Source organism: Notamacropus eugenii, chromosome 1, assembly GCF_028372415.1.
Source record: "Notamacropus eugenii isolate mMacEug1 chromosome 1, mMacEug1.pri_v2, whole genome shotgun sequence".
In the NCBI taxonomy this organism is placed as follows: Eukaryota; Metazoa; Chordata; class Mammalia; order Diprotodontia; family Macropodidae; genus Notamacropus; species Notamacropus eugenii.
The window spans coordinates 678679284-678751372 of NC_092872.1; the positions used below are offsets into that span (position 1 = coordinate 678679284).

A 72089-nucleotide genomic window follows, 5' to 3' on the forward strand; every position below is an offset into this window, starting at 1 on the left:
TCCCTTTCCTCCAGGAGCTAGCAGCAACTGGCAGGGACACAGAACAAGCACAATCATTACAGGTTAGAGATTTTAAATATTTTATACACAGATTTTCTACTATGCAGTCAATAATCAGGAATTCCATTTTCCAGTTGCTTAATTGGAGAATAATGAACACCTTTTGAGCTCCCTTAATATACACATAGGTAATCTCAGTCTACTTTTTCTCCTCTGTACGTGACCTACTTTTTCTCTTCTGAGCAGGGTTCATTAACCACTAGCATGAACCTATTTTGAGATATGGAGATCATAAGATTTCTTTCTTTACCTGAACCTTTATTACACTTTCCTAATCATCTTCCTTTCTTTCCTTCCTATCCTATTCCATGGGACTCAATTTCCCATACTGTGGTTTGAAGATCCAGCTGTTTTGCAAATCTTATTGCAACACCAAAATACACCAGAGTCCATGGTTCTAATTCTATTATTATGTGATTGTCAGGAAGTTTGGCTTTACATTGGTTAGGGGTGATGGTGAGGGATGGAAATCTGTCTCTACAATTTCCACCAAGCAGCTAGGTGGGGCAGTGAATGGAACCCTGGCCCTAGAGTCAGGAAGATCTGAGTCCAAATTCAGTCTCAGACACATACTAGCTGTGTGACCCTTGCCAAGTCACTTAGCCTCTGTTTACTTCAGTTTTCTCGTCTATGAAATGAGGGTAATGATTGTACCTACTTCCCATGGTTGTTGTAAGGACCAAATGAGATAATAATCATAAAGTACTTAGGACAGTGCTTGGCATATAGTAAGTACCATATAAATGTTTATTATTATCCTTATTAGTTTGACTCTCTGAGATCAACCAGGGCCAAGTTTAAGTCTTCCTCCATAGGACAGCCCTACAGATATGTTAAGAGAGGGTGAAAATCATAGAATCTCAGAACTGTATCTGGTCTATCCTCTTTTAGATACAGGAAACCCTTTTGAAAACACAATGATGTAGAAAGAACACTGGATTAGGAGTCTTGAGTTCTGTTCTTAACCTTAAGTCATCATGTAACCTTAGATAAATCCTTTCTCTTCTGTGGTCCTACATTTCTTCTCTAAAAAACCAAGATGTATTATCTCTAAGGTGACTTTCAGCTCCTTCTCCTCCTCCTCCTCCTTCTTTTTCTTCTTCTCCTTCCCCTTCTTCTTCTCCTCCTTCTTCTTTTTCTTCTTCTCCTTCCCCTTCTTCTTCTCCTCCTTCTTCTTCTTTTTCTTCTTCTCCTTCCCTTTCTTCTTCTTCTCCTCCTTCTCCTTCCATTTCTGATAATTTAGAATTTTATCACATATTAATGACATTTCAATCACACAATTGACTGGAGATTGATAAGAAACACACTGTACTTACTCTCTGCTGATGATCAAAACTGTTCTATTGTGTAAAATAACATGCTACCTTAAAGGCATTCTTCCAACAAGTGTTTCACGTATTTATATAAAATTCATACAAATGCATTGGAAAATCATAGATCTGGACCTGGAAGGGACCTCAGAACACACCTGGGCAAATCCTTTCATTTTACAGTTGAGAAAACTTGGTGTCAAGGAGTTACATATATATATATATATGTATATATATTTAGTAAATGTTGGGAGTGATGTCTTTTGACTCATGTGTAAATTGGATTTAAGTGAAGCAGGCTTGCATAAAGTCGTCAGGCTCACTCTCTCTTCCAAAGTCATCATAGTCCAGTGGTAAGACAGAGTCAAGATGACTGACAATGGCTCAGGATGCAGTGGATGACCTTGGCATCTTTGGTGTCTAACCAAGCTCTAAGCTCTCCACATCACTTGCTTTCATGGCTGTTGGAACAAATTGTTCTCATTTACCCATTTCACCAGAGGAAGTCTTCATATGCTTGGGGTAGATGCCCCCCTAACTCACCAATGGGTTTGAGACCCCTTGGATACCCTCAACCTGGTTTGGTCTGTGGACCAAAATGGTTTACTGGGTGTGGCCGCTGCAGCTTCTTGGAGCCACAGGTGAGAGTTGGGCGGAACAGATGAACACCAAAGGTAGAAAAAACCCCCAAAAGAGCTCAGCAGCCATCACACCAAAGGTCCTGGTCCTCCCTGAACACACCCTACACCCCATTACATAAGTGGTAAGTTACATATGTAGAAAGTGTCGGAGGTAGGTTATGAACCTATGTCTTCTGACTCCTTGCTAGTATTCATCCTGTGGTACCACATTTGCTCCACAGAAGTAACAAAATAGATAACATTAGAAATATGAAGATTCTCTGATTATTAAGGTCAAATGAAGTATAAAACACAGATATGCATATGTGCACAAAATATGCTCCCCACAATTACGGAGGTCCAGCATAGAGGCTAATGGTGAGATCTTCCAAATGCTCCTATTTGTGAATGACATTGAGCCAATTCCATTAACTCCAAGAATAATGCAGAAGCTCCTAAGTGAGGTTAATAATCACTGAAGAGGATTTGGATAAATTATCCATGTAGGAAAAACCATCTGGATGATATATGCTTATAATCTAGATTATGTTATACAGTTTGATGGACAACCCGTAGAGCTTATAAGCACATATATCTGGAAAGACACCATCTGGAGGAAAGCAAGCTTAATTTCATTGAGAAATCATAGTACTTTTTAATTACTCCCCAATTCTCCCTAAAACAAAGGCCCACTTGAAAATACCATTATTATACCAGTCATGTTATTTGGAAAGTTATAGGCTACTACAGTCCCAGAAGAACTGAAGTTGAGGAATTTTTAAAGAGGAATGGTGGATGTAAGCAGGTTACATTACAAACACAAAATTATAAAGTGTAGTAAAGGATGTCATCACAGAAATGTGTGACGGAAAAAATAATGGTTGTGGTCATGTAGCAAGAGCAAGGAACAACTGATGGACAGGCTATGTTTTCCATTGGTATCTGTACAAGATTTTGAACAGGAACCTAGATCATTGAATGATCCTCATGGCAAATTTATACAAGGATCATAGGATCATAGACTTAGAGCTATAAGGGACCCTTAAGTCTATTAAGTCCAAGCCCCTCATTAGACGGATGAGGAAGCTGAGGCACAGAGGGGTTAAGTGACTTGTCCAAGGTCACACAGCTAATAAGTGTCAGAGGTAAGATTTAAATTTAGATCTTTTTGATTCCAAGTCCAGGTTCTTATCTACCACATCATCCTGCCACAAGCCTTGAGGACATGTTTACATGGATAAGAGTTGTAGATGATGGGCCTGAATGGATGAATTATGTTCTATTAAATGTGGAGAATATTCACATTGATAAGAAGATGAAGCATTTAGAGTATATGACATATTAAAGTGATGGTCCAGTTGTCCTTGGTCATATTCAGACCACTTCTGGAGGATTGGGTTCAGTTTCAGGATCATATTGATTAGTCATAGCTTATTCAGAGGAAGGTGACCATACTGATAAAGAACCAGAAGAACATGCCATACAAGGATCAGTTGAAGAAAATGGGAATGTTTGCACATAATCATATATTCTGAGTTGGAAGGGATCTCAGAAAGCATGTAGACAAGCCCTTTCCAAGAATCACTTCTGCCATACCTTTGATATATGGTGATGATGACCAGTGGTCATCTAGTCTAGGCTAGAACACTTCTAATGGCCATCATCCTAATAAGCCATCCCCATGGTCATGTAGCCTGGAATTGTTTTTGTAAATACTACAGTCACAGCTTCTAAAGACCCAGAAAATAAATTTGTTGCCACCACAGTTCTTGACACTTTCAAGTAACTTTCTACATCAGAAACAGATGTGATTTTATCAGTGGAAACTATTTAAAATGATGCATTACTAAAAGGTTTGCTGCTTCCCCCTAAGGACCATGGGACTTTTCTATCTGACTTGCAGCAGAAACCTTCCATATGGTAGTTTTTGAACTCAGGTCTGCCTTACCTGTCTGGGGTCTAAAATTGTCTAATCTGAAAGAAGAACCACTGAGGCAGAGCTTTAAGCTAATGACACTTTATTAAAGAGTCCATGATCCCTTCTAACGAAAATATTCCTTGTGCTCTAAAATGGTCTTTTTCTCTAGGATCTTCGTTTTCTAGTGCTTGATATCCAGACAATACAGATGAAGCATACTAAAAATACAGAATCTCACTGGTTGATAGACCTTGCCCTTGACCCTCCAGTAGGATCTACACAAAATATAGAATCCCATTGGTTGACAAATGGGCTAACGAACAGACCTATCTTGATCTTTTAGGAGGTCCTACCAAGCCAATGAACATACCCATGGACCAGGCTGATGAACAAATGTCAAAACCTCTTCATGGGCTGATGGGCCAGTAGCTAAGCAGGTCACAGGCTGGTCCTCTTCAAGAACAAAGCACAAGCAACAGCAACAATTCTATGATTAAGCAAGTGAACTTACAATTGGTAGTTCCCAGTTCTGGAGCCTAATATACAGAATTTATAATCCCTACTCCTGTGGAATCCTATCAAACTGATTAATACTGACTTGAATAAACTAGGGGTCCAATTAATCATGGCGCAGTGGATAGAATGCTGGGCTTGGAGTCAGAGAGATGTAAGTTCAAATCTAATCTCAGGTACTTATTAGCTGTGTGACCCTGGGCAAGACACTTAACCCTGTTTGCCTCAGTTTCCTCATCTTTACTTTAGGGTATATAGCTCCCTATATGGATGAAATCATTGTTGTTGTTCAATCATTTTTCAGTCATATCTGACTCTTCATGGTGACTCTTCATAACCCCATTTGAGTCAAAGATACTGGAGTAATTTGGCAAAGATACTGGAGTGGCTCATTATACACTTATGACTTGTCTGATCTTATACACCTGTATACTTAACTTTAGGTCTCAGTTTCCTCCTCTGTAAAATGTCTGGTGAGGACCAGACAATCAATGAGGTTTCCTCCAATTCTAAGTTGCTAACTCTGTTTCTCAAAGGTGATGTTATTAAACATAAGGGGAATGGGGACATCAAAACTATCGTTCTGCTGTCATTGTGACAGAGTAGGGATGAATTGCTTATTGCAAGAAAACAAAACTAACCCTTTTCTATCAGTCTGGCCATGAGTAAGCTGAAGTGGGAGGAAGGAGAAGTCATCGTGACAACAGCTGTAGCTCACGTCAGTAGTTTTGTATGAGGGGGTGGCTTCCAGACGTCAATTGACATTATAGCCTCATAGAATCTCAGAGCTGGAAGGTACTTGAGAAATCACTTACTCTAGTTCTTTCATTTTACAGAGTAGGGAACTGAGGCCCAGATTGGGAAAGAGTCTTGATGGAAATCACACAGCAGTGCTGGGATTCGAACCCAGCTTTTCTGATTCCAAATCCAGAACTTTTGCAATACAGAATGGACATGGAAGCTAAGACAAATAATTTCTTTAACTCCCAAAAGTGATTTGACTTTAGAACACACTCAACTTCAAATTATAAAAAAATGAACACTTACACCAAATGAGTTGGGAATAATTTATCTTCAGCTAGGGAACACAGAGTCAGGAAGTTTGTTATTGTTCAGTCATGTCCAACTCTTAGTGACCCTGTTTGGGGTTTTGTTGACAGAGATACTGGAGTGGTTTGCTATTTCCTTCTTCAGCTCATTTTACAGCTGAGGAACTGAGGCAAACAGAATTAAAGGATTTACCTAGGGCCAGATTTGAACTCAGAAAGGTGAGTCTTCCTGAACTCAGGGTTGGCACTCTATCTACTGTGGTTCTTAGCTGCCCAGATAAAATCATAGATCTCGATAAAATGTGCATGTATGTGTGTATACACTCACATACACACAACATATTATATATATATAATTATACATATCATATATAATTACATATGATATATAATTATATATTGGGTATCATATAATATTAGAATGTATTAACATAAGACAAAATTATTATCTATAATATATGTTAATATATTGATGCTATATAATTATATATTGTTATATGTTAATATATCAACATACTGATTAATCATATATTTATGTACAATATATCATATTATGTTATCATTTATAACATATTATCTTATAATGTTATAATAATTATATTATTTGTAATACACAATATATAAGATAATATATTATGTACATATATCTCATAGTACAAATGAAGTATCAGCATGATTTTTTCTTTGTTTTAATATTATCTCCTTTTTTCCAGACTTATTTAGTCAAGATCAGAAACTGTCCAGATTTTAAAACTTTTTAGAGGGAAGTTCAATGTTGGGCCTCAGAAAATGCTAGAAGTAAAAAATAGTTAAAGTTTATCATTTTTACTTTCTGACCTACGTGATTTTCTTTCTTTAAAAAATGAGTTTTTAATTTTTATTTTCTGTTTCTCACATCACCTTAGCATTCTATGTTCCTCCTCCATTCTTCTCACCCTGCCTCAATCATCTCACATGACAATAGTAATTTCTGGCAGCTAAATGGCATGGTGGAAAAAACGTCAGACCTGGAGGCAGGAAGATATGTTCAAATCTGGCCTCAGCTGCTTACTAGCTATGTGACCCTGAGCAAGTCACTTAACCCTGTTGTCTCAGTTTCCCTATCTATAAAATGAGCTGGAGAAGGAAACAGCAAGCCACTGTAGTATCTTTGCCAAGAAAACCTCAAATGAGAACATAAAAAGTCAGACATGACTTGAAATGACTGAACAACAGCAAATTTTTTTAGAGAGAAAAAAATCAGTACAACTGATCAATACATTGAAAAAGTATAAAAACATCTGGAGATAGGTGACCCTCTTACCTCCATGAAGAGATGGTCTTCTTAGGGATGTCTTCTCATATCTCCTCTTTTGAATCTCTATCATTTTCTGTTTAAATTAGCTGCTTTGGGTGTTGCTGCCAAACATCACATGCCAAAAAGGTGATGGATTGGTGGGTTTGAAAATATTATGACTGAAGCTAGGATGAAGGCTTCCTCAGACGTCCATTGGACACACTGACTTCTAAGCTGAGCTCTAAATTACAATAACAAATAATAGAAGCTGTTTAAAACAGCTTCTAAGCTCTGGAGTACTTCCTTGATGTTAAATAATAAAGAACTCTCAGTTTTTATTGCATCACTGAAATGACAGAGGTCTGTGCCTGCTGAATGCAAGTCAGTGTGAATGAATGAATGAAGTGTTTGCTATGTGCCAAGCATTGTGTTAAGTGCTGGAGATACAAATACAAGCAACCAAGACAGTTCCTGTCCTCAACTAGTTTACATTCTAATAGGGGAAGACATATAGAAGGAGAAGCTAGAAGGGCATGATATGCTAAAATTTGCCTCTAAGAGCCCAGCAACCCAAAGGCACAATTCAGGTGGTTCGGATGAGAGGCTGTTGAAAAGGAGAGTCAAAGTGTAGGGAGTGTGGTTTGCAAGTGGCTGAAAAGTCAGTAGAAACTGCCATAAATAAGCTATAGGTTATTAGATGTGGCCTTGGTTTTTGTCATCACTAGTGGCACTAATACTACTATTTTATCAATTCTTCATATTCCTTATTTATTGTATAACATGATAATATTCCATTACACTTATATATAGAACAATTTGTTCATCCTTTCCCTGACTGGCACCCATTTTGTTTCCAGGTCTGTTTGTTTGTTTTTAATTATTGTTGTTAGTGTTTGTTTTTGTTTTTGGGGGGTTTTTTGCTACCACAAAAATTATTGTTTTAAAAATTCTGTTACATATGGGGCTTTTCCCTTTGTCTTTGATTCACTTGGGGTGTGTGCCAAATACAGATGACCTTGAATTCTTCAAGGTTGTTCTATGAGAGTTAAAGCAACAGAGTGCCTCAGGATTAGGACAGCTAACTGTGGAGAAACTTGGCACCACTAGGCTGGCTGCTAGGTGATGAATTCTTCAGTCATATCATCCCATAGGACAACATAAAATACAAAATAACCCTTTGTCCTGGGCAAGCCTCTTCTGCTCCCACAGTGATTGAGGAAGAGCAGTGGGAAAGGCTTGTTAAAAAATCATCTATAAACATATGTAACATAATTGTTGAAATTCTTGTCCAATGACTAAATGAACACATTTGTGAAGGAATGAGCCACATTAGTTCTGACATTCTTTCTATAAAATGAACCACAATGAAATTGTATCTCATTAGAAAGATGATACCAGGAGAGGCTAATAAAGAAGTTGATTTGATAAAGATTTGATTACAGTGTGTGTTCAAGGGCAATAGGAAATGCCATTTTGTAGTACCATCGGGTAATTTATCTTGAAATGATCAAAATAATTAGTTATTCACAAGAAAGACTGCTACAAAAGATGACCACAGTTTCTGTACCTATCTTGTAGGGGATGAAAAGGTAGAAAATTCTATGAACTTGATGAGAGCCTCCAGAACAGACATAATATTTTTGACACTAGGTGACTTTAATACCTTAGAAATTATAGTCTGACATTAGGAAATAAAACAGGCCAAAGGAGACTACTCAGAAACACCCCACTCACTTTTATATCAAGAATATATTCTCCCAGAAGAGAGTCAGAAAGTTTTGGGCATGATGAGTACCAAAGAACATCACAAAAAATTTAAAATGACCATATCTTAACAGACAGGAAAGACTAATTCTGAATCAAATATCTGAGAGCATTCACTCAGACCATATACTTGTTAAAGCAAAGACTGAAATTATTACCAGATTGGAATATGGAATAAATATGACATAATACTGTCTAAAATTATAAGGGCATCAACCTAATCTATTCAAATAAGCTACTGATGTTGGTAAACTGAACTTATTATATTTCCCCCCAAAGTCATATCCCTTCCAAATTTCCCTGTTGCTTTTGAGGGCACCACCATCTTCCACATCACACAAGCTACAAACTAAGTGTCATTCTCCACTCCTCACTCTTTCTCACCCCCCATGTCCAATTAGTTGCCAAGTCCTATGATTTCAACCTTCCTAACATCTTGAGCATATGCTCCCTTCTCTCTTCTGACACTGCCATCACTTGGTATAGCCCCTTATCACCTAAGGCTTGGGCTATTGCTCGAGCTTACTGGGGTTGTTCTCTCTGCCTCAAGTCTCTCCCCATTCCATTCTCAGCTGTCAAATTAATCTACCTAAAGTGCACATCTGACCATTTCACACCTCTCCTTTCCTCAATAAACCCCAGTGGCTCCCTATCATCTACCGAATCAAATATAAAATCCTCTGTCTTGGCATAAGCCCATAATAACCTTTCATTTGGAGCTGATAAGATTTCCAAGTGAAATAGTATAGAGGGAGAAGACATGGCCCAAGATAGCCCTGTAGGACACCCCTGGTTAGTGGACAGGACCTGGATGAAGATCTAGGAAAGGAGCAGTCAGACAGGTAGATGAGAACCAAGAGAGAACAGTGCCATAAAAACCTAGAAAGAGGAAAGCATCAAAGAGAAGAACATAGTTGTGTCAAAGGCTTCCGAGAAGTCAAGAAGAATGAAGATGAAGCTATTTGATTTGGCAGTGAAGAGAGGGTTAGTAACTTTGGAGAGATCAGCTTCAGTTAAATGATGAGACTGACTTCCAGAAGGTAGAGAGTTAAGAAGAGATCAATAGGAAAGGAAGTGGAGGTACCTAGAAGTTTAGCTATAAAAGGTAGAAGAGATATGGAGGGATAGTTAGCTGGGAGGGATGGATCAAACGAGGGTTTTATGAGGATAGGAAAGATACTGGCACATTTTTAAGCAGTGGGGAAGCAGTCACTAGACAGAGAGAGGTTAAAGATAAATGAGAATGGGGAGAGAGTACTTTCCCTCTATTGATTAACTTTAATTCATCCTGTTTGTTCATAGCTGTTTATACATTGTCTCCCATTGGACTATGAGCTTCTTGAGAGCAATGACTGTTTTTTGGCTTTCTTTGTGTCTCCAGCACTTCTAGTACAGTAGGTACTTAATAGATACACTTTGATTGACTGAAAATGACTATAATAGTGGAAATGAAAATAACACCAAAATGAAATTCAATGCTGTGTAATTTTAATGATCGGTCTTTACCCTAAAGAAGAAATGTGGATATTTTTTTTTTCCTTGTAGAAGCAGGGGACTATAAATGCAGAAAGATGTTGCATAAACCATTAGATATTATCATTGTGTCAATTGGTTTTGCTTCACTATCACTCTTTGTTATCACAAGGGAAGGCTCAAGGGTGGATGGAATGGGGTATCTCTGGAAATGATTGTGATGTGTTGTGGTTGTTTTTAATAAGACATCAATAAAATGTTAATTTTTTAATAGACTGAAACTAGGTGGTGAAAAGCTTTAAATGCCAAGCTGAAGAGCTTGCATTTTTTCCTAATGGTAATAAGGAGCCATTAGGAATTCTTGAGGCAGGGTGATATGCATTTCAAGATTATATTAGTAGTTATGTGGAAAATGGATTGGAGAAGGGAGAGGCTGGAAGCAGGGGAACCATTTTAATAGTCCAGAGAAGAGATGGGAAAGGACTGAACTGGAGCTATGGCTGTGTGACTAGAAAGAAGGAGACAGATGTGGGATATTATAGGATTGTAATTTACACAACTAGACAATTGATTGGATATGGAGATTGCTAAGAAGGAATCAGTGAGAATGACTTGAGGTTGTGAACTTAGGTGGCTTATAGGGAGGAGGATGGAGGAAAGAGATGAGGGAATAGTAACAGGGGAAGGAGGCAGTCAGTAGGCAGCTTAATGACTGGATCACACAGATTAGGTGAGTAGGAGGTGCAAGTTTGCTGGCCAAAGGATAGGGAAGCACCATTTGGTGGGCTTCCACCCTCTAGAGTCTTGTGATGATAAAGGATGGCCTCAGTTTTTTCTGTCTCAGACACAAGAAGGCAGATTAGACCATGTTTCTGGGTCAGTAAATACCTGCTGATCAGGTCCTTAAGATCTAGCAGAATTCATATTTAGTACCAGTTTATTTTCCTCATCTCAGTTTAGCAAGGGAGGATGAGCAATCCGAAGATTCACTTGAACAAAGAATGTGTTCTTGGCTCTTGCTCAGGGCTGATGTCTAAGGCCTTAATTCAGGATAAAATATTCTTGGCTCTTGGCAACGGTCAATAAGCTTGAATAAATTAGCATTTATTCATAATAATGTTGGGTCCTTTCAGATGGGGTGCTGCTGAATTCTTTAGAAAGGGTATTCATTAATAAATAGCACCTATTAATGTGCTAGGCACTGGGAATAAAATGGCAAAAATGAAACAATCATTCATTCAGGAACTGACATTTTATCAAGGAAACAGCATGTCTCAACCACTGTTCTCTTCCAGCTGGGGTGCTCCTGTACACCTTCGGGAAGACCAGAGAGGTCCTTGTTGTCTGGCCAACCTCTAAGCTCCATAGCACCTCCTTCAGCCGTCTTCATGGCTGCTGAAATACGTTGCTTTCATTTGTCCATTCCTCCAGGGGATAGGGGGAGTCTTCACATGCTTGGGAAAGACATCCTCTTGACTCAGTGACAAGTCTGAGGCCTCTCAGTTACCTTCAACCTGGTTTAGCCTGTCAGAGGAGAAGGTTTTATGAGGTGTGGCTTCTGCACATGCAATAGCTTCTTGGAGTCACAGGTGAAAGGTGGGTGAGTGATGGACGCTAAAGGTGGATGAGCAGCCCTGAGAAGGGCTGGTCAAGCCCTCAGACCAGAGGCTAATCCTCTCTGAACACCCCATACATCCTACTTCCTAGGAGGGATTTGGGAGAGGTTCATACTCTCCTTTAGGGCAATTCGTTCAGAACTGGGCTCCTGAGGTGAGAGACCACACCATAATTTCTGGTGACTATCCAGTACATAGCCAAATCTTCCTCCTTCTATGCAAATGAGTGGCTGGGAGCCAAGGTATTGAAGCCTTCTATACCCTGAGGTGGAAGAGGGGGTCATCTTTTTACAGGAAATTTAGCTACTCAGATTCCCTACTATGGTGCAATGTTTAAGTACCACTTGAAAGGGCCTCACCTTTAGAGCTCATACATTCAAAGTTTTTTTGTGTATTTGTTTTTATTGGAGGCAAGCAGGGGCAAGTGACTTGTCTGAGGTCATGCAACTGGTAAGTGTTTGAGGCTGAATTTGAATTGAAATTTTTTTAAAACAGTATAGTTGTTACTGTATACGACATTCTCTTGGTTATGCTCATTTTACTCATTGATTATTTAGTACAAATCCTGCTATCTGTATCCAGAGAAAGGACTGATAAATAGAAACATACATGTATACACACATATGCACATATATTTATATATGTATATGCATGTGTGTATATGTATGTATATGTATATATACAAAATGTATATGTGTTATATATACATAAATATAAATACATATATGTTTGTGTCTGATGGTAGCTATCTCTTGGGGGGGCAGCGGAGTGGCAGGAGGGAAGAAAAAAGAGGGAAAAAAGAAAGTTACACAACAGCTTTATTATATATTTAAAAGGAATATCAAGTTTTACATAATGGATTTGCAGTTTAATGTGCAATCATCCTTTTTTCTACTGTTACTTGTTTTATGTCATAAGTTCAGAATAAATTAATAAAATAAAAAAACTCATAATCTCTGTCTTTGCCCCCGTTGTCCTTATTCAGTCCTTTATTTGGTTTTTTCTGTCATGTCTGACTCTTCATTACCTCATTTGGGGTTTCCTTGGCAGAAATATTGGAATGGTGTGCTATTTCCTTCTCCAATTCATTTTACTGATGAGAAAACTGAGGCAAACAGGGTTAAGTGACTTGGCCAGGGTCACACAGCTAATAAGTGTCTGAGGCCAGATTTGGACTAAGGAAGATGAGTCCTCATGGCTCCAGGTTTGGCACTCTACCACCTAGCTGCCAGTTTTTAGCTTCTAATGACTTCTGACTTTGCTAAAGCCTGAAAGAGACCCCATCTTTAACAGATCACTGGGAAGGGGAACAGACTTTTTTCTTTTTAAAAGAGGAGGATCAAAGAGAGAATAGGATCACTACTCAGAATAGGGTGGGATGATGATAACTGAACACAGTGAGAAGGAACTCTTGAAGTCTTAGTGGATGTCTGTTTTTTCTTTTCAGGATGTTGTTGGACAGAAGGATAGCAGTAACGGAGTAGTGGTAGAAGGAGTTCTGGGTTTGGAGTCAGAAGACCTATGTTCAAACCTCACTTCCACTACTTATTCTCTGCAGGACTTTGGATAAGTCAATTGCACCCTCTTTGCTGAGTTCCATCATCTTGTGAAATAAAGAGGTGAGACTAGATGACTCTAAAAAATAAATGATGAAATGATCAGGCAGAGTTTAGCAAAACTACAAAGTCTGGATGAATTGCATCTTCAAGGACTAAGAAGATTGACAGATAGATATGACAGCTGAACTTACTTTTTTAAAAAAAAATATCAATTTAATACTAAGATTTTCTTAATGATTCTATATGGCTTTAATCATGGGATACCTTACTCTCAGAAGACTCAGTGGTGCTAGTAACCCAAAGGCAAAGGTAAAAAACATGGTTAGTGTAAGGTGGATGCAGCATATTATCAGTTAGGACTTATGTATAAAATGTGTTATTAAAGACATCATTGAGAATGACTTTGAGTGAATATGTTATTTTGAATATTATAAATACCCAGATTAACTCTAAAGGATATATGAAGAAAGACCTTATCTGCATCCAGAGAAAGAACTGAAAATAGAAGTATGTATAGAATAATTTTATGACATATATATGTATTTGTATCTAATGGTAGCCATCTCTGGGAGGGGCAGAGGGAAGAAAAAAATAAATTGACATGATAATTTTGTTGTATATTTGAGAGGAATAGTAATTTGTGCACAGTAGATTTACAGTTTCATATGTAATCTTTTTATTCTACTATGTTATGGAAATGATTGTGTTATTCTATAACTGATAAAATAAAAAGACATCCTTGAGGCTATACCTGGAAAACAACCATGTAGGTTAGTCCTGGTGCTGCACGGGTATCCAGACCATTTTAAAGGAAACAGAGGAAGACCTTCAGGAGGAAGTCTGCCTTCTGGCTAGAGTGTCATGGATTAGTCACAACCCCAGATCCTATATGCCTGGTAGAGGAACGCTGTTGATCGTGTGTTGTACATTGCTGCCCTCCGCTGGATGTGGGAGAGAGCTTAAAAGTTGGCCAGGATCAGACTTGTTTCTTGAACTGAATTAGGGATGTTCATATGCCATGAGTAACCATTTTAGTCTTGTTTCAGTTAAGGTCCTCAACATGGAATGTGCTAGCTTGCTTTTAATAATAACATATAATAAGAGATCTAGATTACGAGCAGTGCACCGGAGATGGTATGTCTCTATGTGGAGAACCTGGGAAGCCTGCTCCTGGAAGAATAGTGATGGCATGTAAAGGAGAAGCCTTGGAGACAGACTATGGAGGATGTGTAGGTATACTGTAATTGACTCAGGTTGGCAAACTACACACTATCGATGAAGTTCTTTGATTGGCCGTGGAGGCATTCAAACAGGTCTGCCAACTTCAGCTAGTCTCTTGGTCCCATTTGTTGTGGGGGAACCTTGGTGACTCTCACTCAACCTTGGGAGAATGAGCCACAAGAATTTAGGAATCAAGATCCAGAGTGGGATACCCTGAGGACTCAAAAATTGATCTTTGGGAATGACCTTCTCAGTTTCAACCCAGAATAAGATTCATTTGAATGTCCTGTCATATCTGGACATGAACTGGACATGGACCAATGTTGTACAGAAACTGAGCTAAATTCTAAACCTACTTTCCCAGAAGACATCGATGATATTAGGGACAGTATGCACCAGAGGTGTTGAGGGAAATGCATGTATGTTTGTTCTTGATATATCTTTGAAGTAAAAATTCCTGTGTAAAAACTACCTGATGTTAATCGATTGAATGGAACCATCAGAGCCCATCCCTGATCCCTAGCAAATGGAGAGGATTCAGTAGAGGAAAAGCTACCCTTGAACCCTTCAGGATACCCTGGCACCATGAGGAGGGTGTAGCCTTGCCTGGCTCTGGGAGAGAGGGTCAGAACAAATTTACTACATGTAATTGCTGGCATTTCTGAAGCACAATATAGTTTACAATGAGCTTTTCTCATAATAGCCCTTTCATATGGGTAGCATGGGTGTGATTATCTCCATATTATATATTAAGAAACTGAGACTCAGAAAGAGGAAGTGTCTTGTTCCAAATCACATAACTCCAGGAGTCAGTACTCAAGTTTATTATCTCCTGATTCCAACTTCAGTGACCTTTCTACTGCTTGCTGTTTCATCAGTGGCCATTAGAGCACTAAACATTTATCCTTAGCCTTGTTATTCAAAGTGTGTCCAAAGACTAAGGATCCAGAGAGAAATGTGAAAGAGGTGCCTTCCGGTGAATATTTGTCTTTCTCCTGCCCAGCCTTGCCTCTGAATGTCTATTCAGTTGTTGATGTATGATAAACTCCAAAGAGGAAGCTCCAAGGTGGCACAGTGGATAGTGTGCTAGGCCTGGAGTCAGAAAGACTCATCTTCCTTAGTTCAAATCCAGATGCAGACACTTACCAGCTGTGTGACTCTGGGCAAGTCACTTAACAAGTTCCTCATCTGTAAAATGATCTGGAGAAGGAAATGGCAAACTACTCCAGCCTCTTTGCCAAGGGAACTCTGAGGTCTCAAAGTATCTGACACGAAAAAAGCAACTTAACGACAACACCAAAAACTCCCAAGAGAGGCCCTAATGTCCTTTCCCAACTCTACAGGACCTTTCAGCACCTTCATTGACTCTTTGTTTTTATTTTAAAATAGCTTTTGTTTATCTGATTATATATTTCCCAATTACATTAAAATTTTATCATTAATTTTTAAAACTTTTGAGTTTTATATCCTTTTCTTCCCAACCCTCCTCCACCCCTTGAAAAGATAAACAATATCGATCATACATGTGAAGTCATGCAAAAAATTTTCATATTAGCTGTGATGCAAAAGAACAAACACATGCAAAACAAAAAAAAAAAATGAAGTGAAAAAGTATGCATTAATCCACACTCAGAATTTATCAGTTCTCTCTCTGGAGGTAGATAGCATTTTTCATCATGGGTCCTTTGGAATTGTCTTAGATCATTGTTTTCATCAGAGTAGCTAAGTCTTCCACAGTTGATGGTTCTTATAGCATGTACAATGTTCTCCTGGTGATGCTCACTTCATTTTGCATAAAGTCTCATAAGTCCTCCCAAGTTTTTCTGAAACTATTCTGCTCACCATTTATTGCACAATAATATTTCGACACAATAATATATCACAGCTTGTTCAGCCATTTCCCAAATCACAGGTATCACCTCAGTTTCCAATTATTTTACACCACCAAAAGAGCTACTATAATTGTTTTTGTACAAATAGGCCTTTTGCCCTCCTTTTTAAAAACTCTTTGGCATACAGACTTAGTAGTGGTATTGTTGGGTCAAAGGGTATGAACATTTCTATAACCATTTGGGCACAGTTCCAAATTGTTCTCTAAAATGGTTGGGCTAGTTTCCAACTCTACCAACAGTGCCTTAGTGTCCCTACTTTTTTTCCCAGATCCCCTCCAGCTTTTGTCATTTTCCTTTTCTGTCATGCTAGCTAGTCTGATAGGTGTGAGGTGTTATCTCTGAGTTGTTTTAATTTGCATTTCTGTAATCAATAGTAATATGAGCATTTTTTCACATAATAGATTGATAGCTTTGATTTCTTCTTCTGAAAACTTCATGTTCATAACCTTTGACCATTTATCAATAGGGGAATAGTGCTTATTTTTATAAATTTGGCTCAGTTCCCTATATATTTGAGAAGTGAGATTGTTATCAAAGAAACTCAATGTAAAAATTATTTTTTATATAGAGAACTGAGTCAAATTTATAAGAATACACATCATACACATCACATGCAAATCAAAGCTGTGAGGTACCACATTACACTTATCAGATTGGCTAAGATGACAAAAGAGGAAAATGATAAATGTTGGAGAAGATGTGGGAAAATTGGAAAACTAATTCATTGTTGGTGGAGTTGTGAACTGATCCAACCTTTCTAGAGAGCAATTTGAAACAATGCCCAAAGGGCTATAAAACTCTGCATACCCTTTGACCCAGTAATATCACTTCCAGATCTGTATCCCAAAGAGATCATAAAAATGGGAAAAGGACCCACATGTGCAAAAATATTTATAGCAGCTCTTTTTGTGGTGGTAAAGAATTGGAAATTGAGAGGGTGTCCATCAATTGGGGAATGGCTGAACAAGTTGGGTATATGAATGTAATGGAATACCATTGATCCATAAGAAATGATGAGCAGGTGGATTTCAGAAAAACCTGGCAAGGTTTACATGAACTGATGCTGAGTGAAATGAGCAGAACCAGGAGAATATTGTACACAGTAACAGCAACATTGTGCAATGACTAACTTGATAGACTTAGCTCTTAGCAGTGCAAGGAACTAAGGCAACCAAAAGACTCATGAAATGTGGATTGAAGCATATTATTTGCTCTCTTTTTTTTGTTTGCTTGTTTCTTGTTTCTTATGGTTCCTCCCATTGGTTCTACTTCTTCACAATGTGATTAATGTGAAAATATGTTTTATATTAATGTATATATATATATATATAACCTATATCAGATTGCAGGCCATTATAGGGAGGGGAGGGAGGAAGAGAAAATTTGAAATTCAAAATCTTCTGGTAATGAATGTTGAAAACTAAAAATAAATAAATTTTTAAAAATTTCCCCAGTTTCTGCTTTCTTTTTGATTTTGGTTACACTAGTTTTATTTGTATAAAACTTTTTAAATTTCATGTAATCTAAATTTTACTTTTCGTGGTTCCCTCTATCTCTTATTTGGTCATAAATTCTTCCCTTATCCACAGCCCTGGCAGGTACATTTTCCCATGCTCCCCTAATTTACTTATGCTACTATCCTATCTTATCTTGGCATACAGTATGAGATATTGATTTATGCCTACTTTCTGCCAAACTAACTTCCAGTTTTCCCAGCAATTTTTGTCAAATGATAAGTTCTTGCCTCTAAAGCTTGGATCTTTGAGTTTATCAAATATTAGATACTATGGTCACTTACGACTGTGTACTGTGTACCTAATCTATTCCACTGATCCACCACTTTACTTCTTAGCCAGCACTAGACTGTTTTGATGATGACAAGCTTTGTAATATACTTCTAGATCACCTTCTTTCACCTGTTTTTCACTGATTCCTTCACATTCTTGACCTTTTGTTCTTCCAGATGAATTTTGTTATTATTTTTTCTAGCTCTATAATTCTTTAGTAGTTTATTGGTCTGGTATGGTATTGGTATGAATTCATATCAATACCATACCAGACCAATGATGAGTGAATGCATACAAACTCACATATCCTACTATATCTAACCATCCTGATGAGATTGTACTTCATATCCCATCTAGTTGTCTACCCCAGTCATCTATTTTTACTAGCCATTCCCTATACTCCCTACCCTACATTTTCTATTTCTCCCACCTCAGGAATCAAGTCAATTCTACCAGTGATTCTGTAAAGGTTATGACAATAGACTTCCCTGTGACTGCATTTACCATCTCTGTGATTTCCCAGGTCCCACAACTCTTTCCTGACTACCACATATATACCAAATATGTTGCCTCCCCTTATTAGAATGTATACTTCTGGAAATAAGTTTTTTAAACCCTTTTTATTCATTAATTCACTCATAGAAGCACTAATTGTGGATATACCACAAAGTTCTGTACTGAACTCCCTTCTCCTTTCTATATTCTCTCACCTGGTGACCTCATTAGTTCAATTAGCATTTCTATGAAGATAACTGCTGGATAGATGTATCTGTCAAGCCTAAGTATCTCTCTTGAGCTTCAGTCTAACATCACCAGCTATCTTTTGGACATTTCAAATTAGATGTCCCATAGGCATCTCAAACTCATTATGTCCAAAACTGAACTCGTCACGTCTCCACAGCAGATGCCTTATCTGTGTCTTCCTAGGAAGAAGGTGAACACTCTTAGTTTCTTGAGCAGTCATCCTCTCCTCCTCTCTGGCCATCTACAATTCCTTAGGAGTTGCTTTGCCTCCTGGGACAACTCTACCACAAGACCCTACTCCTATAGACAGTTAAAATATATCTGAATTCACTCTTCAGCGTGGTCCTCTTCTCTACTCACTTGCCTCCTTGTCTTATAAAAGATCTTTCTTTGCCAAAAATCAGCCTTAAATTACTTCCACCATCTGTTGTATTTGCTCCTACTCACATATTGATGAATGAAGTTGGAGAAAATCACAAAACTTTGCTGACTGGTTCCACTACAAATTTATACTACATGATCTCAAGTAGGCCCTCGCTGCAGCAAGATATTTCTTTTACTCTTCTCTGATCAGTTCACTATCCCACTCACCACAGTGGCTTTTCCAAACTTTTTTATTCCCCTTAAGTCTCCTATAACTCTCTTCCCCATTTCCTCTCAACTAAGAACTTTGCCTCATATTTCAGTGAAAAAAATTGAAGTCATTCACAAAGAAGTCCCTCTTCTCTCATCTCACATTATGTCTTTTGCCACTCTTTCTTTATATTCAGCAAGGAGAAGTGGCCCTTCTCCTTGCAAGGCAAATCCTATATGCAGGAATGATTCCTTTCCATCTCATCTTCTCCAGTAGACTGCCCACTCTGTCATCCCTATTCAATTACTCCATCTGTTGGTTGCTTTCCTACTGCCTAGAAACACACCCATGTCTCTTTCATTCTCAAAAAATCCTCACTTGATCTATCCTTCCCTGCCATCTGTTATTCTATATCTTTCCTCCCTTTTGTAGCTAAACTTGAGAAGGCCACCTGTGGCAGATACTTCCTTTTCTTCTCCCCTTATTCTCTTCCTAACCTATTATAGTCTGACTTCCAGCTGTTACCAATGATTTCATGGCCTTTTCTCAATCCTCATTTTCCTTAACCTCTCTATAGCCTTTGATACTTTGATCATTCTCTGGTCTCTCCTGATTCTACTTCAGTCTCCTTTGTTGAATCTTCATCTGGATCTCAACCACTAACTGTAGGTGTCCACCAGAGCTCTTTCCTGGGCTCTCTTCTCCCTCTACACTATTTCACTTGGTGATCTCATCAGCTCCCACAGATTCAATGATCTTTCTTTGGAGATGATTCTCCTATCTACTTTTCTAACTCTAACCTCTCTCCTGACCTCTAGTTTCAAATTTCCAAATGTCTATTAGACATCTTGACTTGGACATGCTGTAGACATGTTAAATTCAATGTCTGAAAGCTACCTCATTATCTTTTGCTCCAAATTCTCCTCTCATCACTTTCCTATTACTGCCTAGGGTGCCACCGTCCTCCCTGTCACCCAGGGTTGCAATCTAGGGGTCATCCTTGACTCCTCACTCATTTTCACTCCCTATATCCCATCAAACAATTGCCAAGTCATGTCATTTTTACATTCATAACATCTCTAGGATAGATCCCCTTCTCTGATAATACCACCACCCTGATCCAGGCCCTTATCATCTTACCTGTACTGCAATAGCTTGCTGGTCTGTCTCTCTCTCTCCCTCCCTCCCTACTCCCATCCATTCTTCATTCAGTAGCTGTCAAGTTGATCTTCCTAAAGCACAGATCTAGTCATGTCACCCCCACCTCCCCTCCACCCCCCAATAAACTCCAGTGACTTTCTGCCACCCTCAGGATCAAATGTAAAATCCTTTGGCATTCAAAGCCCTTCACAACTGCCTTTCTAGTCTTCTTAAACCTTATTCCCCTCCATAAAGCCAATAATCTAGTGACACTATCCTGTTTCTCATTAAAAGTACTCCATCTTCCTACACTGACATTTTTCACTAGATGATGTCCATCCCTGGTACGCTCTCCCTTATTTTTGCCTCCTGGCTTCCCTAAAATCTCAGTTAAAGTCTTATCTTCTGCAAGGTCTTTCCTGATTCCCCTCAATGCTACTAGCCTTTCCTCTGAGATTACCTGCAATTTGCCCTACCTGTATTTTGTTTGTACAGTCCTTTGCATGTCCTTCCCCATTATATGGTGAGCTTCTTGAGAGCAGGAACAGTTTTGCCTTTCCTTATTATATTCCCTAAGACTAGCACAGTGCCTAGTATAAGCAAGTGCTTAATAAATGGTGGTTTATTTATATACATTTATAATTGAGTGCTTCATGGTTGTTGTTTTTTTATTATTACTCAGTTTATGTTTATTAAGTGCTTAATTAATGATCATTTATTGTTTACTATTATTACCCCATCCCCACTCCAGGTATAGAACAAGTCATTTATTCCTACACAGAAATAAATGCTAAACATGAAAGAATCAGCACACCTTATCAGAATTAACAGGTTTAATACGATTCAGTAACTTTACTTAAAACTACAGTTACAATAAGTTGGGAGGCTAATATTTAAATATCAGAACATAAAGCAATTTTTCAAGAATACAAATTGATGTTTTCTTGGCCTTGCACTGTTCATCTTGTTGGTGGCCATGCTGTCCAACGCAGAAGCTAAGAATCTTCAGTCCTAAAATTCACAAGGCATAAAATGCACACTGCTAGAACTAGACGCATGCACTACAAGATAATTGTTTGCCTAAAACTAGATAAGAACAAACACAAAAGACAGGGGCAGCCACATTCTGATGGCTGCATGGAGGCCAGGTGGGAGATAGGGAAATCGTCCCTTCTCCCACCCAACACTGGGGACCCGGCTGGAACCAGTCTATTACATGGTTCACAGCTGGAGAGGAAGAAAGCCCTTTTTGTCTATCTGAGTCTACTGAGCTCTTTTGGCTCAGGAGACAGTTAGGAGTCTTTAAAAAATCAACAAGAATTTATTAAGTACTCACTATGTGCCAGGCACTCTGCCAAGTGCTAGGGATATAAGAAAATAAAAAAGTCATCGTGGGAGATACATATTACGTGGATGGTAAGCCATCTATAGTACAGAGTTCTCATTGATGAGTCACATAAGGCCAGAAGCAGGCCCCAAAGTCTCCACATAGTTGAATATGAAACAGGTAAAGAATATCTCCCTGGGCTCTGTACGATGCACTTTATACATAATTACAAAGTACAGAATCACATAATCTTACAGTTCAAAGAGAACTCAAGGATATCCAGTCCAATCCATGCCCTGAACAAGTATTCCATCTGCACTATACCCAATAACGTTAATTCAGTCTTTGCTGGAAGTCCTGAAAGGAGGGGAGACCTATAAACTTCTCAGACAATCTATTCCATTTTGAAACTGTTCTAATTACTAGGAAATTTGTACTGACATAAGTAAATTTGCCTCTACACCCTGTCTCCTTCTGCTTCTGACCCAACCCAGATGTTCAGGTTCAATTCTCTTCCTTTCCTCAAGGAAATTTCATCTGAGGATAGTAATAAAGACATCTCCCACAATGAAGTATCATTAGCAGCAAGTCCTGAGGAGCTCAGTAACTGCTCCCCACTCTCCAAATAAGGAGTTCACTCTATATAAATATGGAATAAATATACACATTTCACAGGAACAGGATTGGCAGAGGGTGGGGAGGAAGGATGGGTATTGGGATTTCCAGGGGAGGGCATTTATCAAGGAAGGACAGAGAAGACAGAGAGAGACAGACACAGACACCACCCCCATCCCCCCATCCCCCTCCCACTTCCTCCAGTGTGGTACAGTGGATTTGCAGTCAAGAGGATTTGTATTCAAATTCCATCGGTTTCAATCATTTACTATCTGCTTGACTGGGCAATCCACTCATCTGTTTTGGGCCCCAGCCTTCCCCGGTTGGACTAAATGGCCCTTAAGGTCCCTTCCATCTCCAGATTAATAAACCTTGCTTACAAGTTCTCTCCCTGTAGACGAGAGAGTGGGAAAACAATATAACCCCCAGTTCCTCGAGGGAAGGGGATGTTTCATTTTTGTTTTTGTGTACCCAGCGCCAAGCACATAGTATGCACTTAATAAATACTTGCCAAATTGTATTAAATTGGGGGTGGGGGGTGAAGATAGTCATAATAACACAGATAAGGAAACCCTCAAGAATGAGGAAGGATGTTCTTTGATTGAGAAGAGTCCCCTCGCAGTCCTTCAGAGGTGGAGAAGGGAAAGTAGAAAGCTAACTACAACCCTTTGGTGGGTTCACTCCATCGGGGCACAGAGGATGTCTGTGGTCACTGAGGAGGTCCATGGGTCCATGGTCTTGAAGATGAGGCTTCTGGGCAGTCCGTAGATAAAGAACATGAAGAGAGAAGGGTGAAGAAGCAGACGGTGCAGTCATCAGGGCAGGAGAAAACAGACAGGCAGAGAAAACAGAGTTCAGGGCAGGGTAGCCAGGTGCGTCAGAGGCCAGGACAAAGGCCGGCAGGAGGTCCCGCGGTGGGTTCCTTGCTCACGGCTTGGCAGAGAACTGAATGAAGAAAGCACAGGGGCTGCCAGGCTGCACCTCAAGTCCATCCATGGCGCACGGGCCCGGTGACCCTAGGGACTGATTTGGGGGGCAAAGGAGGGGCCTTGCAGCTGGATCCTGGAGAGGTGGGTGCGCTGGGGCTGCCGGGGGTGGGGGTGGGGGTCTCACCAGGGGGTCCTCTTCTCCTGCGCCTTTCCCAAAGCCCCGGGACGCTTCTACAAACACAGCCGGGCCCACTCGGTAGGCTTCGCAGCAGCGAGCCCCTGCCCCGGGATCTCCTCGCGGCCGGGGGGCATTCCTTCGGCGGCCATCATGTCTGAAGCGGGCTGGAGCGGACGTCCAGCCAAATCCCAGCCACTCGGTCAAGTTCAAGGTCAAGATGGCGGCTGCTCGGGGTGGGGGGAGCGGGAGGTGGGAGGTGGGGGAGATCGGGCGCAGCCGCCGCCATGGGGCTAACGGCCCAGGGCGGGGAGACGTTCAAGGCTGGGCGGCGGCCGCGCGGTCCGGCCAAAGCTGCAGGCGGGCGGAGGGGCGGCCTCGAAAGCGATCGCCCCGAGGCGGGGGTCCGGGGCCCGGAAAGCAGGACCAGGGCGGCGACGGGGGCGACGGCGGCATCGCCTGCGGCTCTGCAGGTGCCCGCCCTCGGGGGGCCGGACCGGGACCACTACCTACCGCTGCGAGGAGCAAGGAGAGAGAGAGACCCTGGCAGCAGGAGCGTCCGGGCGCACTCTCCCAAGGACTGCGGCTACAGGGAGGGGGATTGCGGACCAGGAGGAGGATGAGGAGAGGGGGAGGAGGGGGCGAGGAACCGCCCGAGGTGTCTTAAAGGGGCCCTGCCCAGACAGGCCCATGATCGCCTTCCTCTGGGCCCTTCCGATGCGATCCTCCTCGGCCACCGTCTTAGGATGGACCAGTCCGGTCTCCATGGGGATGTCGTCATAGGGATGGTCTCCATGGAGATAGTCACCATGGCAATGTGCCTGGCTCTGTCTCACTAGTCATCTTCTCTCCCCGCATCCTCTTCTAGGCTTAACCCTTTCCGTCCAGGGCACCCAGTCATTGTGATCTCGACCTCTCACTCACCTCTACCCCACGTATCCAACCAGTTACTAAATCTTGTTTCTGCCTCCACATTATCCCTAACATGTGCTTCCTTTTCTCCACCTTGAGTGCTTATTGTGTGCTAGGCACTGTGCTAAAGGCTGGGCACACAAAGAAGGGGAAAACCACTTCCTGCCCTTAAGGAGCTCCTAACCTATTGGAGAGTCATTCACTCCTCTCTGACTCCATGTAACCCCACGGACTTTTCTGGACAAAGATACTGAAGTGATTTGCCATTTCCTTCTCCAGTGTGTCCCCACTGGGCAGATGAGGGACTGAGGCAAGTAGGGATTAAGGGACTTGCCCAGGGTCACATAGCTAGGAAGAATCTGAAGCTGGATTTAAACTCACACCTTCCTGTCAGCTCCAAGACTCTTGCTCTATCCACTGCACGACTAGCTGCCTAGTGGGAGAGACAAGAGGCAAATAATACAAACATATAGGGTATATAATAATAATGTATCACAATGCAATATAATAATTATAATTAACATTTACAGAGCACCAACTATGTACCTGGCACACAGAGGCAAATAGTGGTTAAGTAACTTTCCCAAGGTCACACAATTAGTAAGTGACTGTGGTTGGATTTGAAGTCGGACACGCTATTCACCATCTAGTTGCCTCATATACTGTGTAAATGGGAGGTAATCTCAGAAGAAGAACACTAGAAGTGCGGAAAGGAGAACTAGGAAAAGCCTTCTGCAGTAGGTGGGATTTGAGATGAATCTTGAAGAAAGCCAGGAGGCAAATACAAGGAATTCAATGCCACCTTCCCCCCTCTCTCCTCCTCCCCATCTCTATCACCTTGAGTATGGGTTATTGCAGTAGTCTTCTAACTGTTTTCTCTCCCTCAATCTAACCTTCCAATCTAACCTTCACTTCGTTGCCACTAAAATAATTTTTCCTAAAGTACAAATCTTTCCAGGCCATCAGTCAATAAATTCCAATGCCTCCCAATTACTTCTAGGATAGCAGATAAAGTACTCTTTTGGGCATTCTTTCTCACTTTGGCTCCATTCTACCTTTTCGCCTTTCTTATAAATCACTTCCAACAAGCTGTCTCTAGCTGTTTGTCCTTCTTGCTTGAAGAGGACCAGGACATAAGGAAGATGATGCCATGACATGCAATCAAATTGGATTTAAGTGAGGGAAGGTTGTGCAAAGTCACCAGCCTCACTTTCTCCTCTGGAGTCATCTGGGTCCAGTGGCCAGATAGAGATCAGTACAACTGGAAATGGCCCAGGATTCAGCGGTGAATCTTGGCCTTTTCAAGCTAAGGTCTTTAACAGGTGTCAGTTTGACTGAGGCAAAGCCTATTCAATGAGTCTGGGCAGCTAGGTGGTGCAATGAATACAGCACTGACCCTGAAGTTAGGAGAACCTGACAAATGAGACCTCAGACACTTCGGCAAGTCACTTAACCTTGATTGCCTTGCCTTCTCCCCTCTAAAAAAAAAATGAAGCAAAGAATGGCCTCTTTAAAAAAAAATAGATGTAGGAGGGGAGGACCCTTAGGGTTTCTGGCCAAAATAGAAACAATTGCTATTTACATTCATTTCTGAACCAATCAGGGCCCAAAAGATGATCAAGTAAGATTTGCAGCTAGATGGTGCAGTGAATTGAGCACTGGCCCAGGAGTCAGGGGGACCTGAGTTCAAATGTGGCTTCAGACACTTAATAGCTGTGTGACTCTGGGCAAGTCACTTAAACCTGATTCTCACACACACATACACACACACACACACACACACACACACACATGCACACACTGCTATGCATACTCTCTAGCACAGTCAAATGGACCTATTTGCTGCTCTTAACACGTGACATTCCAGTTGCCATCTTTATGCCTTTGAACTGGCTATTTCACGTATCTGAAAATGTACTCTTTTTTCACATCCACCTGAGCTCTTTGGGCCCTCAGCTTCCCCATCTTTAAAACAAATGGCTTTAACACATGATCTTGAAAATCCCTTTCAGCTCTGACATTCTATAAGTCTTCTACCTATTTCTTTCTTTACGATCAGACAATCAATTGGTATTTATTAAATGCCTACTATGTTCCAGCAATGGGCTAGACCCCCAGGGATACAAGTTCAAAGAATGAAACAGTCCTTCTCTTAACATGTTCACACTCTTTTTTAAAAATAATTTTTACTGATTTTTTTAATTACCAAAATTTCTCCCAGTAACCCCTCTTCCTTACCTTTATAATAAATAACATTTTTTACAGAAAAAGAAGAGAAAAAAATAAAAAAACATACATACATCAAAAAGGCCTGAAAATATGTGTAATGTGCCATACTTGTGGACTTCCCACCTCTGCAAAGGAATGGAGTGAGTGTGTCTTTTCATATCTCTTCTTTGGAGTCCAGCTTGTTATTTATAATTTTGTGAATTCACTTTTTATTATTTCATGGTTGTTCTTTCCATTTATTCTGTTCTTGTCATTGTATATTTTGTTTTCGACTGCTTACTTCACTCTACATCAGATTGAGTAAATCTTTGTATACTTCACTTTATTTATGTGTCATTTCTTACAGTACAGTAATATATCATTACATTTATGTAACAAAATTTGTTTGGCTGTCCCTCCACAGATCAGCATCTACTTTGTTTGCAATTCTTTGCTATTATGATAGAGCTGCTATAAATATTTTGATTGATAAACAAATATCTATTAAGCTCTTACTATGTGCCAAGTGTTGTGCAAAGTGCTGTCAATAGAAAGAAAGGGAAACACACATTCTCTTTATTCAAGGAGCTCATGTTCTAATGAAGGAAACAACATTCAAACAACTATCTACACACAAGAAATATCTATCTGTCTATCTATCTATCTATCTATCTATCTGTCTGTCTGTCTGTCTGTCTGTCTGTCTGTCTGTCTGTCTATAGGCAGGGAAAGTAATCTCAGAGGAAAGGCTCTAGTGAGTGAAAGGGGGAGCCCAGAAAAGATCTCTTGCAAAAGGTAGGATTAGCACCAAGTCTCAAAGGAAGCCAAGAATTCCAGAAGATGAAGGTGACATGGAGGGAGAGCATTCCAAGAATAGCCATTGGGAGATAGCTATAATAAAAAGGGTTTAAAGAACTTATTTCAATAGGAGCATGGTATATAAGAGGAATAAAAAGTCCAGTAGTCACTGGATGGTAGAGTATGGAGAGGAGAGTAAAATGAAAGAAGACTGGAAAGGTAGGAAGGACTTGAATGGCTTTAAAAGCCAAACAGAGTATTTTAAACTTGATCCTGGAGGTAATAGGGAGCCACCGGAGTTTACTGAGTGGGAGGGACAAGGAGAGAGACACGATCAGATAGGCATGGTCATGCCTATATTGGAGGAAGATCATTTGGGCAGCTTTGTGGCAGATAGAAGGGAGTGGGGAGTCATATGAGGCAGGGAGATCAGTCTGTATGGGAATACTCTAGGCCTGAGTACTGGCCAATAAAATGATCTTTTCGAAGTAAGTAGATAGTGTTACATATCGGTATACTCAGTGCTTGCAATGGCTGATGTATACATTGTTACCACTGATGATCATAGCGTTCTTGATTTTGATATAATAGATTCCCTCTCTTTGAACAGAGAAATAGAGCTCCTATAATGTCACTCAGACTGTGTATGGGAGCTTCTTATCAGTGGGGTAAAATTTCTGGGTCAAAGGATATGAATATTTTAATTACTTTATTTGTTTAATCCCAAATTGCTTTTCTGATTCACAGCAGATATATTACATTTTAATGCGGGCAGACAAGAACATATCTAAATGTACCTAGTGTAAATAGGAAATGAATAATTACAAATGTATACACAATTTAAATATAAGATAGTTTGGGAGGCAGGGCACTAGTAGGTGAAGGAATCAGGAAAGGCTTCATGTAGAAGATGGTGCATGAAACCAGAGTGGATTGTATTTAACATAAATAATAAAAATAAGTGCCCAGTAGGGGGAGTGTTTTACTAGAGTTTAGACACTGCAAATCCTGTAGATGGGATTAGCTCACTGTCTGGAGCTTTGGTGGTTTGTTTTGTTTTTTGTGTTTTTGGAGGTCTTCAAAAGTTGCCTTCATTCTTTCTTATTTAAACAAAAGGCTAATGATGGAGTTGAGGAGAACGAGTCCAGATGGGGACTACTCTGCGTGTTGTGGAGCTTTGTATGTTGAATTCACAAGCCCTTCCCATAAGAGAATCAGGACATGGCAGGGACTGCCAAGAACCTGGATCTGACCAATGTGTCTTATAGGAGCCACTGGAGCATTGAAAACTTGAGAGGAATGAATGCCACTTGAAAGTGTTTTCTCTCAGGCAGTCCAACCAGTTACTGATTTGTTTAGTCAAGGAGATCATTAAGGAAACTCCAGTGGCTTTACAGGAGCTCCTAGGGGAGCCAGTTGGGGCTGCATCTTGGCACAGGCAAATGGAGTGAGGAAGTAAACAACCCCTCTCTGGTATTGATATGACTGTGAAGATTCATAATAATAACATAGCTCACATTTCCACAGCATTTTCTGGTTTACAAAACACTTCAGTTCAATTCCACAAGTGATTGTAAAGTGTTTATTATGTGCTAAGCACTTTCTTCACAACAATTCCATGAAATAAGTAGTGTATTTATTTCTGGGGGATGGGGAAGTTCAGAATTGTGATTTAATAATAATAGCTAAAAATGGAAATATGTTTTACAAGACTTCACATGGGTAATTGATATATTGCTTGCCTTCTCAATGGGCAGGGGAGGGGCGGGAAGGAGGGAGAGTATTTGGAACTAAAAATTTTAAGAAGTTAATGTTAAAAAGCTTTAAAAAATGGTAGCTAGCATTTATAAAGTGCTTCAAGATTTACAAAACACTCTACAAATGTTATCTCATTTGATCCTTGCAATAACCCTGGAAGGTAGTTACTAATTTTTATCCCCATTTTACAAATAGAAATACTCAGGTAGACAAAGGTTAAGTGGGAAGGGACCCAGCATTTATTAAGTGCCAACTGTATGCCAGGCACTGTGTTAAGTGCTTTGCAGATATCTCATTTGATCCTCACAACAACCCTGGGAGGTAGGTGCTATTATGTTATAGATAGGGAAACTGAGACAGGCAGAGGTTATGTGACTTGTTCAGCTTTTACACAGGTAGTAAGTACCAAACGCTGGGTTTGAACTTAGATCTTCTTGACTCTACGAAGCCTACCACCTAGCTACCTCATGGGTATAAGGAACCAGCATTGTCCACTGCATCACAAAGGTTGAGTGATTTGTCTGTGGTCACATAGCAAGTATGTTAGAGGCAAGACTTGAACTCAGATGTTATTGATCTCCGGTATTATTATCCTCACTTTACTGATGGAGAAATTGAGGGTTCCTGGCCCATAACATTCCCAAGTGCTGCCCTTAAAATGCAATTGGAAAACATTTAATGAATTAATAAAAATACAATAGATCGTAGATGATTTTAACATGCAATTTTCTATGTTAGTATATCACTGGTATGGATCCTTATGCACAATTTAACGGCCTGGATTCCATTTGATGCCCTTGATCTAATCCACCCACTCATGTAACAGACGAGAAAAATGAGGCCAAAGCGAGATAGAGAAATTGCCTAAGGGTCTTCTGAATTGAAAAAGCTTAGCTGGGTTTGCATTGTAGTTCCACCATTTAGTAGTTCTGTTACCTTGATCAAGTCACTTACTCTTTACAATTTGTTCATCTCCAATACCAGGATGAAAATATTTGCATACTATCCCTCACAAAAGCATTCCTCCATTAGCTTCTCCTGTTATCATTCAGCATTTATCAGATCACAAATGTAAAAGCCCAGCTGCCAATCCAATCCCTTTCCCAAGGACCAGGGTCATGAAAATATGAAAAGAATGTGTTTGACTTTGCAGAGTTTGTGTAACCCAAGCAGCAGAGTTTTGAAAACTTTACAATGTTGTTTTTTGCCCTTGGGAACGGACTCCATTTCTTTGGCTGGGATAGCCCCAGACAGGATCAACTGTTACCCCAAAGACAGTCCTGGGAGCAAGGTGGCTATGTTAGAAAGATGGAGACAGTCTGGGTCCTTTAAAAGAACTGCAGGACAATAGACATGTGATCCATTGTTAAGTTTATATTCTAATCTTTCCCTGCTTGGTAATAATAATAGTGGGACAGTTAGGTGGCTAAGTGGATATAGTGCTGGGCCTGGGGGCAGGAAGACTTCTCTTCCTGAGTTCAAATCTGGTTTCAGATATTAGTGACTTTGTGACCTTGGGCAAGTCACTTAACTCTGTTTGCCTCAGTTTCATCATTGGTAAAATGAGCTGGAGAAGGAAATGACAAACCACTCCGGTGTCTTTGTCAAGAAAACACCAAATGGAGTCCTAAAGAGTTGGACAGAACTGAAAAACCACTAAACTAAAATAAAAATAATAATAATTAATAATTAACATAGCATGCTATTTGACCAGGAAACATTCTAGTGCATAAATCTGGTAGTTTCCTTTCAGATACAGAGATTCTTAGACAGATAGTGTCAGAGGTAGAAGGTACCTTAAAACAGCTCTGGAATTCCAGAGCTAGTACCTTCCTTAGACCATAGCATATGAGAAAAGAGAGGGAATCTAGAACTTAGAACCTAGAATGTCAGAGTTGAAAGGAGCTATGTAGATAGGACATGATCATCCAGAGTGCTCCCAATCTGAATCCATAGCAAAAACCATGATTTAATGGATCATTTTACTTTCTGTCTTAATGTGTCAAATTGTAAATAGATCTCAAAGATTTGAATGCTGTAAGCAGAATTGATTTATTTTTATAGAGAACTCCAGGTTATGAAACTTCTTCTACCATTGTAGACTGATGACTGTTCTGCAGTTTATAGTTTTAGAGAATTACCTTAGGACAGCAGACCTCAAAATATAGTCTGCAGATCCCTGGGGATCCCCAAGATCCTTTCAAGGGAGTCATCAAAGTCAAAGCAATTTTCAGAATAATAATACTAAGATGGTTTTTGCCTGTAAAATACTCCTCCTTTTCCCAACTGCATATCAGTGTGATGCTGGGCTTTCTTCTTATAGTTCACTCAAAACAGTACATCACAACAATTTGAAGCAAATATGAGAAGTCATCTATCTTCTATCAAGTCAGACATTAAAGTGATTTGCAAAAATATATAAAACAATGCCACTCTTCTCGCTATTCTTTGGTTTGTTTGGAAAACAGGAGTTTTTATTTCAGAAAATGTTATTTATGTTAATATGCAATGAATTTATCATTGCTATTTTAATGAATTTAATGAATTTTTAAAATGTTATGTTTTAATTTCTAATTCAACAAATACCGATAGCTATGACCCACATAAACAAAAGCTCTTCAGTGCCTCCAAAACTGTAAAGGGTTCCTGAGACCAAAACAAGTTAAGAACTGCTGCATTAGAGCATTTAATATTAGAAATAGAAGGGGCCTTAGGACTTCGATCATAGGTCTCTGGTGAAGTGTATGTCGTGTAAGAGTTGGAGTCAGGAAGACTTGAGCTCTAAATCCAGCCTCAGATATTTCCTACCTATAGGTCCTTGGGCAAATCATTTAAACCTCTGTCTTCTTTGGTTTCCCTATCTCTAAAATGCGAATAATGATTATACTAATATCTTTCTTCCAGAGTTGTGTGAGGAACGAGTTAAAAAATATTTGTAAAACATTTTGAAAACCTTAAAGTTCCATATCAATGCCAGCTATTATTAGAAGCTCTTGGCCTCATGCCATTCATCGTACTCATCAATGACTTCAATTAAGGTGTACATAATAAATGACATTTATTGATACAGACTAATTCGATGCATCCCCTCACCTGGAGGCATGTACAGATGGAGACATTGATCCATGAGTTCAGTCCTTAGATCTAAACTCATTTTTACCACTCTTGGAGGTTTGTTCCCCCTCACTTTATTCATGCAGCTCCCTTTGTTCACCTAAGTATCAGCCACCACAACTACCTAACATTACGGAAGTCAAGCGACACAATGGAAGAGCCCAAGGTTCGTCATCAGAAATTCCGGGTTTGAATTCTAGCTCTGCTATTTATACCTGCTTGACCTTGGTGTATCAGTAAGCCCCCCTACATACACATGGGGACCTGCTATCACAGGTTCTTAGATCTGCATTTATAAAAGGAAAGGCAACTTTTGAGGGGTCAATAATCACTTTAATCAGTTCAAACCAATGCTTCCAGATGCACCTTTTTATCTTTTACATTCTCGAAGTTACAAAGCCTTCCATCTATTCAACAAACAACCTTTTCAATCTTTATCAAAAGAAACAGACAAGGCTCTACTGCCTGAATCAGAGCAATATTGCTGTACACTTTACATACATCCCTGGATTGAGAGAGCCTTTACATCTGAGCAGTCGATAGGGTGGAGTGTCTGAACATACAGCCACTCATATTCTCGACCAGGTAATCACAAGATCCTTCTCATAAGCAAGCTCCCAAAGTAAACTACTAACCTCCAAGTATATACAATGAAAATTTGGCTTCTGACTGGCTCAGTCATCAGGCACGAAACCCATGTGACTCAGCACAGCTGTGAACCCTCAGTCCTCTACGGTGACTGAACCCTCAAGTGCTCACAATCTAGCCTGAGCCTGGAAAACAACTCCAAACAAACAAATCCCAACCCACTTGCTGCCGCACTTGGGCAAGTCACTTGACCTCTGTTGGGCTTTCATCTAGAGGTTTTATCGATTTTTCTTATCAACAAAATGAGGAGGTCCATAGGCCCATCATCCCATGACTTAGAACTAGTTAGTTGTCTGGGAATTAGACTTCATACAGTTTCCCTTCTCCTAACTAGGCTAAAGCAAGTACCTGAGCATGACTGTGAGATGAAGAGGACTCATATCAAGTATCATTTTTGTATAAAAGTCTGTCAGGAATTTGTATACTATCAATAAACACTATGAATAGGTCAACTTAGTGGGAGACTTTATGTTCCCTGAAGTCTTGTATCTTATAATTTCATTTTTTGTATATTATCTCATTTGAACTTCACAACAATTCTGTAAGGTAGACTTGCAGGTACAATTATCTTCCTTTTGTAATTGGGGAAACTGAGGCACAGAAAGGTTAAGTGATTTACCCATGGCCCAAAGCTAGGAAGTGTCAGAGGCAGGATTCCAATCTAGGTCTTCCTGACTTCAAATCCAATATTCTATTCATTACATTACAGTGCTTATCAAAATTATAGATGACATGAAGATAGCATGTAAGATGATAGGATCTCAAATATAAGCTAGAAGATGGCTTAATCTAATTAAGATTTGAGAGATAAATATAAAGTTTTAAACATGAGTTAAAACTCAGTTTCACAAGTACAGGGCAAGAGAAGCATGGTTAAATAGGACCTGGGACATTTAGGAAATTTAAAATGTTAGCTATTTAATCCTACAATCCAAAAAGCCAGAGTGATCCTAACCTTCTTCAAGAGAGTCATAGCAGGGTGGGGTGATTACATCTATTCTACTCTGCCCTGATAAGATCATACATCCAGAGTATATTAGATTCAGTTCTGGGCCCCTCATTTTAAGAAGGAGCCCAACTATATAGTGCACTCAGAAAAGAATATTTAAGATTGCTAAAAGACTGGAGATTATGCCAATGAAGGATAGATTGAAGCAACTATTTATTTTTATGGAGTAAAAGGAAAATTTGTTTGCAGCAAGGCAGAAAAAGGATGATAGCAACTATTTGGAGGGAAATAATATGGAAGAGGGACTAGAATTGTTCTACTTGGCCCAAGAGAAGAGAACTTTGACTAAGTGGTGGAAAATTGTAGAAAGAAAGATTTTTGGACTAGTGAAAAGAGTTGTCCAAAAATGGAATATGTGACTGTGACAGGTAGTGGATTTCTCATCACTGAAGGTTTTCAAAGGTTGAATAGTCACCTGTCACCGATTTCTAGAAAGGAATCTTATTTAGATGGTCTCTGCAATCCAACTCCAAGATTCTGTGTTTAGATGAGCATATAATGTCGAAGCTAGGAGGGAATTTAGAATATAGAACATGGAATGTCAGGGCTGGGAGGACCATTAGGACATAAAACATAGAGTGCCAGAGCTGGAAAGACCTTTAAAACATGAATTGTCACAGGAGGCTAAATTCTGGATAAGTCAACATGTCCAGGCTGTCCCACAGGATTGTCAAGGAAATCCAAGATTTGCTGGCAGAATCAGTCCCTGGGATCAAAGCAGAACCCGATGAAATCAACGCACGTTATTTTCACGTGGTCATTGCAGGCCCACAGGATTCCCCCTTTGAAGGAGGCACTTTTAAACTTGAACTTTTCCTTCCTGAAGAATACCCAATGACAGCTCCTAAAGTACGTTTCATAACCAAAATTTATCACCCTAATGTGGATAAGTTGGGAAGAATATGTTTAGATATTTTGAAAGATAAATGGTCTCCAGCACTACAGATCCTCACAGTTCTGCTTTCAATCCAGGCTTTGTTAAGTGCCCCCAATCCAGATGATCCATTAGCAAATGATGTAGCGGAGCAGTGGAAGACCAATGAAGCCCAAGCCATAGAAACAGCCAGACAGTGGACAAGGCTCTATGCCATGAATAATACTTAAATTCACTCTGAACATCATGGGTATCACTTCTGATTTGCCAAGATCTCTTTCTTCTTTGTTTACAGTGAATGGACACAGTCCTAGAAATATTACAGAATAAAAGCCCAGACCATCTTCAGCCTTTCGGAGATTAAATACATTTTAGCAAGTCTATACCTTGTTCTCATTCACTTTTGTAGCACATGAGCAGAGGCTAGAAGAATCATCTGTGTTATTATTGAAATCAATGGTACAACTCGACTGCTAGTCTTTTCCCCTACCATGGTTTCACAGAATCACAGAATCTTAGAGTCAGAAGGAATCTCAGTGGCCATCTATTTCTGACACATACACATTCAACAAGTGGTCATTTATCTTTTGCTCCAAGGCCTCCAGGGAGGAGGAATCCACCACCACTTTATTCGACTTTTGGATACATCCAATTGTTAGGAAGCTTTTCCTTAACATGAACTATACGTTTGTCTCTTTGTAATTTTTATTTATTATTCTTGGTTCTGCCTTTGAATATAATATTTCCAAAGTGGCCTGTTATTATTCTGACATATCAGTGGATTTGTAATCTAATTGATATGGATAATTCTTCCAGTGATGCAGATTACTATACAACCATGCCAGCCTCACATAGGGAGTTGACCCAAAAGGTTGCATATCTTCAATTCTCTTGGCTTTGTGAAGACAACCAGAGAATTTTATCGGTCCCTCACTCTTGTCACAGGCCTAGACCATCTTCTTTTTAGTCATACATTTCTTTGATGCCATCTTTTAGAACCTCTTCTCCTATATAATTCCTTTTTTTAAAAAATGTTTTGCAACCTGATCTCACCCATCATGTGCCTCTCCCTTGTCCTTGGGTGTTCTTCAACCTCAGTTCCTTAGATACAGTGTTCTATAATTCAAAGCCATCTATTACTAGAAGAATAATGATGCCTAAAAATGTGGGCATTTGCTTTAGTGAGAAGTTTGGGATGACTAAAATAATGTTTGCAATTTCTCAAAGGTATAATCCAGTCAGGCTTCCTCTTCCTTTTTAACTCTGGTTGCAGCTCACAAGTATCTGCCCCCAAATTATGTAATATAATGATGGATGACTTCTAAATGTTGTCAATACAACTGCATAATCTAGTCTGAGTAATATTCACCTTCGTCCACTTTGTTTTTCCAGTGTGCAAAGTTTGTGCCAACTCTTTTGAATGACTATTAATCTCATTTAATGGCTCTATAATGTTCTGAGTCTTGATATAATCAACCCAGTGGGACTATTGTCTTCTTATTTTGGGAGCCACACACTTCACGTTCAGGTATAAGTACTATGAATGAAGGTAGATGTTATGATTAGCTGCAGGGATGTCTTTTTTTAAAAAAAAAAAACTTTTGATTTAAGTTCTTTAGCTTCTTTTCCCATTTAATGGTGGATAGAATGCTTGACTGGGAATCAGAAGACCTAGATTTGACTCCCACATTAGATGCTTACTAGCAATGTAACAATTAATGAATCATTTGATTTCTTTCATCTCTAAAATGGGATAGTTGTAGCATCTATTCCATAGGGTTGTCATAAAGACCAAATGACATCATGTTTTCAAAATGTGATATGATTATGATTTCTTCATATCACTATGGTGATGCTAACTGCATAGGTCAAAGCAACTTTCCAGTTCCTTTAGAATATATCATTTAGCCAAGTCTAACTTTTTAGACCCTTTAGATGGTTAAGTTTAAGTATTTGAGCAAAATCAGGAATGTTTTAAAAATCATAGCCATCATTAATAATATTGTGATTCTGCTGTCAAGTACAAAAACTTGCCTATGAGAGTAAGGCTTTTGGCCATTTTGTGTGACTTATCTGGAAATTCTTGTATAAATCTGATATTTTAGTAAGATATTTTTGTTACTCTAAATAAAAACAAAAAACCATAGATTGTTAGAGCTGAGAAGACCTTGGGATAAATAGAATATATAAGGGATTACAGAGGGGATCTTCTATACTCTCCTATAGAGGGGAACTGGAATCCTCTTTACAAAATCCCTCATGAGAGGCAGCTAGATGATGCAGTGGATAGAGAGCTGGACCTGGAGTCAGAAAGATCTGAGTTCAAAACCAGCCTCAGAAACTTATTAGTTGTGTGACCCTGGGCAAGTTGCTTAATTCTCTCTCTTCATCCATAAACTGGGGTAAGATAATAGCACCTACTTCCAGAGTTATTGTGAGGATTAAACAAGATGATACATGTAAATTGTTTTATAAATGTTGAAGTGCTCTATGAATGTTAGCTATTGTTGTTAATTTCATCCCATGTCTCTCTACTTTGAGATCTGTAATGAGGGGAGTTCATCCATTTAGGTCATATGGTTGGATGTTTTCTTCATGAAATTGCCATTTTTTGCCTTGAGATAAACTGGGCTTTGTGGATGGGATGGGACAGGGAAAGTAAAATTCAGCCCTTTTTGATGTCCTCAGGGCTCATGTAACTAAATACTTAGCAGGCAGCTCATAGAATCAAAAGGGATCTTAGTGGTTATCTAATTTAACTCCCTTATTTTTACAAATGAAGAAACTTAGGCCCAGGAATATTAAGTGATTTGCCCAAAGTCACACATGTAGCAATCGGCAGAGCCAGAATTTGAACCCAGGTCTTGTGACTTCAAATCCATCATTTCCCTCTCATTATACCACACACTACCTCCCATTTGGGCCAATTTTAAAGGAATTTCTGTCTGATAGAATTTTTCTCTTACCTCAGAGTCAGGAGATTAACCTGACCAAGAGATTAACCATTAACACAATGACCAATAAATGCATACGGTATATGATTCCCATTAGGAGTATTATATATAAATAATTCCTTCCTTCATCTGGCTCTATTGTCATTGGGCATACTGAAAGTGCAGACCTATCAAAACCCAGAACTCTCATTTCATGTTTTTTGCCTTGTGATAAACTGGGCTTTGTGTTTGGTATAGGTCAGGGAAAGTAAATTTCAGTCCTTTGTGATGTCCTTAGAACTAGGCTCATATAACTCAGTATTTACCAGGTAACTCATAGGATCATAGATTTAGGCTCACCATTTCCACCTCTGAATGCTACCAGATGTTTGGTTTCCTACACAAACATGTATGGTCCTATGAGATCCAATTGGAAGATCCATCTAGTTCTAGTATATATCATCCTTTCTTTGGGACCCACATCGTATCTCTTTGAGCTGGAATCTGCCTCCAGCACATTTGGTACCAACTTCTCTTTTGCAAAACTTCATTTGTGGGATGATCCTGGAGAGAACTTTTACACATCCTCTTTCTACTGGACACTGGGGGACCACAGACTTTTTCTTTCTCTTTTTCTCTTCACTGGGAACTAGTATCCTCAAGCGTTGATAGAAGGCAAATATAAGACTGAACTTTCCCTGCCCTTGTCTCCATAGACTTCTTCATCCATCAGTACTATGCAGATAAGCCTGAAACTGACCTGGGCATCTGAATCCTCTGGTCATATTTTTTCATTCTTCCAAATGTAACTGAGATCAACTTAAACTAGTACCTCCTGTGATATTTTCAACACAATAAATGTTTAAATCTAAGCCATATTCTTGACACATGTAACTAAATTCCATAACACATAATGACATTATAGTATGGGTGGTAGAGAGGAAAGCAGGGAGACTGTGACCAGTGTCTGACCGCAATCAGTATTTAGGACCAGAGTATGTGATCTTAATTAAGCATATAGTCCCACTCTCATTTGCATCATACTAAATGCAAATTTTTCTGTGCTTCTCTCTGGCTCTCAGGTCTTCAGCTATAATGTACCCCTTGACTTCATTCATTTGTAGGTAGTGTCACTTCTCTGTCATTAGCTTAGGATAGGGTTCCTAACCTTATTTTGGGCCATGGACCCTTTTGAAAGTCTAACAAAGCCTTTGGACTCCTTCCCAGAATAATGTTTTAAAATATATAAAATGAAATATATAGAGATTACAAAGGAAATCAAAGATTAATGAAAATACATCATTTTCCCCATTCAAATTTATCTCATGAACCCCCCAGAAATCTACCCACAGGCTGCATAGATCCCAAGTTAAGAGCCCATGATCTCTGGGTAAGTGTGGATTCAATCAGATCTTTAGCTTATATTCCTTGCTTCCCATCCTTAAAGCAGCTCTTTCATTTATGTCTACTAATCTGGCTTATTCCTCAGTTTATCTCTCTGTTTTTAGTGCCCAGAGTACAGCTTTGTTATCAAAGTCTTATCACAAAAAATGATTAATGGGTACAGGTGAATTAATTCTGTCCTGATCTCTAAGTGCTCCTTTCCTCCTCTAAGCATTTTTGGAAAGGACCATGATCCCTTGAATTCTCACATTCCCTACTCCATCCTTTATCTGCAGCCCACCTATGAATGCCAACCAGGCAGGTGAAACTGATGTTTAGTGCATTAGGGTAGGACCCTTATGGTAACAATGTAAGGAATCTCTGAAATTGGCTACTACCTCAAATTTAGTATGGGTGGATTTGGGTAATCCTAATTATGCTGATGTCTCAAGTCCCCATTTCTGTGGTCACTCTATTCACAAAGAATAATTAATTGAAGTATTAAATTAAAATAACAAGAAAACACATAAGAAAATAAATTGGCAGTAGAACCAGTACATGTCTCATGGGATTCCTACAAACTGGAGGTTTCCCCAGTGAATGGCAGCCTTCTTGCTTCAACCTTTATGGGCAATGGGATGCAGTCCTATGTCCTCCTTTTGCATCAATGATGAAGATGGTGATGATGATGTATGATGAGAAAATGAGGCATTCTGGGCTGGTATCAAGAGAGAGGGATAATATATAAACACTTTTGAGTATTGAAATTGTATCAATAACATATTAAAGGGGCCAGTGGAAGGCTTCCAGTATATTGGTTAGATCCTTTATGGAGAATTGATGGAAAGATATAGATTAGCATCTCACTGGATGAGATGATGTGGAGACCCTACAATCCATACTGTTTGAAGCAATGCAGATTTCAGTAAGATCAAGGATCTGTTAAAGCAGAGAGTGGTTTGTTGCTGAGCAAGCATACATCAGAAAAGAAGGAACATGACTGATCAGGAGGAAAACAATGACCTTGAGCCCTGAGTTCAACATTTATTTCTTTGCCTTTTCCCTTCATTCATTTAACAAGAGAAGGAAGGAAGGAAATAAACATTTATTAAGGACATACTATGTGTCAGGCACTGTGCTGAGCACGTTACTAATGTTATCTCATTTGATCCTCACAACAACCTTGGGAAGTAGGTGCTATTATCCTCATTGAGGAAACCAGGGCAAACAGTGGTTAAATGATTTGCTCAGGATCAAACAGTGTTTAAGGCCAGATTTGGATTCATGTCTTTCTGACTCTAAGTCAGGATTCATTCATTGTGCCACCTAATTGTATAGGAGAATAATGGGGCTGAAAAAATGGGTGTTCTCAAGACTCAGAGAACTTTCTGCAGTTTGTTGAAAGGGCATATTCGAAACTGATGCTGACTGGGTACAGTTTAGCAATTGAACATTAAACAGGGAACTATGAAGAATTTTTAATTTTACATCAGAGTGAGGTTTCTGATGTAGACCCTACCTTTATTAAGCATATGATGAAATTGAAATATAATTTTAAGCTTATGGGTACTATTTATCTGGTCCTTCTCTGTATTCCAAAGAGCCTGGCACTTGGGGTCAGGAATCTCCTATTGTAGAGTAAACACATATTTCAACCAAGGCTCTGAAAACATACAGGCTCTCCTTTATAGGAGGAAAAGCCACTGAGGATTTGTTCCCTAGCCTAATAATGCTTGGATGTGTCAGGGTTTTGTCTTTCTAAAAGATCCATAGCTTAAGCCCTATTTAAACCAAAAGAAAGATGACAGAGTAGAAGCAACATTTCAGTTGAGTCTCTAGTTGAATCCAGAAATGACAGGCAGGGAGAAATTCTTAAATCTTTTATTCATTGGAGTTGGCAGTGACTAGCATTGACCCTGCTATTTTTCTTATGTTATTTCATTTACTTTGAACTAATTGTGACCTCTGGATGACTGGAAAAACTAAGTACTGATGAAGTGGATCATGATCTATGGTTTTGAGTAGATAAGGACCCACAGAGTTCTTACCTCGAACCTAAGAGTTCAAGGGGAACCAAATGTACAAATTAGGAGATTCCTCAAAGTATGATGTTATGGGAATTCATCTAGTATCTTCATCTTAGATGCTATTACTGCCAGGATCCATTAGATAAAATTAATTTTTTAAAAATATTTTCATTCTGTGATTAGATAGCCATGTTTTCTGAGGTGTGTCCTTTATAGGTCATATAATTTGCTTTAAGATAATTTTTGTTTGGTTGTGTGTTTTAAGTATTTATCTCAGTTGTATTATTTTGAATATTATGATCATGGAAGCTAAAATGAATAGTATAGATGTTGCCTCTTTAGAGCGCTGGTGAGTAGTGATGTCCCCAGAAACACATGGAAAATTGCTAGATAAAGGAGTGCCACATGACCTAAGTGATAAAGATATGAAGATTCCATCCAAGATTCCATCTCCATGTTTGCGCACTGACTCTCCCCTGTGCTTGCTTAACTTTGATGGCTCTTCAGTGCTTGAAGAATAAAAGACTGGTTTAGGGAGCAGCTCAATAAGAGGACAGGTTGTTGTTGTGTTTGTCTTTCGTTCTCGAGGACGACCATGACATCATGATGATGACTTGACTTGCAGTTGACTTTGATATGAGTGAGGGAGGGCTGTGCAAGGTCACCAACTTCACTTTCTTTTCCTTAGCTATCTGGGTCCAGTGGCCTGATATTCATCAGGACGACTGGAGATTGCCCAGGATGCAATGGGAAACCTCCCAGGTTGGTTGAAGTACCCTCCCTCTTGTGTTTCTCCTTAGTAATCAACCAGAAGAATTCCCGTCTTAGTAAAGGCATTTAAATGACACAGCAAGAACATTAGTTACAAAGCATTTGCCCCAAAGCCTTGGATATGCATTAGAGGACCTGAAGCCTCCCTCATACACTTCCTATGTGGAATGTTTCTTCTAGATCTGAAACGCCTTCAGATCTTTTGCCTTTTAGTATTTCTGATTTTTCCCCTTTCATTCTTCAGTGTAGACAGGTTGAAGTCTAAACTGGGCTCACTATTACAATGAATCTTCCAGATTTGAAACTCTCTTCATCAATCAATCAACCCTGATTAAGCACCTACTATGTGTCAGGCACTGTGCTGACCTCTTTTACAAATATCATCTTGTTTGATCCTCACAACAACCTTGCGAGGTAGATGGTATTCTTCTCCGCGTTTCATTACTAGGATATATAGTTGATGTCACTTGTTCAGCATCACATAGCTAGTAACTCTCTGGGGCCATATTTGAACACAGGTCTTCCTGATTCCAGGTCTGGTGCTCCAGGGGGGTAGAAAACTCTCCTGTCACTGCTCTATTATTGTCTACGTCTTCTGGTAGGTCAGTTGATGTTTTATTTATGAATTAGGATGCTAAGGCATGGGGAGTGTGAAAGTATGTTATTACCGATATTGGTTTAGTGTTTATGTTCTTGTAATTCTAATGTAGTTTTCTTATTTACCTCCTTTTATTTTTTAAATATCTGCTTTTGCTTTGTCCAATAACATGACCACACTGTCTACTCTTTTGGAATCTTTTGATACATAGTTTGCAATTTTAAAATGGCAGTCCCATAATTAGAATCACACAAGACCTAGCAGCAGCCACACTATAAGAGGCAGGACTTGGAACACTATATATTGAAGAGTAAAAGAACTAGGTTTGTGGCCAGGAAGATCACACCCAGCAAAGCTAAGTAAAATCCAGAATGAAAAAAAGACGAACATTTAATGAACTGTCAGACTTTGTAAAAAAAACCGAACAAACAAACAAACCATGAGCTTAGTAGAACACTTCACATACAAGAGGCAAAGCAAATATAAAGTACATACCAAAGACTAGTTGCAAGGAATTCAATAAGGGCCAACTGTTTACCTTTTATGTATATAAAATGTAAAACATATATCTAAGATTGTTATTAGTGATTGGATAGTTTGTAAGAAAGATTGGGGTAGATCTAAGTATGATGTGACTTTAAAAAGTAAACCTATTTAGGAACAGCTAAAAGAGTTATTTTCTTATTATATAAATGAGGTCCAAGAAGAAGGCCAGACACAGAGAAATTAGATGGGGGAGGAGGGCTCTTAGTTCTGAAAACTACCTTCATTGGGGATAAGTTCAAGAGGGAACAATATATACATACACACACACACACACACACACACACACACACACACACACATATATATCTAGAAGAGAATAGAAGTCTGAAATAAAATATAATAAAATAAAATAAAAATTCCGAAAGAAATAAAATGCTAAGGGGAAAGGGAGAGGGGAGAGGATAAAAAGGGGATATCTAGAGGGAAGGGTGAAGGAATAAATGGGGGCATAGGAGGGTGTTCAGATTTATGGGAATGGTAGGATAAGAGGACAGGTATATATTGCATGAAGAGGATGTAGGATGTGCCTGAGGAGCAACCCATAAAATTCATCTTATTGACTCCTGATCTTTTTGAGAAACGTCATGGAAGATTTTCATATTTGTGATGGAAGATCTCAGAAACAACTGCTGGTCAACAGCATCATCGTGGAGCCTAGCAATTCAAATACAACATCTCTAATAATAATTTTTTGAAAGAGGACAGGAAGAATCATAATGTTACTTCATAGGATCATAAATTTAGAACTAGAAGAATCTTAAAGGTTATCTGCCTAATTCCTTTATTTTACATATGAGGAAAACAGCCCAGAGAAGTTAAGTAATTTGCTCAAAGTCACCCAGATAGTGAATAGATGAGCCAGGATTAGAATTTGTGTTAAGTCTTTCAATGCCAAATCCAGTAAGTTACCCGTTTTACCTGTTGAGTCTATTGAATTTTTGGATTTTGAACAAGAGCACAGTATGGTATGCCAAAAGTTTAAGATAGCTAGGGCTAGTTGCTAGGCAGCCAGTGTTTTCAGTGTGCTCCGAGAACCAGTATACTCCAAACTTGCAAAAGGACTCCAGTTGGGGTTTCACCTGAATTTGGCTTCATTGGGCAGGGGGAAAAGTTTCCGCTTATAGAACAGGTGGCCAGATTGAGGTTTCTCTCTCTCTGGTTCTGTTCTCACCCTCAAAGTAACACTGAGGATAGCTTTAAAATAGTAATTCTCAAATTTATGATCTTAGGACTCCTTTACATTCTTAAAAATTATTGAGGACCCCCTAAAGAGCTTTTGTTTGTGTGGGTTGTATCTTTTGATATTTACCATATCGGAAATTAGGATGTCTTGGTGTTATCATGAAAATAATTTGGATCACATAGATACCATGAAAGAGTCTTAAGGAATTCCCAGAGATCCCTGTAGCACACTTTGAGAATTGCTGTTATAAAAACAAACTTCAGCTTGGTTTGTATCCAAGGCCTCCCCAAAATACAAGTAACAAGATCCTTTCAAGAAAAGGCACTCTATGGACAATATGTATATCAGGTATAGGAAAGCTACTAAATGACTCCACCACAGAAAATACTTAGAGGTTAAACAAAGCAACGAAACATCTCAAATGCCCTATCATTCTCATCCTCTTTCCCTCTAGAAGGTAAAGAAAGTTTTATGGGACTGTTAAAATGATTTCATACACATTCTGCATTGGCTGAGCAGTTCACAAGGCTGAGATCCACTGACCATCCATGAGTAGCTTTCTTGAATTCTTTGCTGCAGGAACCTCACTTCTCCTCAGGTAAGTATTATATTATTAAGGAAAGGAAGAAAACAGAAAAACAAAAGAAGACAACCATGGATTCAAACTCACCCAGGCAAGTACAGTTTCTTTCTGCCATGCTCTTCATAGCCTACAGTAGGTTTTCTTGGTCTGCTCTTCCTCCCCATCACTCCAGCTTTTAGAGCCTCTCCCTTCTACTCTGTATGTGTCTCATATATTGTGCTTACTTATTTACATGGTGTCCCTCTTTTCCCCATTGGAATGTATGCTCTTTGAGGACAGGGAGTTCTTTTGTCATTCTTTGTATCAACAGAGTAAAAGGTACAGTGCCTGGTCCACAGTGAACACTTAATAAATGTTAGTTTATTGATTGATTTCTGTGCTTATAGCCACCATTGTCACTGAGGGAAATTCCTCCTTATTTTTTTTGGAAGTTCAAGCGAGAGAAAGTCTTCAAAAAATAATCTCAGAGCAGAAGTGTCCAAAGAGATGGAGCCATTTCTCCTCATGATTCTTATAGGCTATTAAGGGGAGGGGCTCCTCCAAAAGGAATTTGTCTTACTGATTCACAAGGATTTATTTTCATCATTCTCTCCTGATATCCCAAATCTTATATCACAGGGTACAAAGGAATTTATGTATCATCCAAGCAAAACTCAAGTCCTCCAGTCAGGAGCCAGAGCATGTGTGCTACTCAGCTCTATAGGGGTGTCTTTTTCTGACAAAGGTTCATGCCCTATCATTTCATCAAGTGACTCAAGTGATCAAGGGTTTTTTCCTACACCAGTATAGGTTTATTCAATAGATACTAATGTATCCCAATGGCAGAAGAAAAGAAGAAGACAGCCTTCACCTGCCTGAAGGAATTCAATCACTTTGAACATATTTTCCCCCAATGAATCTCAGGGGGCCCCTGAAACTTTTCAACAGTTTGAAGATTAAGTGAACTAGCATGACATGTTAGTATATCTGGTTGCCTTTACTTTGGAAACATCTTGGAAGAACAGAAGGACAGACTAGATGATTGGCTAGATGAATCTGGTCTGCAGATGTCAGTGGACAAGTACTACTTTTGTGGAACAGCTATCAAGTACAACGGTCACATACTAGCTCAACAAGGAAGACCGTCTTCTGACCAAGAAAAGATAGTCACAGCCATCCTCCAACCACGTTCAGAGAATCTTCAGGAATTAAATCCTTTTCAAGGATTTGGTGGCTGTTATTGCTCATTTGTAAGGAACATTGCTTCCCTTTTTAAATCTCTCAGTGATCTCACTTGTTGATATATGATTACGAAAATCTAGAAGCAGAAAGACAAGATAAGTAAGTTTGACATAAACCCTCTGAAACTACTTGGAGATCTCTTGAAATAAGAAGTCTGAATAATCTTGTAAAATTTTGACCACATATGGACCAAGAAGGAGTTGAAATCAAAGAACATATCAGGGTAGAGCTGTAATGTTGGAGACACAAACTTGGATCTTGTCTTTCCCTTGCATAGGTTTGGGTAAAAGGGTCATCTCTCTAATATTCCCCCTCAAAAGAAGACCTTAATTATGTACTGTATAGGCCCCTAAAGAAGGCCAGACTAGCCACAGTGGTTACTTGCTTGAATCTCCATCAACCTAAAGTGCTTTTCTTTGGGAGCCAAGGAAGAGGATCAATTCCAATTCAGTTGTATGTCTATAAAATTGTGTAAGACCTTGGGGATAGTAGGCTCTTTAGAAAAGTAAGGAAAGTTGCCTTGATCATGTACAGGCTTAGGTGCAAATCTTCTTCATTTTTTGATAGGTCAAGTAGAGCCTGTCCTATACCTACGTTCAGTATTTTGTTAGCCTGTGTGCTTGCATAGTTGCTTCTAAGGGTCCTTTCAGTTCCCAAATTAATTTTCCTCTTTTCCTTTTTAAAAAAAATTTATATTCTGGTGTTACAGAATTCCTAGAGAACATGTACGTTTAGGCGTCACTTCTTCCAAAAAGCCTTCTCTGACCACTCCATCTGAAAGCAATCACTCCTTCCTCAAATTCCTTTGAGAACATGTATGTATATGTATATATGTGGAGAAAGACAGACAGACACAGAGAGAGAGACAGAGAGACAGAGACAGAGAGAGACAGAGACAGAGACAGAGAGAGAGAGATGGAGAGACAGAGAGACAGAGAGAGACAGAGACAGAGACAGAGAGTGAGAGACATGAATAGGACCATAGGCCAAAGAAAGATTTTCTTGAGCAGCCTCAAAGGTCGAACCTAGCCCATAAAAGCTTTGCAGTGCAGTTCCGTAGCACAGAGTACACTATTATTACTAGTCAAGTACCCTATATAATGAAATTGGAATAATCACTGCTTTAAACTGATCCTTAAATTTTCCCATAATTTCTTCACAGCAGGACTGGGGTGCTAAGGTCTGGGAAGAGTTAAACCTGTTAGCTCTTATCTGATGAAACTTGAAGAAATGAATTGATATTAGATGTTTCTATAGATAAAAATATAGATGTCTCTATATTTTTATCCTGTCATATTAGATATAGCTCTGGACTTGGAGTAAAGAGACCTTGGTTCAGATTTGGGTTCTGCAGCTTACTTTCTATATGACTTTTAGTTAAGTTACTTCTCTCTGAGCCTTGGTTTTGTCATCTGTAAAATGAGGGTGATAATTTATTCCGTCTATTTTGAGGCTTTTGTAAGCATCAGAGAAGTGTCAGCTATTATTATCCCCAGTACTTATCCCTTACTCTGCCATCAGACAGATTCATTTGCCTTGGGCTGCCTTCATTTTCTTGAAAGGGATTTTGAGAAGTCTTGCCTTTTCTTCAAAGTGATGACTTGGGGGAATGAGAAGTGATGCTGTGGTTGCCCAAGGAAACTGGAATGTGGGCTTGTGCACTGAGCCCCTGGCTGGAGATCACTCATCCCAACCACAAAACTAAAAATGCCCAGCCCAACAGCAGGGCTGGAAAATATCTCCTAATGTTCTGGTTGTAGGGGAAGGGAAAACCATCGAGGGAAGCAAGGATTCAGGAGCTTTTTACCACAACTGTACTTGTGTTCCTTCTAATAGTTTTAGAACAAGCCTTCTAAAAAGAGTTTTCATAAATTGGATGTGATGTGGAAGAATGAGATCAGGGGACCTCAGTTTGAGTCCCGACTCTGTCACTGACTTTTGTGACCTTGGGTGAATCACTTCCCACTCTGGTCATCACATGGTCCTTCATGCCAAGGCTCTGTTCCCTACCTCCAACTCAGTCTGGTGAAGTCCTTTCCTTCTTCAAGACCAAGTTTAGGTGTCACTTCTTCCAAAAGCCTTCTCTGACCACTGCATCTGAAAGCAATCACTCCTTCCTCAAATTTCCCATAGCCATTTTCTTGGACCTGAACTCTCCTGGAGACTTTTGCCACATCTAGACTAAAACCAGCTTGGCATGCCACTTCCTGCAGTCTCGCCATGCCTCTGAGAAGGTCTTCTTTTCCCTTTCCCCTCTGTTCTGCACACTTTCATGTATTATCTTCTCATATAAGAATTGAGGTCTTTGAGGTTCAGGATTGTCTGTTTAGTACAGTGCCTGACACATGGTTAGGACCCAATAAATGCTTTTTAATCTCTCTCTCTCTCTCTCTCTCTCTCTCTCTCTCTCTCTCTCTCTCTCTCTCTCTCTCTCTCTCTCTCTCTCTCTCTCCCTCTCCCTCTCCCTCTCCCTCTCCCTTACGTTTAAGATCATAGTTTCATAGACTTAGAGCTGTAAGGGATGTAAAGCCATTTAGTCTCACCCCTTTTTACAGATGAATTAATCTTACTCTCCTTTGTATTATAATTATTAATGTACATATCTGTTTCTGTTTTCCTATCCTTTCCCCACCCCATCCCCAGGATGCAAGGCTCTTGAGTCCTAGGGTCATATTTATCATTATATATTTACCACTGAACACACAGGATATTACAGACAGTAGACACAATACATATTTGTAGAATGGAATTGCAATGACTTGTAATTGAGCTAAGTTACTACATCTTTAGCTGAATAAGCTTTCTATTGCTAATTTGCACACTTTCATTCATGCTATTGAAAACACAACTTTTGAGTTTTCACTGGTCATTCTTTTGGCTTCTTGGCAAAAGGAAAGGGTGAGGCTGGGGGCAGGGAGAGAAGCACAACATACCCTGAGGAATAACTCTATAGGCCAAGCTGGAATTAGAACTCATCAGAAGCCACTAACTCTTAGTAAACTGACCATCTTAGCACCTACTTTTGGACCTGCTCCTGCAAATAATGCACAGACAAAAAGAATCTTCCTAGGACCTCTGCTCTTTCAGAGATATTAGCAGCAGACAAATTCCTTTGTGGTAGAATCTGTGAAGTAGGTGCTGTTATTTCTATTTTACAGATGAGGAAACAAATGAAAGCTGACAAAGCTGAAAAATGACTTGTTCTGATTCACATAGAGAGTCATTATCTAAGATCCTGAAAATGGGATTTTTGGACTTGATAATATGAATAATAAACATACATGTTTTTATAAATAACATTAAAATACAAATATATAATATAAGTAATAATAAAGCAATAGTCCTAGATCTCAAAATAGAAGATGCAGTATCTTATAGCAGAAAGAGAGCCATTCCCAGAATCAGGAGACATGGATTTGAATTCCAGAAGTGATATAGCTCTGACACCACAGGCATGGAAACTAGAACGTTAGACCTGGAAAGGACAATATAACTTGGATCGGCAGAAGTGAAAAGTTAGCTCGAGTTAGAAATCATCTAGTTCATCATATCATTTTGCAGATGAGGAACTGAGGCCCAGGGGAGTAGGTGACTTGCCTAAATTTTATAGAAAGTTAGTGGCTGAGCTAGGATGAAGTCAACTATCAAGGCCAGGTAGCTTGAGCTTTAAGCAGATCATAAGAGGTAGCTAGGTCATGCAGTGGACAGAGTGCTGGGTCTAGAGTCAGGAAGAGCTAAATTTAAATTCAGTCTCAGGCACTGTGTGTGAGCCTCTGCCTCATTTCCCTCAATTATAAAATGGGGGTCATAATAACACCTACGTCCCTGTGTTGTTATGAGTTTTAAATGAGACAATATTTGTAACACGGCATAGTAGGTGCTTAATAAATGCTTATTTCCTTCTTTTCTACTTCCTAGGGGTGTTATGAGGATAAAATGAGATGATATTGGATATTAGTGCTCTGCAAACCTTAAAAGGTTATATAAATGCTAGCTATTATTACCATTTAGAGATGTATGTGTGTACACATGTGCACACCTGTGCCCAGTTTTATATGTTCATCCTGTCCTATACCCCTTTTGTTGAACATGGAAGAGTATGTGAAGCTCTGGCAAGTGTGAAAAGTGTACTAAAACCACATGTAGCTTTGTACAACCTTCTCTCAAACAATGAATCCCCAAACTGCTTCTGAGATTTTTTGTTTTTGTTTTTGTTTTTGTTTTTTTAGTATCAACTCACCCTTCCAAACATCCATTTAAAATTTCCTCTTAAATCCCAGGGACATTGGATTTAAAGGAGAACTATTCTGATAAAAAAAAATGTATTGAGTTTTGCTCAGACCCAGATATATGGAGGGAAAAAAACCCTTTGCCAAACATAAGGAGAAAATGTGTTTGGACTTCTGGATGGCTAAATTCATGAGCAAACACACTCCCTCTTCTTGTACACCCCAGCTCTGTCAGTTAATCCTGCCCTCTCTTTCAGTGAAAGCTCAAGTCTTCCAGAGCTCACAAAGACCTTCTGAGTAACCTGTCTTTAGTGACTGTGACCAGTCTTAGAGAGGATTTGGAGGTTGGAAAATCCTAAGAACTTTCTCAAGAGTGGGGCAGGGAAAAGAGCTGGCTTTTAGTAGACAGAAACCTGGGTTTGAGACTTTGGGTAAATTCTTTGGGGTAATCTCTCTGGGCCAAATTGTATTCTTCTGCAAAGGGATGAGGGAGAAACAGTACTGGTAAAGTTGATTTTTTAGTGTTAAAACTTTATTTTTATACCTATTAAATTTCATTGTATTAGATTTAGCTCACTGTTTAACTCTCTACTGAGTTTGTTGGATGCTGTTTTTGCCTTTTGATATGTTAGCTATTTTTGCCTTCAGCTTAGTGATAAAAATGTTAAGTAGTAGAAGGATGAAGATTTATCCTTAGGTCCCAGTCCAGTAGACTGCTCCAAGATGCACTAATGACTATTCTTTGGGTCCATTAATCCTGTCAGTAGGCCAGGGATGTGCTAGAGCCAGCTCTGACTTAGGAGAGCTAATTAGTAAATGTTCAATGTGAGCATTTGTGCCAGGCCTAGAGGCCTGTGGGCTACCCGAGTCTTCTTACCTCACCTCCCGAGGTCTTCGGTTGGCCAAATTGGATGCTCGTATGAGAGAAAGGACGTTCCAGAGTCGAACAAGGGTTGAGCTTTATTTCAGGGTCTAGTTACAAGTGCAGGGGATTCTTCCTTAGGAGGGATAGAAGAATCTCCCAAGGAGGCAAAGATCTTACAATAAGAGATTGGAAGTAGAAGTACAAGCACGGAGAGAGGGGGAGGGGAGAGAAGGAGAAGAGGAAAAGCGGAGCCTTGTGTCCTCTTTGGCTCCTCACGTGCTAAGAGAGCTTTCAGGCTTCCCTGATCCTACTTAACTCTCCAGTCGCATAGTTTGCATCTAAATACCGTGCTGTTAGATCACAATAGTGTGCCCAGGTCCGGGACAATCTCGAGGGCGGGGAGATCTCTCTCCCATCACGTTTCTCACGGGAAGAGGCGGAAATACACGAGATAGTTCGGTTCACCTCGATTCCCAGCCGTTTCCTGGGGGGGTCTCGTGAGAGCTCTAAGATTTAGAAGTTCCCACCTTTACCTGCCCGAGACTGTCCACACGGAATTGAGCTTCCAACCCCAACATCTCCCCTTCTTTGTTTTGCGCGGCGCGCACATGGCTCTAGAGCAAACAGTGGCTGGAGGCTGAGTGGATTAGGAAGGCCTTTAGCATATGAGTACCCTACAACAAGACTTCATTTACACAGAAATCTGCAGCTAGCACAACTGACAAAGGGAGGCATCAAATAAAACAAAGATGAAACTAAATGGCTGAGTTACAACAAGAGAAAGGGCAATCACTAATTCCAAAGCTTATTCTAAGAGAAGCAGCTAGTGCTGGCGCCTTACACATCACCACCCCCTCAGTCATGCAAATGGATCTCAACGGCCAAGCCTGAATGGCCAAGCCTGTGGTATTCAGGCGAAAAGTTGGTCACCCCTTCCCCCCCCCCGCAATGTCCTGGGTTTGTGATATCAAAGTCCTCCTTCAGCCAGTGGAAAGAGATGCCTAGATGGGAAGCTGTCAGCAGCAGTGTCTGCGATTGCGATGAGTGCTGCCTCCTCTCTGGGCAGCAAGGTTAAAGCTGTCAGCAGCAGGCTCAGGTGGTGCATGATCCTTCTCCGGGGTCTCCGGGGTCTCCGGGGTCTCCGCCTCCTGCGTCTCCGCTGTCTCCGACATCGGTTCCCACCTACGGATCCTTCTAATGGGAATCCACGCATCACCTTTTCCTGTGGAGACACAAACATACCCTGGACCCCATATTAGTATCTTATACGGACCTTTCCATTTCCCTGAGGCCATATCCTTTACCATGGCCCATTTGTCCTTATTTCCAGCCTGGGTATTACTTTCCTTGCGGGGTTGTCTTGGAAAAGTCACAAAATGTCTCATAGCTGGAGTAGTATGTGAGTTTTTTGAGATATGCAAAAAATTGTGTGTATACACAGCTGTATCAAGCTCTGATTGTGTTAGGCGACCTTTTCCCCTTCTTTGTTTAGCGAGGATCGCCTTCAAGGTGAGATTGGCCCTTTCCACTATGGCCTGGCCTTGTGGATTATAGGGGATTCCTGTAACATGTCGAATCCCTAGATCGCGGAGGAAGTGTGTAAGGGTTTGAGAAGTATAGGCAGGGCCGTTATCTGTCTTTATTTCTAAGGGTAAGCCTGAAACAGAAAAACAGTGCCAAAGATGTTGAATTACTTTAGCACTTGATTCACCTGGCTGTAAAGTCACCATAAGGAATCCGGACCATGTGTCAACTGTCACATGTATGCACTGGCCCTTAAGATGGGTGACATCCATTTGCCAAATTTCATTGGGTGCCAAGCCACAAGGATTGACACCCTGGTCTAGAGATGGGTGGAATGGGATACATTGGAGACAGCTCTTAACAATTTTTCTGGCCTGTTCCTGAGTTATCCCATATAATTTGCAGAGGGCTTCTGTGGCTAGGTGGAACCTATCATGAGCCTTTTGGGCCCTTTCCTGTGGTTCCACAGTGTGCCCTACAAGGTATAGTGAATTGTCTGCTATTTGATTTCCTTCAAAAATTGGTCCTGTGCTATTAGTATGTGAGCGCACATGTAAAACATAAAAAGGGTGTGTTCTGTTATTAATGGTGGTCAATAGCCGCTCACACTGTGAAAAAATATTGGACCGATAGTCTACAATAGAGTCCTCAATCCGTGAAATTAATAAAGATGCATACTGACTATCAGTAATAATGTTAATGGGTATGTCATTATATATTTGGAGAGCTTGGATTATAGCTTCCAACTCGTTCTGTTGAGTAGAGGTGTAGGATGTGTTAACTATATATATCTCTTGGGAAGCCGAATTATAAATAGATGCCTTGTGATGTTTTGTGGCATCTGTAAAAATGTTAGGCCCCTCTACTGGGTTTGGTGAGTACCTTTTCACTGGTGCTGGGGCCCACTGTAATAACTCTTTGAATAGGAAAGTCGAATTTGGTTTCACCTGGGCCCACTGGAGTATAGTGGCCCAAGAAACATGATTCTGAGCTAACTCTTCTACATCCTTAGTGGTGAGTGTAGCATAAAGAATTGGCTGTCCTTGGTACATGTGGGTAGCCCTCTTTACTGCCTCTAGTGCTAACCGTCCTAGAAATTCCCACTTGTTTAGTAAACTGCTTCCTGTTTTACTTAAATACACCCACTCTAGGGGCTTCTCTTTCTGGTGTATGACGGCATAGGGAGGTGTGGTGGAGATAATAGATACCTCCACATCTCCTCCTGGATCCCACCGGAATGTGGTGGACTCTAAAAATTGTTTTTTTATTGCCTCTATGGCCTTGGCTGCTTCAGGAGTCAATGTTCGTGGGGAATTTAAAGCAGAGTCTCCTGTCAATAGTGAATATAAAGGTTGCATGAGAGGTAGAGGTATAGGCACCTTTGATCTTATCCATTGGATAGCTCCTACTAGTTTCTGAGCATCATTGAGTGTTTGGATCTTTATATCCCATTTTGGGGGTTCCGGCCGAATGATGGTGCCCTGTATCTGATATCCCAAATATTTGTAACTGGGTCCTCTCTGTATCTTTTCAGGAGCAATAACTAATCCTAGTCCTAGAAGGTTCCTTTCTACTGCTTGGAAACACTTCTCCAGATCCTTGAGCTGAGGTGCAGCTATAAGGATGTCATCCATATAATGGATGATTTTGCATTGGTATTGCTGTCTGGGGCTTTCTAATGCTTGATTAACATACCACTGGCAGATGGTGGGGCTGCAACTCATACCTTGGGGCAATACCTTCCACTGATACCTCTTTGCAGGTCCTTCGTTATTGGGGTGAGGTATTGTAAAAGCAAACCGAGGACAATCTACTTTGTTTAAAGGAATGGAAAAAAAACAATCCTGAATGTCAATGATTATAAGTGATCAACCATCCGGGATGGCATTAGGAGAAGGGAGACCTGGTTGCAGGGCTCCCATAGGCATGAGAGACTGATTTACCTTCCTTAGATCTGTAAGGAACCTGAATTTCCCGGATTTTTTCTTTATAACAAACACAGGAGCATTCCAGGGTGACTGTGATGGCTCTATATTTCCTTTTCCTAATTGCTCCTTAACCAATAGTTGTAGTGCCTGGAGTTTTTCTGGAGTCAGGAGCCATTGCTCCACCCAAATCGGGGTGTCTGACTTCCAATTCAAGGGTGGGGACTCCAGTGCAACAGCAATGGCCCTTACTAAAAATTTGATAGCTTCATCCCCAGGCGGCTCGTGATGTCCCTGCCCCAGATGTTAAAATTAAGTCCTGGAATCACCAACGGCCATACGGTCCCTTGGCGATCCTCTGCCTCCCACTTTACTGGGTGCATTGTCTCTAAGGTATTTTGGCACCCTCCTACACATTTGCACCTCAGAAATCAGTAAATGCTACAAATTGGGGTTTGATTTATTGCTTTCTTGATTGTTGATAGAGCAGAGTCGACTTGAAAGTGTGTTGTGAGATGAAGAAAATATTTATAGTGTAGATTAAACTTGAAAGTGTGTTGTAAGTACATTTTTTTCCTGGAGATCCAGCTGTTAAACATTTACCAGCTTATCTCCACAGTGCATTGTCATTTAGTCCACATCCCTCCATACTATCCACAAAGACAGTGTTTTAGGCTAGGTGTGTGCTGGTCCCAGCCTCAAGATTTGAAGAGATTGAATATTGAGGAAAATAAGAAAAATAAAAAATACTTTTGCTAAACATGACCATTCTAGATAATTCTGATTTTATGAAATTGAAAAGATTTTGCACAAACAAAACCAATGCAACCAAACCTTAATAAGATGTAGAGAACATTATGGAATGTAAAATGGATAATTTTGATTATATAAAATTAAAAAAGATTTTGCACAAACAAAACCAACGTAACTAAATATGACCACTCTTTAAGGATACACATTGATGGAAGTGACTCTCCAGGTCCCTGTTCACAGGGTCAGGACACTCCCAAGTGCACAAAAATAGTCTGAGCAGAAAGAAACAGTAAAACAAGTCTGAAGAGCTGCACTATCTTCCTAATACTGGCTTCTATAGAATTCACTGAATCGTGAGCCTTAGTGCTTTAAGCATATCGCTACTCTTAGTCTCCATAACAAAAAGTCTCCATGCTTTAAATCAATACTTCCACTAAACCAAGTTAGTCTGTTAGAGTCCCAAACAGGTGCTCAAGACAAGAAAACATGAAAGCTTTTGTTAATTCCTGCTGAAAACTGTGTATACACTCTCCACAGCCTCCACAAAAGTCCTACTTTAATTCATCACCCTATTGAAAAGGTGGCATTGGATTCTTGAAGATTATATCAACAGAACACAATGTCTGGTAGGTTCTACCACGGGGGGCATGGTTTCAAGTACATGCTTGTGGACAGACTATGCCTCCTGTCCACTAGAGCGCGAGTGCCTTGAGGGCAGGGTCTGTCTTTTGTCTTACTTTGTCCCCCAGGACTTAGCACAGTGCCTGACCCAAAGCGAATGCTTAATACGTTTATATTTACTGACTGACTGTGCATGATGATGGTCATCACCAGCAGGCTGGCACATGGATGATAGATTCTTTGGCCATGGCAACCCAAAATAGAAAATAACTCTCTATACTTTATTTGGGGTGGGGGGGAAGGTGGAGAGAGGGAAGAAAGAGAACAAACGTTTATGTAGCAGTACTATGTGCCAGGCACTGGACTAAGTGCTTTACATGTATCTCACCTGATCTTCACAACAACCCTGTAAGGTAGAGGCTGCCATCATCCCCATCGTACAGCTGAGGAAACTGAGGTAAACAGCGGCTAAGTGACTTACCCAGGGTCATATAGCCGAGAATTGTCTGAGGTAGGACTTGAACTCAATCTTCTTCATTCCAAGCCCAGTACTCTGTTCACTATGCCACCCAGATACCAATGATAATCCATTGACCAACAAATTTATCTGCCAGAACCAAACCATACAAATACTGACAGTCGCATGATGAATTAAACCAAAATAAGCCAGGACAAAATGGTAGAATGGCTTACAAATTCTTTTTGAGAGTCAGATGGAGGAGCTTGTGGAGTTGGTGTCTCTGTGCTCACCAAAGCCATAAGAAATATCATTTCATGGAATACTTAGTTATTGTTTCATAATGAGCATAAACACAAAAAAAAACCTACCAGGAAGATGACTGTGGATTATTTGTTTATATAGGGTGAAGACCAGGTATTTTTGGGTTATACAAGCACACCTGTCTTTCAGATGGGCACTGGACATAGACAGACAGGTGGGTAGGCAGCGATATCCAGTCTAAAAAAAAGTTAATCATCATGCAATCCCTGCATGAGCCACCAGGTGGAGCTCCAAGCTTGAGCTACCTGCTCAGACCTCTTTTCCCCCACGTGCAAATTATAGGTTGTCCAAATCGCTGTCTGTGTTTGTACAGGGAAGTGTTTTCAGCCCCTCAGTTCGTGCCTGGTTTCCTTGGCTAAGTCTATAGCTTAACATGTCAAGATTATCACACAGTGTTTCATAAGTTTATCAAAATTGTCTGGGTTACCCTAATGCCAGTAAAATGTTTATTTCATTTGCAATCTGGGATTGCCCAAAGGAATGCACACTCATATTATGGATTAGAATACATTTACTGAACAGAAAGAAAATTAAGAGGTTACATATAGCATTAAAACTGGCAACATTCCAATGTGCCAGTAGAGCTCTGAAAGTAGCCCTCCCTCCCATTTGGATCTGAGTTCTCAATTTCACTTTTGACAAGGGAGCAGACATTCCTAGAGGCTGTTTGTAGGGTAGAGTGATTGAGCATCCTTCCCTCTACACCTGGATGACCATCATAAAGCGGGAAAAGGGACAATCTTACTTACGGTGAGGGGTAACCCCACTGTGACTCCTGTAGAGATATCAGTCACTTTTTGGGTAATCACTGGACAAACTCTGGAGTGTAATGGTAATTGGAAGTTCTCTGATAAGTCAGTCAGTCAATAAGCACCTATTATATGCCAGGCACTCTGCTAAGCACTGGGGATACAAGAGAAAGGCAAAAGACAGTCCCTATTTTCAAGGGGTTCACAATCTGATGGAGGATAGGCAACAAACAGAGAAACATAAACAATATCTACAGGATAAATAAATAATTAACAGGAAGAGGGCATAGAATTAAGATAGATTGGGAAAGGTTTCTTGTAGCAGATAGGATTTTAGTTGGGACTTGAAAGAAAGGAAGAAAGGTAGGAGGCAGGGATGAGGAGGGGCACCACTCCAGGCACTCCAAGGACAGTGAAAATGTGGAGAGACAAAGTATCTTTTTCATGGAACAGTCAGGTGGAAAGTGGCACTGGATCAAAGAGTACACGGGCAGAAAGGGCTGTAAGGTATAAGAAGAATGGAAAGATGGAGTGGGGGTGGGGCTAGATTAGGAAGGATTTTGAACACCAAACAGAAGATTTTATATTTGATCTTGAAGAAGATAGGAAACCACTTGAGTTTCTTGAGTGTGGAGGGGGTGGTGGTGGTGACACAATTCAACCTGCACTTTAGGAAAATCACTTTGGCAGCTGAATAAAGGATAAACTAGAGTGGGATGAGACTTGAGGCTGGTAGACTCACCAGCAAGCTGTTACAATAGTCTGGGCAGGAGGTGATGGACTGCACTAGCATGATGAAAGTATCAGACGAGAGAAGAGGGCATATTTGAGAAATGTTGCAAAGGTGAAATGGATAGGTCTTGGCAACAGATTGAAGGTTGGGGGAAAAAATAGTGAGGTGTAGAGGATGACACCTAGGTTGCAAGCCTAGGACACCAGGAAGTTGGTGGTGGGAGTCGGGAGGGTTTACAAACTCTTGCTACAATCTCATTGTTCATGCTCCATCTCAAGCAGGTGTGGAGTGTGTCCTTACCTCACCCTTTCCTGGCATGGTTGCCATAAAGCAGTCTAATCTCTTTTCAAAATGTGCCACTGCAGTGCAATGATTAAGCAATGTCTTTGGCAGCCCCATGGAAGATAATCTCTTGAGGCTTAACAAGTCACGGATACTTTCCTCCATTGCCCCAACTTGTCTGTGGGTGGCAGGAAGAGAGACCAGCAACACCTGCTCCTCATGAAGGGCACCAAGAACTTATCCCAGCCCCAGTCAATTCTTGCTGATCCAATACTTTATTCCCATAAGGCACAAGATACCCACTGTCAGCCAGATGCTGACACCTATTTCCTCACCCCCAGATCTTTACCTCTCTATAGATATTCCAAGGGCAGCTTACGTAGCACAGTGGATAGAGTGCCAGGCCTGGAGTCAGAAAAAACTGAGTTTAAATTTGGTGTCAGGCATTTATTAATTGTGTGAATCTGGGTAAATCAGTTAACCCCATTTGCCTCAGTTTCCTCATCTGTAAAATAAGCTGGAAATGGGAAACCACTCCAGTAAGTTTTGCCAAGAAAACCCCAAATATGGTTGTGAAGAGTTGGACATGACTGAAAATTCTTTTACAGAGACTTTAATGCAAAGATGGACAAGGACAGGCTAGTGGAAAAAAATGTGTTGGAATGTATGGTTCAGGTTTAAGAATGAGAGAGGCCAAAGGCTTATAGTGCACAGAGAAGCTTTGTGCTGATGTCAAGAATATTTTCTCTAAAAAGATCACCCAAAGGCAGTGAACGTGGAGAATACCAAACGCTATTATAAAAATGAAACTGGGGCAAATGTACAACAGCAAGTGTGCTGGGTTTGAGGTCCAAGGCCCTCAGTTAGAATTTCAGATTTGCCACTGACAGATCTACCTCTGTGATACCAGGAAAATCACTAAATCACTAAATCTGCATGTTAGCTTCCTCATCTGTAAAATGAGAGAGTTGGACCAGATAACCTCAAGGTTACTTTCAGCTCTAAATCTGTGATCCTACAAACAAGTGGAAAGGCATTGCTGAATCAATTGTCCATGAGAAATTAGACCATAGACCAGTTAGAGCAGCAGTCAAAATCAACATGAATTAGAAGGAAGAAAGGAAGCATTTATTAAGTACTTACGATGTGCCAGCTATTCTGCTAGGCACTTTACAAGTATCACATTTGATCCTCATGACAGCCCTGTGAGGAATGCACTATCATTATCCTCATTTTACGACTGGGAAAACTGAAACAGAGAACAGGTAAGTTACTTGTCCAGGGTCACACAGGAAGTCTTGGGTCACAGATATATCTTAGACTGAATTTGGACTGAGGTCTTTCTGATTCCAGGCCTGGCACTCTGTTACACCTCCCAGCTGCCTAGAAAAGAAGAGAAAGATGAGAAGCTAACCCTGGTGTAATTGTAACAGCTCCAATCTGATCTATTAAAATGTAACTCTTGTGCCAATAGTTCTCATGGGACTTTACTAGTCACCTGAGCATTGTCACTTGTCCATTAATTTGGAGTTCTCTGAAGATCTCAGAACTATTAAAAACAGAGAACATAGTACTGATCAGTCGAATTCATAGTATACTGACTGAGAGAAACTCAACTTTTCAATCATCAAAAAACATAGCAGTAAAACTTCACAATTTCAATCAATATTGCAAATAACCAAGAGAAAGACTTTTAACTATTAAAGAATTAATTCTTATAGCCCCAGATTATTTGTTTGTGAGAGAAAGGAAAAGATTTAAATACATAGTAATATATACCCCAAACCAAGCATATTACATCTTTGAAAACAGAAGAAGCTTCAGCAATAGAGAGGTATTCACATCATTTCTTCAGAAGAACCCAGAGGCGGCTGAGCTATTCAGCATGTGGACATTTCAAATGGGAGGAAAAGAAGTAGTGTCACTAAGTTCAGATAATAAGCAAAGTCTATACAATGAAATCACTTCTAGAGCAAGCCATAGCCAAGGAGCCAACAAAAACAGATCTTTGAGAAGATCACAATCAGAAAGTTAGCTTGGTGCATTGGGTAATGTACTAGCTCTGGAGTAAGGAAGACCTGAGTTTGAATCCCACCTCAGACACTACTAGTTTTGTGTTCCTGGGCAAGTCACAACCTCTTTGTGTCCGCGCTTTCTTACCTGTAAAATGAGGGGAGTGGTCTTGTCCTCTAAGGTCCTTTCTAGCTCTACATCTATGAACTAAGAGGCTCTAATAAGTTAATGATTTAGAGGGATAAAGAGTCAGGAGAAGGGAAGGAGAAAGAGCTGAAGTAAAAATGTGGATGCTAAAACCTATATGACCTTATCATTGAATCATTTTACAGGGTATATTGGGTAGAGAGGGGAAGGGAGATGTAAACTCAAAGGACAGTTTCTCAGATGGAATAAGGAAGGGAAGAAAGAAGAGGAAGTTGGAAAAGTATAACTTTTAAGTTTGACTTTGAGAGGAGTGAAAAATGCATTCTTGTCTCTTTAACTATCTATGCAGATATGGGAGAGTGACACAAGAGTAGTGGAGTCTATGAGCCTGGGGTCAGGGAGTAAGAGCTGGTCTCATCCCGGTGTGCTGGAAAAAGCTCCTGTTAAATTACAATTGTTAAATTTTTCAGTGTGAGCATTTACGCCTTGGAAATCAGTTAACTCCAAATCAGGGCTTGATTTATTGTTTTGGCTTTACAAAAGTGATTGAGAAAATATTAGTAACGAAGATTAAACTTGAAAGAATGTCATGAATTTTTAGGCAGTTGTTGAACAATTACCAGCATACCCCTAGTCTCATCCTTGGGAGGGGATTACAAACACAATTACATAAACTGAGGCACTATGGCGGTCCTGTAATGGGTTTCATATGAAGTACCATTTTCAAGGAAAGGCTGTGCTTCCCAGGAATTCAGTCTCAGGAGAGGGGGTGAGGGGTCCCCTAGGATTTTAAGCATTTGGGGGAAGGGCTAGGAGAGGCATCAGAGTATAAAGACAGGGAGTAAGACTAAGGCCAGTACATCAGGAAACAGTATGTCCACCATAGGCATGTGTGCCCACCACTGTCTCCTCTGTGGCATTGCTCCGTACACAGAGCACTCTGGGCTTTATCTCAGTGACTCATCCTTCCTTCCTCTGCTTCTCTCTTACCTCCTGAGGGAGAAGAAGAAAGTCTGTCTAAATACTGGGTCACCCTTCATTGAGGTACCTTTCCTATAACTCTCTCCATGGCATTGTCTCACCCATTTTTGGTGGTGGTGGTGGGGGCTTCTGCTTGGCAGAGCCCATTTTCCATCAGGATCAGGAGGGCTGTTTGCCCTGCTCCTTCTTGCCCCAAGGATAGGCCTGCTCTTGCTTAGTGACTTCAATCAGATGATGCGAGAACAAGGAAAAATCTACTAGATATGTATTTTCCTTTTGATTCCTCTGGCCATTTAGTTTTCCATGCATATAGAATGTAGCCCTGGGTACTCTGGTTGGTATGGACAAGACAGGCCAACAAAGTTAAGATTTAAAGTTTAAAAGGATATATTTCTGGTCACCCATCCTTAAACCCCACCAAAGACTCTGCAGCAAAGTACAGAACAAGAGGAGCAAGGCGCAGTTGGAACGACGCTTCTTTTAGCCAAGATGATAAGGCTTGAAAGGTTGTTCTGTATTTTAGGGGGAGGAAGAAAGTTTAACAAAAAGGAGCCCTTTAAAAAATTCTTACTATCTAAGCAAAGTTTAGTTGTGAATTTTTTAAAATAAAAATTTTAGCCAAGTATCTTTCATTTGATAGTCTTTTAGAATTGAGAATTCATGAATATTCATCTTTAAAAAGCAAATAAAATTCTGAGGGCACATCCTCATGAAAGGTACTATACCTGCCTGTGATGTCTGCTATCGTTCCACCTTGCCTCCTTCATGAACTGAGAGCTTGATGAGTGAGGTTTACAATAAAAAGGGTCCTCACGCAACATCATCATCATCGTCATCAACAATGAAGAAATAGAAAGGAAGGCAGGAATGGATACGATCTACCGGGCTAACAGATGAATAAGAATGAAGAGACTGTAAAGTTTGTCTCACTCAAATTCTCTACTTTGAATGAGCTAAAGAGAGAAAATAAAGATTTAAAAATATAGCCCATGCAGGGGAAACTAGACATCAAGATAATCCAGAAGGGGAAATAAATAAAGGAAAAGAAGCAAATGAACACTTGGAAAAAGCCAACACAATTCACTGAGAATGGCTGAACAATTTGTGGTCTAGAGTGCAATGGAATATTATGATGCTGTAAGAAATTATTAACAGGAAGAATTCAGACCAGCATGGGAAGACTGATTCAAAAGGACCAGGAAAGCAACAACCAACACCGCTATGGCATTGTCTATTGGGCTAAGAGATGAAAAGGAAGGAGGAGACAGCTAAGTTTCTCTCACTCAAACATTCTACTTCAAATAAGCTACATAGAGAAATACAGAAGATTCAAGCATGTAGAGAGAGATTTTAAAAATTCCAAATGCTGGTAATTATAATGTCCAAGCTTTGTTCCAGAGAAGAGACAAGAAAATATACCTCCCTTCTTTGCAGAGGTTTAAGGCTCTGGGAACAGAACCCTGCATATTCTTTTAGTGTTGGCTGATATATTGGATAGTTTGTCATACTGTTTATTTCTCTTTATAGACAATTTTCTACAGTAAGACCATATCTTCATAATTGCCGGAAAGGCATAAAGAATACAAAATCCCACTGCAATGATTTTTTGCCAATTGCAAAAAGTATTTGACTCAATAAAGCAAAATGTATCCATAAAGGGTCTTTTCCAAGAAAAGATTTCTTATGCATTTATTAAGATTTTTGCCTTCCTTCCCTTTGCCCACCTTTGCCTTGAAGTTGCTATGTGTCAGATTATATGCCAACTTGGTTTGATGGATTTTGTCAAGTTCTTTGTATAATTTCTTTACTTCTGCATCTGCAGTAAATGTTTGTGCCCAGGCCATAATTTATCAATCATATGCCAAACGACTGTGGAGTCTTTGTTTAAGGGCTGATGAGTTGATATATCACCAGAAGAACTAAACCAATGGAAATATCAACATTCTGAATATAAATGAAACCAGAAAACAAGAAAGTTGTTGCTGAATGACTCATGGCTTCTTTTTACAGAGACAAATAAAGGGGATGGCAGAGTAGGTTTTACCACGTGCACAAAGAAACAAGCAGCACTGTTTCAGGCACACCCTGATCAACTCTCTCCCTTTCTTGATCTTTTCCAGCCCTATGGCACCCCTCCAATTCTCCATTACTGACAATGGCTCCACCGTCTTCTTTAGCAGTTCTTTCAATACTCTTGAATTTAGAACATTCAGGTCTGGTGAACTGAACTTCCCAAGTACATCAAAGTATCTCTCCCTTGTCTTGGTCTTCAGTTCCTTGCAAATCGTTTTTGTTTTGTGTTTCCCAGTCTAATGAGTGTTCTCCTTGATGATTGAAGCAGAAATAAAATAAGAGCTATTTGGTTTGTTTCTCCCTGCACTACCTAACCATGACCACATGTCCCCCAAAGAGTAGACTCATCTCTGCTTTTGTCTTCTTTCTTGCTCCCAACCTGGCTAAGATTGCCTTTTTTAGTTGTCTTTAGTATCCATAGCCAGGCTCATTTAGGACTTTAGCAGTCCTGACAATGTTCTTACAGAAATTTATTAACTCTTCTGTATAAGTTCCATATAACTCTTTAGCTACCTGACCTTGCTTCAGGTTGGCATACATGTTATCTAAAAATTGGAGTTGACTTCAGAGTTCTCTGTTCATACAAGTGACTCTCTTTAGATGGATTTCCTTTTCTTCGTCATTGGAAGTTTCTTTTTGTATTTTCAGAATTTTGTTTTGGACAGTAAGATATCTCTCTTAGGCCAACCTCTCCTATAAATATTTTGGCTCTATCATTCTGCTTATCTTTTACATGTTCCTTCCGGTACTAATGCTATATTCAATATCCTAAGTGCCTAAGGGCACTACCAGCTCTGAGTTTCTGTTTCATGCTAAAAGGGCCTTTGAAATTCTAATACTCTATATCTTATGTTCTAAGGGTCCTTCCAGCTCTGGAACTATACGTTCTAATATGTGTTCCAATTCTGACATTCTATGGTCTATGTTCTAATATCCTTCTTTTTTGAGACATTCTATGATGCAATAACTCATTTCTTGTAGGACAAGAATACGCATTGGGAATCTGCTTCAAAGCAAAACATATATTTTGGCTTCATTGTAGGAATATTTCCAAGAGCATAGCACTTTCCACAAAGCTAACAATGATACCAACTCTGATGGGTTGCCAAAGTTGTAGGCTGGGTTTTTGCCCTCCAATGTCTAATTCAAGGGTGCCCTGTTGACCACATTGGAGGGAAGTATGTGGTTAAGAGTTGGCTAACATCTTGGTTGCCACAGTCAGTCACTTCACTATGCAACTGTTTTTACAGACTAGACTAGACTCTGCTGTAGGTCTCAGAATGGTGGTAGCATTATTGTCATTTGCTTCAAAGGAATCCCTTGGTTTTCTAACTTCTAGGCAAGGAAGAGACTGGCAAGAAGAAGCTAGCTGGTGAGAGGAGGGGAAGGGGGCCATTTTACTGGGAATTCACTTCGCTCAGAGATAAAAAGCCAAGGGAGTATGAATCTCTGTTCGCTGGGGGCAGAGAAATGCCAATGGTAAGAGGCAAATTGTAAAACCTGAGAGCATCAACTTTCTGGTAAAAGAAAGCCCTATCCAAGTATGGATCCCAAGTAAGGAAGACTTGAATTTCACCATGGGCAAGCCATTTAACTTTTCTGATTAAATAGTTTTCTAATCTATGAAATGGGAATGGTAATCCCTGTGGCAAGTAACTCAAAGGGCTGTTATGAGGATTAAATCCCAAAATGTATATAAATTGTTTTGCAAACTTTCAAGTGCTCTATAATGCCCATTACAATTATTCTAAAAATGACCCAAAATTTGACTGATTATAGGCTTCACTTAGGTCTCATACAAGTTAGACAATGGAAAAATACCGACTAAAATTTCCAAATATGAAAATTCTTGCTCTAAAATAATAGAATCTCAGTATTAGAATGTATTTCAGATATAATATTGTTCCACCCATACATGATAAGAAATCCCCTCTGTAAAATCCCTGAGAGATATTCTTCCTTGTCTCTGCTCATATACAACCACAGATGGAGAGCTCTTTACTTTCCAGTGCACACCCATTCTCCATTTGTACTGCTCTAATTATAAGGAAAGTTCTGCTTACCTGAGGTCTAAATCTTCCTTTCTATTCTTTTCACCCATAGCTCCCAGTTCACCCCTCTGGGAACAAATGGAATAAGTCTGATCTTTCTTCCCTGTGACATCCTTTCAAATACTTGAAGACAGCTTTCATGTCCCCAATAAATCTTTTCTCCAGGGTGAATAATTTCAGTGTTTCAAATGATTCTCATATGGTGTGGTTGCCAGTCCTCTCATCATCCTGGTTGCTTTCACTCTTGTCAATATCTTCTTTAAAATATGGATCCCAGAACTGAACATAACTCTCCAGATGTGGGTGAGCAGGACTATCACCCCCCTCATTCTGGGAAATGTTCCTCTTTTAATTCAGCCTAAGAGGGGTAGTGTGGCCCAAAAGTGGAGAATTTCAGGACCTGGGTTCAAAATATGCCTTAAACCCATGTTAAATGTGTGACCATGGGCAAGCCACTTCACCTCTTCCTGACCCAGACAATGTTCTCAGATTATAAATTAGAGATAAATTGCTGTTCCGCATGTGTAGAATTTCCACATGCTGATTAAAACCACGTTTTAAAGGTTTAGATCCTTCCATTTCCTCCTCCCCAAAGGATCACATTAGCCTTTTTGGCTGTCATATCACATTGTTAATACATTTTGAGTTTGCAGTTCATTAACCACCACCAGCCCACCTCAACCTCCCAATCTTTTTCATATAAATTGTTGTGTAGTTTTGTTACATCTTTTTATCCCTTAGTTGTGATTCTGAATGATTTTTAACCTAAGGGAAGGACTTTACACATATACCAACTGAGGTAGTGCAAAAAATAAAAAATAACCCTCTCTATCTCTATCTCTTCCCCCCTCTTTCTGCCCCTTTCTGCCTCTGTCTCTCTGTTTCTCTCTGTCTTTGGGTCCCCTTACCTTTGATGTCCATGAGGGCCATGAATGATAGGTTTGATGTACTCTTGATATGTTCTTTTCTTCTCTTTAGCGCCCTATTCTACTCCTCTACTGAAAATGTTCATGCTAGAAACCTACAGCTATGGTATATTCTTCTGCGTTTCATTGATTCTAATGCCTCCCAACCATTAATAACAAAGATAAGAATCAACTCAATCTACTACAATGTGATTCTGGGTAAGGTGGAGGTAAGGAAAGTGAGGAGGGAATAAGCATCTATATAGCATCTACTAGGTGCCAAGGACTGTGCTAAGCACTTTTTACAAATATAATCTTATTTGATAGTGATACCCCTTCCTGTATAAACCTTGACCCTTTCCAGTGCTGCTGGACAGGTCTTGTGTGGAAGACAGGACATCCTAATCCCAATATTAAACCGGAAGGAGTAATGAGATCTTGGCATACCTGGTCAAGTCCAGAGGCAGCTTCTTGTATGATCATTGATCTCCTTACTCCTTCTCCTATGGATTGAAGATCATGTACCTGAGACAAAAAGATATTTTGGTGCCTGAGATTTGTATTTGTTCTATACCCTGAACCTCTCCGACCTAGCTCCTTCATCCCACTGAGTGACTTCAGCTTTTCTTTGCGTGAGTGAAGATCCACTCATAATAAAGACCTAATGTTTTTTAGCATCATTGGCCAAAACAGCTACAAGAACATGAGGTACCTATTAAATTTAATCTTATTAGATTCACTTTATTAATCCACTCTGCTGAGCTCTTTGGATCCTGATTCTGTTGTCCAAAGCAGTAGTTATCCCTTCTAGCTTTGTTTCACTTGCCAATTTGATGCCATCCGGTAGAAACTCTTTGAGGGCAAGTGTTGTTGCTCAGATATTTCGTTCCTCTCTGACTCTTTGTGACCCCATTTGAGATTTCCTTGGCAAAGATACTGGAGTGGTTTCGTCATTTCCTTCTCAAGCTCATTTTAAAAAAGAGGAACTGAGGCCAACAGGGTGAAATGATTTGCCTAAGGGGTCACATGGCTAGAAAGTGTCTGAGGCCAGATTTGAACTCAGAAAGATAAGTTTTCCTGACCCGAGGTCAGGTGCTCTATCCACTGTTCTACTTAGCTACCCAGCCACTATTTTTCCTTTTTGTGCCTTGAAAGTAGTAGATGTTTAATACATTTTTCAAATCAAACTGAAGGTGTGCTTTCATCTAAGTCACTGATAAAAACATTGAACAGAAAAAAATCCAAGTTCTTGTCCCTGGGGATACTCCCCTAGACACCTCCTTCTAAGTTAACATTGAGTTCTTGGATCTGATTCTGAACCCACCTATCTATTAGCCAACATATCTCTACCTGTTTCACAAGGACATCATGATATATTTGGTCAAGGGTTTTGCTGATAACTACGTATATTGAGACCATGGCATTCTGCTGACTCACTAGTTTCAGAACTTTGTCAATAAAAGAAGTTGTTAAACTGCCATGACTTGCCTATGAAGAATTCCTAGTTCCTAGTGAACTTCCTAGTGGTTCCTAGTGATCACCACTTCCCTTAGAGAAATCTGAAGAATTAAAGTTTTGAGAGAGGCAAAAACTAAAGCTCCAGGGAAGCTCAAATCTCACTTCTGAAGATTCTGTCTCATTGGAGAAGTTTCTCCTGATCACATTAGCATACTTTCACATCCCCCAGAGCTCCTGGCCCTCCAGAGATGAATCTTCTAGCAGCACAGTCACATTGTGGATAGGTATATCACAGGATTATGTCATTTACCATGTGCATACTAACACTAAAAGGACATCCTGGAGAATATCCATTATTAATTGTCCTTGGGTGGATCCTCTTGGGAGAGTTAGTGGAAGGACATGAACAAGAATCATGCAGGATGAGAGGGTTGTGATTATCACTAGTGGAAGCATCACCCACACCAGTTAGATCACAGCTTCATCAAAATATCAGAATGTCATTGGAAAGAAAGGGAGACTTTGTAGAGGAACTCAGGGAGAGTTATGAAATGCCACATTGATTTTTGGACATTTTGGTACTGGGGACAGGGTATAAACAGTCAAGAGCTTCTCCACAATCCCCATTCCCACCTCGTATGCTTCACTTTCTAGCACAGAGAACAGTCTGCAGGAGATGAGGATGGTGACAGTTTAGAGAGCAAGGTGGGAATCTCAGAGGACCCAAAGATGTTAGACACTTATCCCCAAGGACAGGGGCTAGGTTACTTCCTGACAAAGAGTATTCTCTGAGGAAGTAGGGGATTTCAGACATCCACACCTCTCCCCTCTACTAAACTTAGAGGATGAGGGACTCATTGGTAAAGATAGAGAGGAAGACTTCAATTAACCAGGCACTTTCTGGGAGGAATGAGGTTCCCAGAATGCCACATTTCCACTTACTACTTGCTTCCTGGAAGAAGATATATCAGGAAAGAGCATAGTTGGTTCTTCTCCCTCCTTCCTCTAACAGCCAACAGCTCTGATCACTTGCCATCTCCTGAGGTCCACCTTCTCTCCAACCTCTACTCAGGCAAAGTCTAAGGCTGTATGATGACGGGGCAGTGATCTCTAGATTGCCAAGAAGAAGGGCCCTCCCTATCCCAGGAAGCATGCCCTGTCTCCCAATATCTCCTGGTGCACTGATGTCCAGAATTCTACATTAGTGTCTGCTTATCTATCAACTTGTCTGTGCAACCCACAGTCTTGAAATAGAGTACTAATAAAATTCCCCAGAATCAATACCCTGTGTAGTATAGCTTGCTGGTCAACAGTCTAGTAATGACAATGGAAGGAGATAGTGGAGCATTGGCAAATGAAGAGAGATGTACTGCACCTCAGAAGAAAATTCCTCTCCTTACCTCCAAGAATTGGAAGATGGGGTCACCGTACTCATTCCATTAAGACCAGAGTCTCTGAAAAACCTGAAGAAAGGATCTTCTATCCTGACCTACATCCAGAGCAGAGCTTGGCCAAGGTCCTGAACATAGTCACTGCTTAATAATGAATCCTTGAGATCTAAGATACCTCTAAGGGACTCATGATGGAGGGTGTTGTCCACATCCAAAGAACTGTGGAACTGAGTGCAGATTGAAGCAGACTATTTACTTTCTCTCTCTTTTTTGTTTTGTTTTGTTTCTTCCTTCTTGTGGTTTCTCCCACTAGTTCTGGTTCTCCTTTACAATATGACTATTGTGAAAATATATTTAATGTGAGTGTAGAGCCTATTTCAGACAGCATGTCATCTTAGGAGGGGGAAGGGACAGAGTGGGAGGAAAATTTAAACTCAAAATCCTGTGGAAGTAATTGCTGAAAACTAAAAATAAAAAAAATTCCTTGAATTGGAGCTTCATCAAGATTTTTCCTCAAGATTTTCATTTATTCTTCAACACAAGGTTGGTAAAGAGCTATAAACAGGACTTAGATGATAATAAAGTGATTTGGCTTCATTTGTGTCTATACAGATTTTAAAAACCATATGTTTTTCTGTTGGAGGTAAAGGAGGAGCCTGGACTGGATTGCATTGGGGAAACTGATGTCAGGAAAATGTTCCTTACAGTTATAGCTACCTGAACATGGAAGGGCTTACCTGAAGAGGTAGTAGGAACTCCCACCTTGGAAGTTTTCAAAGAGAGACTGGAAAACCACTTTTTTGGCATGTTATAATGGGGATTCCTTCATGTATGAGTTGGACCAGATGGCTACTGAGGTCCTTTCCAGCTCTCAAATGCTGTGATTCTATACAATGCTTTCAATGATCCCAAACTGTTCACTGCTACAAAAGCCCATTTCTCTTTCTAAAATTTTTAAGTAAAGTTTCATCATATCTATGTATTTTGTTTTTATATTATATATACTTACAAAGTATGCCTGTGCTCCAATCCCACCTCTACTTCCTGAGTGGTCTCTTGTAAGAAAGTAAAACAATTAAGCAAAATTAATAATACAGTTATTATTGTTATTGCAGGTAATGCAGAATTCTAAATCTACTAATCTATTTTAAATCTACTCCTACCCCCAAATCTCACCACCTCTCTTTAATACCGGTGTTATCCTAGTGATTCCACTTTGCTGCAAATCATGGAGCATTGTGATCTTGGAAGAATCACAATTAGAAGTGATCTAAAGACAATGCAAAGATGAAGAGTTGGTTCAAAGCAAACTGCAGCATGTTACTAATGATGACTAAATGCACGTAAGAATTCCATCCCATGCAATAAAGATTTACTAAATGACCACCATGTGCAAGGCACTATATTGTAAGTATTAGGCATGCAAAGATAAAAAAATGACATCTACGTAGATGGATATAATACAAAGTAGATTGTGATGGAGCAAACAAAAGTTTTAGACAAACTTTTTTAAGAAAATATGAAAAAGGGAAGATCTTCAACTGGGCAGAAGATGAGGGAACACTTCATGGATGGTGAATCATTCTAGCTGGGCTTTGAAGGAAGAGAAATATCTGAATAGGAAGACACGAAAAGAGCGCATTTCAGGAGAGGACAGCCTGCAGGGTGGCACAGAGACAGTAGAGGGCAGAAGGAGATTGGAGAAGAATGAGTGGTTCTGATTAGCTAGAGCATAGACTGCATTAAGAGGAGTCATGTGAAATAAGGCTAGAAAAATGAGTGGAAGTAGAGATTTAATGACAGAATAAGGAGTTTGTATTTTACCTTAGAGGCTTTTAAGCAAGGGAGTGATGGCCACACCTGGGTTTTAGGAAGATTGTTTCTGGCATTTGTGTGAGGGAAGGATGGCAGAGGGGAGAGCTGGAGGCAGGGATCCAATTTTTAGGAGGTGGTTACCTAATACAGGTGAGAGGTTGACGAAGGGCTAAACTTGAATGGTGGAGGTGTGAGAGGAACCAAGGAAATGCATGTCAGAGTTTCTACAAAGGTAGAATGGTCAGGACTGGGCAATTGTTTAGCTGTGCAAAATGAATGTAGTCTGGATACTGTACTCTGGATAGCCATGGCTAACTGGGAGAATGGTAATGCCATCAATGCGAACAGCAAAACTGGGAGGAGTGGTAGATCTAAGGATGGAGGTGATAAGTTCCGTTTTGGATACCTGGAGTGTGGGGCTCATGAAACTTGGATGTATCCAGCAGGCAGTTAGAGATGGAGACCTGGGGCTCAGATGAAATATTGGGACTTACATATAGGTTGGGGACTCATGTGCGTAGAGATAATAATTTAACCCATAGAAGTGAATGAGATAACCAAAAGAGGCATGATAGAAGAAGGAGAGAGCCTGGTCCAGAGTACTGGTGGGGTTGAGGGAGGTGGGGCACTCTGCCTTAAAAGGGAAAGAGAGGATAATGAACAGG

At 40.0% G+C, this 72089-nt stretch overlaps 1 protein-coding gene across 1 annotated transcript; it reads left to right on the forward strand.

Annotated features, from left to right (window-relative positions):
* Positions 1–34552: 34552 nt before the first annotated feature.
* Positions 34553–35282, forward strand: LOC140528270 (ubiquitin-conjugating enzyme E2 N-like). Its single transcript, XM_072645972.1, has one exon. It carries the CDS (start codon positions 34655–34657, stop codon positions 35111–35113), a length of 459 nt encoding a protein of 152 aa, XP_072502073.1. The 5' UTR covers positions 34553–34654; the 3' UTR covers positions 35114–35282.
* Positions 35283–72089: the final 36807 nt, after the last annotated feature.

Bases quoted from the DNA above. Each gene is read 5' to 3' on its own strand.
- LOC140528270 (XM_072645972.1), top strand. From the start codon at position 34,655: ATGTCCAGGCTGTCCCACAGGATTGTCAAGGAAATCCAAGATTTGCTG.